The following is a 72,089-nucleotide window of genomic DNA, read 5'->3' as shown; positions in this document are numbered from 1 at the left end:
TAATACTTTTTTTTTTTTTTTTTTTAAATTCCATCTTCTTTGTTCTGCAAGGTTTTCCTTCCTGTCTTCCGCTGATTTCCAAAATATATATCTCAAAAAATAAGCCCGATGCCGGTAATTGAATGACGAGGCGACAACACCTGCACTTGCTGACGGCGTGTCTCGCTCAGGATGCTTACAACAAGGTTTCTCACTTCTGCTTGTTTGAGGTTGACGTGAATGCAGTACAAGGTGGTGAGCTGGGCAGAGGACACACACAAACACACACACACACACACACACACACACACACACACACACACACACACGCAAACAGGGAGTCACAAAGCCACATTTTGTCCAGACACATCCGTCAGGCTTGATGTATTTATTTGCATTTTCTCTTGAGCATCAGTTATTTCAAACGGACTTCTGTTTTATTCCCTTTTTTTCTCTCTCCATCTAATGCACTCTTTAAAAAAAACAAAAACTTTTTATTGTATTTTTTTCGTCACTCAGTCCACGCCATGATCTTATCATGTTCTGCCCACAAGCTTTAATTACCTCCACAAACAGAGCGCTGTATGGAATCTGAGTGGGTGGCTGGTGTGTTTATGTTGCTGATGTGAAAGCTGTCAACGAGTTAATGGATAAAATGCAGTTCAGTGAGCTGAACTGCGGACGTATATCAGGCGGGATGCTGTAGCTGGGAGTGACTTGACTTCCTTTAATGGGAGGCGCTGTGGTCTGCGCAAACCACGTTTCACATTTCAGGTGTAATTCAATCTCCCCTCCGTCAACCACCCTTCACTTTAGTCTGTCACCGCGGGAATCTGAGTGGATCGACCGGGCTTCTTTCTTCCAGTGCCAGATTAACAAGGCAATTTGAATTTCAATGTGTTTTTTTTTTTGTTTTTTTTTCTTACTGGTTAGATAAGTCAGCGAGTCAGTAGTAGATTTGATGAGTTTCAGTCAGAGGATGTGGATCATCTGAAGGAGCTGCCGGAGGAGCAGGCTCAAGGAAACTCGGGCCTTTTTAAGTGGCAGATATTAGTGTTTCCGCAGCGGTAAATTCATCTGCAATATTAAATCAGTCAGTCGACATTTGGACTCTCATCATGGAAGTGGGAGTGCGTCGGGTGAGTCGACAGCAAAGAGCGGAACAATAAAAAAAAAACAAAAAAAAAAACTGAACACCGACGAAATACAAAAACTAAAGCTGATCTTTGTCCAATAATGTCCATGAAATGTCACCTTATCTGTGTGAGTCAAAAGAAAAGCATGTCGCTGAGCCAGTGTGCTTTAATTACAGCTGCAGGATTTTGTTTGTGTTTGTGCTGACGTGACAGAACACAAGGAGGCGGAGGGGAAGGAGCACCAAGCAGCGCCAAGCAGCGCGGCCTGATTACAAGAAAGGCAAAGAGACAATAATAAGAGGTAACGGCAGCCGCCGACCTGCACATGAAAGCCTGACGAGGAAAAAGCCGGAGGGAAGTTGCCCATCTTAAAAAAACAGCCTCCTGTCTGGCTGCGACTCCTGGCTGGACGAGAAGGACGGACACTGGAGGAGTTTCCCCGGCTGTTAGAAGGTCAGTTTGGAGGCAAATGGCTTCTCAGCAATGTGATTGTAATGCCTTTTTAAAATATTATGTCTGAAGAGAGGGGAAACAGGCCAGGGTACGGTTCTGGAGAGGCTGTGACAACATGAAATAAACTTTTACTGTTGCTATAAAAACAAAGTCAACGGTGCCCGAAATATCTCTGTTCACACTGACGGAGTCAATGTATTTGTGGCAGCTGCAAAACATCTATCTATCTATCTATCTATCTATCTATCCATCCATCCATCCATCCATCCATCCATCCATCCATCCATCCATCCATCCATCCAAGGCAGGCTGACTCAGAGTCTCCACAGTCACTGGATTCTTCTTCTTCTTCTTGTGGTTGCCTTCAGGTTCCAGAGACTCGCTGCACGTCATGCATTTGTTTGTTTTATTTTATTTTTTTTTTAGTCTAACCGCCCTCTCTGTACTCACCGGCTAAATTTCAGTGACCCGTCTGAAAAAAATGTGCATTTTAATTAAGAGGCGGCGCCGCAATGTATTCATGAATTCAGGAGTTCAGATAAAGTGCCGCCGCCACTTGTTGCCGCCGCCGCCGCCGTAGTTTAGATTTAGACACACACACACACACACACACACACACACACACACACACACACACAATGACAAACGAGTCCGTCCTGGCGGGGATGTGGTGATGATGAGGTGAAGCAGACTCAGGTGAGACGGAGTGTTTCTGGCCACAGTGGCTACATGCATTTTTCAACAAGGCCACACGGGGTGGAGGCTCCCCACCTGTTCACCCGAAGTGAAGTGACAGTCCGGGCAGCAGACTGCGTCCAAACAGAAGATCTCAGACGAGGCCTCGCCTCTGTTCACTCACACATGGCTTTTTTTTATTTTTTTTTATTTTTTTGCTTTTGTTTTGTTTTTTTGTGTGCGTGTAATTCTGCCTCCCTGTTCCTGTCGGCGCTCCGTCTTCCTCTCCTCACCCTCCTCCTCTTCCTCCTCCTTCTCCTGCCCCCGCCCTCCCCCCTCCCCCTTTCTGTCTGACAACAGTCGGGCTCCTCTGGGAGGTAATTAGGAAAAACTCAGCAGAGACGCACACAGCAGCTGCTGAAAGCGAGGCTTTTCAATCCCTTCTACTCTCGCGCCCTGCATTACAATAGCAAAAGGCTGCGCGTCGGGCGGAGGAAGACGGGGTGGGGGGAGGGTGGGCTTGGCGGAAGCGGGTGAGGATGAGCGAGGGTAGGTAGCGCCGCATCTTCAGGGAGCCGCCGTGTCACCGGGGAGATGAAGCTTTGGTAAGGTCGGCTTTTATGTGCTAAGGTAGCCAACCAAACTTTTTGTACCTATTTGTGTCAGACGAGATGAGGGAGGAGGGAGGGGCAGAGGGAGGGGGTGAGGGGGGGGGTCTGTGTGAACTACCTGATTGGTCCCCGCCACTGAACGGCGGCGCAGAGAGTGGAAGGTGACACACATTCTGAGAAAGAGGCCGATGGCGGCGGCGGCAGCAGCAGCAGCGGCAGCAGCAGCAGTAGCAGCAGCAGCAGCGGCAGCAGCAGCGGCAGCAGCAGCAGCAGCAGTAGCAGCAGCAGCGGCAGCAGCAGCGGCAGCAGTAGCGGCCGTGTTTCACTGGTGTGAGTCAGAAACAAGCTGCTTCTCCGCTTCTCCGTCAGCCCACACGGTCGGCCTGGTCGCAGTGGAGAGAGAGAGGCCATCCTGTTTGCCCGCTTCACCTCCAAGGTGACGCCGACCAAAAGCAATTTAACAGGAGACGTTAGCGGCGTCTGAATTCACCCACTGGTTCCCTGCTCTCAACATGTGAAGTTCTACAGCTAACTAAACCGTATAGCGCACTCATCGGACAACACTTTTGGCATGATTTATATTCCGCTTGTATTATAAAAACACCCAAATACAAAAAACGGATTTATACGTTTGTGTGCATTCTGCTTACAAGTTCATATTATGACGATAAGCATGTTCTCACGTAAAAAAATATAATGCTTGGCTCCTCTTGCCTTTAAAACATTTAGCTAAGCGTCAGCGCAAAGCATGATGGGACATATCGACAGGTTGATGAACATCGGTTGTCATGGATGTGTTATAAGAACTGGATACCGATTTTTTTTTCCAGTGGCCACTCGAGGTACTGCAGCAAAAAAAAAAAAATCCCATGGGCCGAAAAAGCATTTTTCCCATTGACAGCAATACAAAAATCGCCCTTAAAACGGCTGACAGGACGACTGGTGCCGCAAACGTGATTCATAGCCACTTTTTTTTAATTGTACATTTTTCAGTTATTGTCTTTTAGTCAAATTTATTATTATTATTTTTTAAATGATAAAAGCCAGAAAATCACCAGAAAAGAGTTTATTCCCAGCGTGACGTCACAGCGTCGTGCGTGCTGCTGTGTCTCAGCTCGTCCTGCAAGTGGCTTTCTCCAGGATCGTTCTGATTGGCCAAATATGGTTGCGTGAGTTTCAGAGGCACGATGGGAAGGGACGATACTACGAGTGCTCTGTGGGCAAATTAATGCAGACGCGTTAAATGAGTGCGAAACTCATCTCTTTGGGACGTCATAGAAAGGATTTCGGTCAAACCTTTTTTCTTAAACTGCTCAGCAAAGACAGAGTCATTACCATGAAGGAAAACATACTTCCCGCAGATTTTATTTATTTATTTTTTCTTCTCCAAAATAGATGCATCAGGCTGATGCGCTGCGACCTGGCGCAGGAGATGGACGGTCACACTGCGAAGATGAATGAACGGCTCTCTCACGGGACCCGGGATGGATGGATGGCCGGGCTGTGGCATGGCATTATGGGAAGTGCTGAGGATGGATGACTCACCTTCTTTGTCTTTGTGGTTTTCGGGACAGACGGGAAAATATAACCTGGAGAGCCTCCAGAAACACTGACAGCTACAGTGGCGCCTGGCAGCGTACCGGTGGCGACTGCACGACTGAACTGGTTTCCTCACACAACACACACACACACACACACACACACACACACACACACACACACACACAAACGCGCAGCTGATGCCGAAGATGTTCTGCCACCTAAAATATAACGAGAGAGAATAATTATTCATCAAAAGTGGGTGAAAGTGATTCTTGCAGATCCACGTTGAAAGGCTTGTGTGTGAAGTTTTCTCTGCAGGTCTTGGTCACCGATCAGCAACCAAAAAACACAACTTTGTTGGTAGATTTGTTTGGAAAACTGGTTGGAAAACATTCAGTCGGACTGGGCAGCCACTTTTCGTCTGTGCCCAGTTGCTGCAGGTGCTGGGAGCCTGCAAGCTGCACCTGCTTCATCTGCCTGAGGAACAACACTCATAGTGTGTCCAGAGGTTTGGCACAACTTCTTTTGGCTGAAATACAAAACTTCCTGTTCAGGGAATGGCTTTTGATCCATGGATGGCAGAAGCCTTTTTTTTTTTAATATATATATATTTTTTTATTATGACCTTGTGTGTGACCTCCTCCGTAGAACATCATCTCTTCCCGCCGTCCATTATTGACACTGCCGCAGTGCAGTGAAACCACATTAAAGCCTCGAGCATCTCCAACATGACAAAAGAATCGATATTAAACGATCTTGGCTGTTCATTTATGTCCAGAGAATAGTTCCTGCAGCCAAGCCGGGCCAGTAAATTTAAAAGTGACAAAGATTTTTTTTTTTTCTTAAGAAAACTGGACTGAAGAGAAGCCTCAGGTCAGAAGTTGGTGTTTTTGCGAGGAGACGTGCGTTGGATGCTGATCTGCGCCGCCCCCGCCGCACATTCCCGCTTAATGGGTTGGATATGTTAAACTCGCGGTATGGGCCTTTAGTAGCGCGCATCAATTATGCATTTTCTATCTGTCCGAGCTGAGATCATAGAGACGTTTTGAATGATTCATGGTCAGATGTTCATACATTTGCAATGCGCGGCTGTCAGCGGCCGCGCGGGCCCATCCAGCGCCGGGGCGAGCGCGGCTTCTCCGGGTCGAGTCCGCGGCTAAGATGAAAACGCCGGCTTCAGCCACCGCGGGCTCGCCCCTGGGAGGATCCCCCAGGAGACCCCTGCACACCGCCGCCGCCTTTTAGTCGCCTTGAATAATCCACAACTTTGCCGATGCCACTTAGGCAGCTGGAGGGGGCGGGCGGCAGTGACGTGTGAGGCTGCGAATCCTGCAGGAAGTGTCGACTCAGCGGGTCGCAGCCGGCCCGCCGCCGCTTTGCCTCCCTCCGATTTGCAAAAGCCGGAATGTCCAATTTGGCGACGCAGCACCTGAACGCAACCTCACCGGATTAAATCCAACCTAGTGAGAAAACAATCATTTATAATGTTTTGTTTTCATTTACTCAACAGCGTTTTCTTTTTCCTTTTTCCTTTTTTTTTTTTTTTACTGGCTCATTTGTTCCACGGCTTCAAGGGTTCACAACAGCTAAATTACAACGTATCCTGTGTGAGTGCAGGCAAACGGGGCAACAATAGGCGACGATAGACGACAGCAGTGCGATCGGCGCTGGGAGCCACTCGTCTGGGTCGAGTTCCGGGGCGAAGAGCAGCCAATCATTAAGTTATTTAATAGTTCATTGGGTCTTTACAGTTGGCTGATGATTAAACAACGTTCGATCCGTGTGTGCGTGTGTGCGTGTGTGTGTGTGTGTGTGTGTGTGTGTGTGTGTGTGTGTGTGTGTGTGTGCGGAGACATCAAGTAGATTAGACTCAGCACCGTGTAATGCTATCATCAGCCGATTGCCAAATTAATGTATCGGCAATAATGTAGTAATGGAACTAATTAATGAGAAAAACTTTGCTGATTTTCTTTTTACATTTCAAAATAGTAAATAGTTTAAGTTTAAATGATATTTAGAAAATATATAACCGATACATATTCTTAAACCAAAAAAACCTTGTTTGAAATCTAATCAAAAGTGGTTTCAAGGCAGCAAACAAACATTTATTTTTAGTTCTTGTTCAAACAGAAAAAGGCAATTGTTTTATTATTATTATTATTTTTTTTATATATTTTGAAAGCCATGATTGATGGTGAGTTTGGGCCAAAATTGGTATTTATTCTCCCAGGGTGATGCTTCCACATGGCTGAAGGCGGAAGAGTGACTCTGCTCAAAAGCTAAATGGAGACCTTTAAAAGATAAAATTAGATGACTGTGATTAAGCAGGTTGACCTTTTACCTCTGTCATCTCAGACAGTTTACGTCTGGGCAAGCAATGTTGCCGATGGGCGCCGCATCAATCAGCTGTAATTCTTGGTTTGATGAAGTTTTTCTGTTTATAACGCCATTCTTTGGACTAAAAGCCAAAGGTAAAACTAAAAAGTGCATTAAACCTTTCAGCAAGCAATAAAACAAACAAACAAACAAACAAACAAACAAGCAAAAAAACAAGTAAGCTTTGAATCAGAAGAGTTACTGTCGTTGGAATCCATGAGACTTTTTCCAAACACAGTAATGAAATTGTGAAAATGTTGAAACATTACTTAGCTCTGTTCACCGAGCGCACGAGCCTCGTCTAACATCAAAAAGGGGAATCTGATTAGAAGCGATTTCCTGACAGATGGATGCAAAAACAAACAGCCGAGCCTGATGGCACACGGCGAAGCCGACCGAGGGGCTCCGTCTCAGCGTGCTGAGCACGAATTCTGTGCAAGCATTAAAAAAAAAAAAATGAAAAAAATTGAAAATGAAAGCGGTCCGCTCACACGGGGCCGAGCCTCGGCACAGCAGCGGCTGCATCGATTCGAAAAAAGCAGGCGATCCCGCGCACACGACTGAAAGGTCAAGTCGGCGGCACTCTGTCTGCAGAATATGAAAATCTCCAAACTGACGGTGATCACAGCAGCACAGCTGCAGGCGAGCTGGCATCTGGAAGGGACTGCATTCAGATCTGGCTAATTAATTTCACAGCGTAATGACGCTCTGTGGCGGGACAGTGGCACTCAGGGATCCGTGTGAAAGTGGCCCGGCGGAGGAAAAAAGTTGGATCTCGTCCCGCAGAGCAGAGCATGAAAACATCAGCAGGAGCTGGGTTGGCTTTTTGTTTTGTTTGGGTTTTTTTTTTTTTTTAATTGTCACGTTTCAGCTCACTTCTTCCCCTAAATAGAGGAAACTTTATTTGGTAGTTTTCCTCTCCTTTACTTCAACCCTCCATTAATTTCGCATGAATTTATTTAATAGTCCAGCGGAGGCATTTCTGAGGAATCAGTCGTGACAGCCTCAGCAGGAGCTTGGCCAAAACTTGCAAAAAATATTTAGTTTCACATAATCAATCTTACTATGTTATTTTATTTTACGATATTAAAATCAGTGCAATACACATTATAATTCTATATTGCTATTAGAAGGTATTTGATGTAAGTGTATAAAAAAATACATGAACTGATCTTTAGCAGCGGTGGCAACGTTCAGCTTTTCCCACCAGAAGGTAAAGCGACAATGAGCTGAACCAACAGGGCAGTTTCTGTGCCCAAACCAAAGTGGATTTTTTTTTTCCTAAAGCCTGTTGAAATATTAACATCAGAGGAGGCTTTCATCTCCTTAACCCTCCTCAAGTTAAAACCGAGGTTAAACGTGTGCTTTAAATAAACAGGGATTAGATTCTGTTGATTTAAAGAAGTTCACTGCTTGGGTGAAGCTCTCATGGGACATTATTGAAGTTATAGTGTGTGTGTGTGTTCTTTTTTTTCACTTTGTACTTTAAAAAGCAATATTTCATCATGATGTTTTTTTTTTGCATCTCAGATCCCATATCAAGCCCTCTGTTTACGGCCTCCTGTTGGAACAAAAACATTGGGTGGTGCCAACACCAGGTGGGCGGTCTTGTCAGTGTGTCAGTAAGGCATTGACGCCCTTTGTGATATCACAAAGGGATGATTTGTTGAAGCAGGATGGATTTTGCACCCACTTTGTAAAAAATAAAAATGTAAAACAAAACAAAAAAAAAAAAGCTATGTTGTTAAATGGCAAATAGGAATTTTGTATTAGTCGGACCTTCACAGTGACTATAAAATGGAAATACAAAAGTTTCATATTTAATAAGTTTCACATAAAATCTGAGAGAAACACAAAGTCTAAATCTGGACGGCAAGTGTGAAGCGAAATCAAAAACTGAGTTCCGCTCTCAGCGTCACTTCTGCCAAATTGATCCTCTTCCACGTGCCTGACAGGGATCCCAGCCAGAGAGACACAAGTCGTCTCCTATCAGCTGAACAAAAATGAACTCACACACATTTGGCAGCCACTGAATCGAGCTGGAGCTTGCTGCTGCTGCTTCTTCTTCTTCACCACCGCCACCACCACCACCTGCGTTGTTCCGTGGACTCCTGACCCACCAGTCTGACCATTCAGACGCAGAGAGGAGACAATCAAAAGGCTGGAGGAAGGGGAACATCTGGAGAGGGGGGGGGGAGGTAGATTGAGGTTCCGTCCAGCTGACAGTCAGTGTTCCCTCAAGGGAGGAGGCTGTGGAGGAGGGTGGGAGGGGCCTCTCTGAAAGAAGAGGATGTTGATGATGATGATGATGACGACGATGCCATCGCCTCAGGGCAGCCTGTCTCCTGCCGCCTCTGAACCCTTTCAATAAATAAACATTTAACATTCACAGGGAGGCGAAGAAAGAAAAAATAACAGCCAGGAGGAGACGGCCTGCTATTTTTTTTCTTTCTTGCTGTTTCCAACGAGACGCTGTGAGACGCCGAGAACGCGTCAGTTCAACACCGCCGGCGCTTCCGCTGACAACAGCCTCCTCTGACTGGAGCAGGTCTACTTTTCACATCTGGCTGCCTTTCATGTGCTGAAACTAACAGAATGGCTGGTTTTTAAAGAAATGGAAAAGAAAATTATCGTGTAAACTTGGAAAAAAAAAAAAAATTCTGACAACTTGGGAAATGCAGACGACCTCTCCTGACCTCACGTGTCAGATGGGATGTTTTATACATTACATGGTCGATCGTGCATTAAATGATCTGTGTTCCAGCAAATGTACAATGGGACTATCAGAGTTCTCATGTGCACCAGGGCTGTGCACCTATCAAAGAAAAGATTCACAGAGCTCTCTTATCCAGCGGAGTCTCGCTTTCTTCTTTGTTGGTGCTCTTTGGGTATTTTTTTGAGTGTGACTCACCCTGAATGTGACTAAACATGATTGTGGTGGTACAACAGGCACAGTAGGGGGCGTGTCAGGCACGATCAAGTAATTGAAGTCAAATCATGGGCTCTTTCTCACAAGAACAACACAAACGAACAAACAAACAAAACACCGTCGGTTGTTGTTCTTTGAAAATGGTTTGCTGCTATCACGGCTTCTATTCATCAAGTCAAACTTGGACCTGCGTAAAAAGGCACCGTGAGACAAACCAAAGGCAAAGCCGTGTTATGTTCATCTCAAGTTCTACCCTGTGGTTGGGGGCGGAGTCAAATGTTCCAGGCACAATATAGGAGGAAGATGACAAAAGGTTGACAACAAATGGATCCAAGTAGCCTACATGGCCCATGAAACCCACTGAACAGACTCGGGCAGAGGCAGTGAGTCACACATAGACAGTTGCCAAATAAATTATTATTATTATTATATTTTTTTAATTAATTTATTTTTTATTTTATTATTATTTTTTTTATTTTTTTTAATTCAAAAACCATTTATTCAGGCTCCAACCAGCAAAAAACTAAAAATAGGCATACAAACTGAAAGTGAAAGTGGAAATGGATCCATATGTGCCAGAAGTTTCAAACTCTCTCTTTAGTTCTTTCGACCATTTATCCTGAAGCCTGAAAACCTCAATTTCCTGTGCACACGCCAACAACACAGCAGGGGGCCCTCCTCCCCGCCTCCTCCCCGAGAAAAAACTCCCAACTTCTCTCTGACCTAAAAATCTGTTTGCGTGTGGATGAAGAAACAATATAATCAAACAGGCACCAACAAGCCCTCAGCGTGCCTGCTCAGTCTGATGCAGGATGGGAGACAGCTGTTCACAAAGGGGGAGGAGCCCAGGACCCCACAGGTGCAGCGCATTGGGGCGGAGACACGTGACTGGAGCAGTGGAGCAGTGGCTGGATACCAAAAGCACTGGAAACAGCATTCAGTGACATTTGACTCTGAGTTACTGCTACGAACAAAGGGGGGGGGGGGGGGGGGAAGAACATTTCAGATCCATGCAGCCGTGGCTGGGGGACTTTGCACAGTTGCAAAAAAACAAAAAACAAAAAAACCCCTCAGGTTTGATTCATATGAGACGCCGACTCCACGTGAGCCGAGCAGAGCGGGAATATAGTGACTCTCATTTAGAAAACATGTGTGAGACCTTCTATGTTCCTGTCAAACTGGCTGCTGTGGATAAGAGGAGAATTATTTGCAAGTGAGCCGTGGAGGCAGCTCGACACACACACGCACACACGCACGCACACACACACGCACGCACCCTGCCGATCTGTATTCAAAACTTTTCTGTGCATTTTCCAGATATCGCAGGAAAAGCAGCAGCAAGATAAAGCGGCGCAACTCAACAGTGCAAGTAGTGTGTGATAAAGCTCCTCTATCAGGCCGCCAGTCGGCGGCTATTGCATCCGTTCCGCAGCCTCCATAAACTCAGCGAAGGAGCTCTCGGAGAGAAGCCCATTTGCAAGGAATTGAAGCGCTCTTTGGAACGCGCGGTGGCTCAGCCCCATCTGGGGAGGATTTTAGAGAAGAAGAAAAAAAGAACAAAGAATTAAGAGAGCAACCTCATGCTAACGCTACTGTTTCATTTAGGGTTTGCGCAAAAAGTGTCTCCCTGTATCAAAGGCTGTCGGGTGGGCCGCCGCCGCCGCCGCCTCCGCTGACAAGACTTGCGCATGTTTAGTCAACATTTTCAAGTTGCAGTCAAAACAGGCATTTATATTCCTCAACTCCACACCCGGCGTGCATGCTGATCTATGTTTAGCCATGCAAATGTGGGGATTAAAAACTCCAGGCCAGGCTGGAGAGCAGAGAGGAGCGCTCGCTGCTAAATTAGTCATTTCCAGAGAAACGCTTCTCGCGCGTACGCGCGCGGAGACGAACGGCGGCGGGCTAAGACTGCAGCCTCTGACGGAATGTGAAGTAAAACCACTCCAACAAAGTCTCTGATGTGGAGAATTTGAATGCGTCGACTCGCCTCTGTGGGGTTTTTTTTTTTTTTTTTTGTGCGGCGGGCCACCCGGCTGGGGGGAACCAGAGCGATACATCTCACAAACCTCTCCCCGGACGTCGCTCTTCCACATTAACGTCAGTCAGCCCCAAGGCCACGGATGCTGAATTAAGAAAAGGGTGGAAGAAAGGGGGGTTCGATTCAGGTCTCGCCACTGATGTCTTTCCCTTAAAGGTGAGTCATCTGTTCCACACTCAGACATTCTCTAATTGGATTGTAAATCTGTGGTGACGATTAATCATGCGACTTCCTTCAGAGGTGCTAATGAGGAGCTATTTTAGCCCAATGACATCACCACAAATCACTCCTGGCAACTCTGGCCTCTGGGTCTGAACCTGTTTTCCGCAGCGTTTGTTCTCCTTCGCCCCTCAAAAGAGGAATTAAAGTGTCACTTTTGCTCTCTCCCGAGGCCGTCTCTGCTTACAAGTTTGTCGAAAGAGGCCAAACTCTCGGAACGGTGCGGGGCGGCTCTCACTCTCCCTCTCTCACTCTCCCCCTTTCTCTCACTCTCTCTCCCTCTCTCTCCTGTCTGGTCTCTCTCACCCTGCAGTGTGTCACGGCGCCGCTAAGTGAAAGACATTAAGTTATGCCGTCACCCAGAAACGCTTTGCCATTTGCGGACTTAGAAATGCATTATTGCAGGCGATAAGCATGAGTGTGTTTTTACTGCGCGGCACTTGACCGTAAGTGCTGTGTAATATTCCGGGGCTCCGTGTCCTTTTCCAACCTCATTATCAGGGCGATGAAACATCTTTTTGGTCCCAGTTGGAGGATTAAGTTCTAATCGCACATTTTGAGGTGGGGAAAAAAGGGGGATAAAAATGGTAAGTGGGATGCCACCTCCAGGTGTTCTCGCTTTGAAGTGGGTTTAAACGTTCTGCCACTTTCTTAGATTCATACAAGCCGGTTGAATAAAGGCTGGATCAAGTCAATGGCAGAGAAAGAGACGCTCAGGCTCACCGACCTTAAACTGGTTGCAAAGGAACCTCGTTTGAAGCGTTCAGGAAAGCCAGAAGGCTGCCAGTGTGTGGCCCCCGAAACGTCGTCACAACGGCGAGGCAGACCGTCGACAGATTATTTATCAGCAAGACGACAAAGCCGTCGCGCTAAAGAGCGCCTGCTACGCCCACTGACACTGCCGCTAATCAGTCATGAGCTGGCATCCTATTAAAAAAGATGCATGGGAAACAACAGAGATAATAGCATTTAGAAGAAGGCTAACGGGGAGAGCGATTCAGCAAGAGGCAGGAGCACGGTCTGGATCTGCAAATAATGCACCTGCAGAAAAAAGAAAAAAAAACACCTATCAACCGTCTTCATGAGGCTGAAACGGTTGGAAATGTGGTGCGCAGATGATAAGACAGAATCCCGATCAGTCACTTGGCTACTGAATAAAGAGAAAGCATCAGAAAGTACAAGGGCTTTTTTTTCGAACCAGGTTTAGCATCAGGACTCTGTTAATACAGAAAGGAGCACGAATACATTCATTACTTTACAAACTGAACTTTTTTCTAGTTGGTCTAAATTGGTATTTAAAAAAAGTGCATTTTGTCTGACAATTGCCCTTAAGTTGTGGGTGTGGCTACTGTTTAGTAGTCGAGCTGGGGGCATATGCACTAATCTAATCATTGCTCACTTCTTCTCTACGTCTACTTCTACTTCTACATCTACTTCCTGCATTCAAATATGTAATCTTGATTGTGCCATACCTTCCTTCTCTGCATCGTAAACAGTAAACCAATTAAAGGCAAATATGCTCGATAGATAACGTGGAATAGTCCGAGAAGTCCCTACGAACTGGCTGCGGTGCAGTAGCAGTAACAGTAGTGCCGACTTGTCCAAGGTGTAAGCCCGCCTTCACTCTAAGATACCTGGAACAGGCAACTCAGTGCAGGAAGTGGCGACAGAATGGATGGACACCAGGACTTGATCAAGCACGGTAGCGTATGTCCCAGTTAGATTAGACAGACAGACCTTCAGACAGTCATCAGTTCCTACGTCATGTCACCGGTCACTCCGCTTTGACCGTCCAGTCTGGGCTCCGGTTTGCAGTGAGGCCCGGTGACGGGTTCAAGTCTGCAGCCGGGATTAATCTCCCACACTGGAGTGTCTGCCTGGCAGCGGCTGGCATGTGGCATTCGACTCATTGATCGGTCCCGTCTGTGCAGGCGGGACTGCATAATTTTATTTAATGTATCAAGAGCGAGGAGAGCTGTCACAGCCAGTGCCGAGCGATACGGCCCGCCGTTACGCTAATGCGGCCTGCCAGACCTCCTGGAGGACAGAGTCGGGCTGTCAGGAGCACAGGCGAGGACTCATTCTGCCCGTGCCGATCCGTCAAGGAGGAGAGGAGAACTGTATCTCCAGGTGATCCCTGAAACAGCCACACAGCGTGAGAGGAAGAGAGAGAGAGAGAGAGAGAGAGAGAGGAGGAGGAGGAGGAGTAGGGAGCGATAGAGAAGACACGACAGCCCAGAGGTAACGAGAGGAAGAGGCGCAGGGGAATGTGGGCGATGCATCCGATCAGAGGAAGGGCTTTTAAGGACTCAAAGTGCAAAAAGTGTTTTGAAATGGAAAATGCACAAGAGTTAGTTTTGAGGGATCAATCCTAAATTAAAGAGGCAAATCAATCAAGGGCTGAACATAATTTAAGGTAAAACAGTCTCTTCCCCCCAAACACCGAACACTGAGTTCAGCCGAGAAAAATAAAAAGGCACCGTTCGAAAGCCGGTGTTGCAACAATGACAGGTTGTGTTCACAAAACTTTAATCAATGCTGTATTAATGGCTGACTGCTCCCGGGAGGAAGAAAAGGCAGCTGAGAAAAGAACATTTCACACCTTAATCAGGTCGAGAAATAGCGACGGCCCCACTTATGACTCTCCCCACACATCTGTCGCGGTTCATTTCTGAGCTTTTCATCCAGATGGACCAGACTTCTCTCCAGCACTTAACAAAGCAGCAGAGATCTAAAGAGGCCAATATCTGGATGGTGGTAACAATCATAATATTGGCAAACATTAAACATCTACAAATCATCCGATATGATTGTTATGGGGAGCCATGCACACACATGCACACATAATGAGACACTATAACCATTACCTTAATGACGGTTATGCAGTCAAACTGGGACAATTGAGACCTAAAGTGCGCCTTCGTGACTATTATCATTTACGATGAGGACGTGTTCATTTACATTCATTTGAAACTGCGGCTATAATGGCGCACGTGACAGCACGGTTTCACAAGTTCAACCCTTATGTTCCTGAGAACGTTGCACACGTTTGTTTGGATTTATAGTTCACCTATTAGCTTTAAAATCTTGTACTCAACAACCTCGTGCAGTTGCTGGAGCAAAGCCATGGTGAACTTCTTTTCACAACCAAATGAGCTTTGGAGATGGACTTGCTGGGGTTACCGGTGGAGCTTTCCCAGTATCACAACTTTCTGAGAAGAGAGTCTCGTCTACAAAGTCTAAATCAATTTATTTTTTTCTTTGAAAAAAAAAGAAGAAGAAGAAAGAGAAACAGTCGCTAACAAAAACACAGTTGTGGTTTGGGAACCTTTGTCCTAAATGTCCTCATAACAACTGAAACCCACTGAAAGAAAGATTCTTCTAATTATTGGGGATGAGTCCTGTAACATTAGAGAGAAATGTTAATGAAGTCAGTTGACATTTTACTTATTGTGCCCATGGTGCCAGGAATATATTATTAGAATCGATGAATAGATAAGTTCCCTGTGACTGACTTTCGGCTTTCTTGCCATTTGAAGAACACAGCGGCTTTAACACAGTGTGAGAGACCACTGGAAGTTGATGTCGACAGTAATACAGATGCATGAAATTCAGAGATTCTTTTTTTTTTTAGGTCCTTTTAGGTCCTAATAGACATGGCAAGCGTCGGATTGGACAAACACATTGCGGAGTCTTTCTTCATATTGAAATCTTTTATTTTTGTGCTGTTTGCCCTGATCACTGCCCCGCCCCTGGACACATTCCGACAAAACCCCTATAACACAAGCCCGTATGTTGTTTTACATTTTATTAATAGCAACATCAGAGTACTAAATGTACAGAGGACAAGTCCAATGAGAATCGCATTTACAGTGCTTGCAAATACAGAGCTTAGTAGTACAAGAGTAACCAAAATCAAAGTCACCTGGAGATCGAAAAAACGTTTACCAATAACTACAAAAGGAAGAGATGTGGTTCATAAGACACAAAATAAAAAGTTATACAACATTTAGCCGTCACAGAGACAGACTGGAGTCCCTTTCTGTGGAGGTGTGTTGTGTCGTGTTGGTGTTTGTGTGTGCGTATATGTGTGTCTGTGTACGTGTTTGAATACACTGTCTTATACAAAAGTTAACAGAGGTACTCATTGATATATTAAACACAAATATAAAAGTTTTTTTTTTTTCTATCTTTTTAAGAGTCACAAAGTACAAACTCCTCATTTTCATGGCGACAAACACAACTCGAGTCAGGTTACCCTCGTGGTTTATGGATGGTGATTGTTTGTCAGCGCCGATGAGCCAAAGCCCCTCCCCCCAAAAAAGAAAACAAAAAAAAGTGAAAGAAAAAGTAAAAACCTGTACAACTTCCTTATCCCTGTACATATAAACTGTATGTTTGTGACATTTCTGATGGTGCTGTTCAGTCTGATTGTGACAACAAACAACTACAAGTGAATCTTTTCCAATACTAAACTGTGGCAGAACTGGATCCCCAAGCTAGTTTATTTTTAGATAATCCAGGTCTCACAAAACCAGATGCCATTTTTTTTTTTTTTCCACCCTTCAACACTTCCATCTTTACTGATAGGCACTGACAGTGCATTGACAGTGCTTCATCTAATGTACGTGAAGAAAGCAACAAATAAAGAATGAACGCAAGAAGATGGTTGGAGCCCTCTGAGTCTTTGTTAAGCTACATTCACACTGCAGGCACACGTGGCCCTAATCCGATCTTTTTGACAGCGTATGTAGCACAAACCTCGCGGGATCTGACCCTTCTTGGGAACAGATTTGCGCCGTTTAAATAGACGGTTCCGAATCTGATACCGGCCTCAGTCTGAACGAGCATCGGGACTCCAGATTGACATTCCTAATAAATGCGAGCAGTCGGAGAGAGTTGACAGGGGGGGGAAAAAAAACAACAGAAGGAAAAACAGTCAAGGAGGACAACCGTGATTGAAGTGGCCGTCAATAATATGTAGACGCACTGACAACAGCTGCAAATTCAAACGCCTTCGCTCACATCAGAGGCCACCACTGTTTACTAGCCTCCCGGTTGCTTCCGAGGCGCTGCCACTGCTATTGCTCGTCCACTTATAGTTTAGGACAGCTGTCGGTTCCCAATGGAGTTGAGGATCAAAGCTGAGATCAAGGCGTGCGTTGTCAACGCAGCGGCCAGCGTGCTGTTTGGTAGGAATGACGAGGAGGAGTCGGGAGTTGCACTTTGCGAACAGACAACAGTCTCATACAGACGAGCTTTGTCTTCTCCTCCAAGTCTATTTCGTAAATTTCCAATCCTCACCACCAGCAGAGTGCCATCTAACGGGTTGCTCCGCCAACTAAGACGCCTGAGGGGCTGCAATTTAGGGGCTCGGTACATTGATCGGTGCGAGGAGTGATATCGGGACGCCGAGCCAATGTCTAGTGACACGTGCATCAGTAACTTCCCCTCTTTATCTGTGACATGCAAACAGGAACCCTGTCCCTGTCCTGCAAACGAGTGCGCGGAGAATCTTTGACAGGAACACCATAGTTGGTTGATAGCTTGTTGGTGCAGGACGAGGATTAAAAGGTTGGGGACATTTGTTGAGAAAGACAGAGAGTGTGAGAGAGACTGCAGAAAATACTCTGCAAGAAATATCTTTTTTTTTGCTGGGGAGAAGAAAAGGGTTGAAAAAAAAGAAAGTCTTTGGTGTCTGTTGAAGATTTTCATAGAAGAGCCAAAGTAGCCTTCCCTGATTCGCTGCTCTCGGGTTTAATGTTTCCTGAATCACACTTGACCTGTGGAAGTGGAAGTAGTTTTCCCCAGTCCTAGCCACACCACGCCATGCTCATCAGCTGTCCTGAAATATAAACTGAAAAGGCAAGAAAGCAGTAAGGCAATTCCTCACATATCAGTTTAAATTCAGTCAGAGATAAGAAGAAAATTAGAATGAATAATAAAATAAGGAAGGGCGAGGTATGCTCACATCTCCAAATACATCTGTGCCTGCTGAGGACAGATACACAGTATGCTATGAGTTTCTCATGTCATGACAAGAATGGAAAGCAAATTTGCTTTTTTTTTTTTTTTTTTTATACTGGCAGTGAGGTTTCAGGGGGGAGGAGGGGGTGCTCACACTGCACACAAGCTCTTAAGTGCTAAATTACGTGAAACTTTTTGAATTCCTTTAAAATGTGAAAAGATTGAATTTAAATTTGATGTGGTCAGTTAAAAATAAAATGTGAGAATTCACAACACAATCAAACACGTCATGTCAACTGATTTGAGGCTATACTACGCCTGTATAGCCGCAGGGAGCAGCATCACACTGAAATGTCAATAATAGTCAAACGCCTTTTAAAAGTATTAGATGCAGTAGGGTACAACTCCAAAAGTTGTTACTTATATGCTTAAAGGATAGTTTGGGTTTTTTTTTTTTTAGTCTCATTACTTTTTGGAGCACCATTGTCAGCAATAATAACATTGTATTCAAGTTCAATGTCGAGATGCTGGAGTTGAACACTGATAGCAAGGACATTAGCGGTTGGACCAGTAAACAAAAACCCTCAACAAACCCGAAATAAACACATCAGGAAAAGAACACAGCACCAATGTGTTGGGGTTTATAACAAAATATGTGCAAACTGTACTTGGGTGTAAAGAAAGAAAAAAGTTTGGGGTCAAAGCTACAAGCCTTAGCCGGCTATGCTAATGAGTGTTGCTCAAAACTAGATGGGGCTTTCTGTCTTCCTGTAATCAGGCTGAGTCTTCAGTTAGGAGCAAGTACACTTATCTTAGCTGCGGTACAAGCTAGCACAAACCACTGGCTAGTACCGTGCTCCGTTCATTTCTGTGTGGCAAATGATAGCTAGCTAACTATGGCGAACACAACCTCAGCTGAAACGGGCTGGAATCATAATTTCAATTAAAGTGAGGTGGTTCACAAAATGCCAACTTTGCTTTGACCAAGTAAACTATGCGGGGGAAAAAAAGGTCATTTTCTGGAACAGCTGTGAAGATGGTAAAGAAAAGAGTCGCCCGTTGACCCCAGCCAACTAGGAGCGCGACAGAACCATGAAAATGACAGCAACATTTTTCTGCAAACCATTCCTCATCTTCTCTCATACATTCCACCTGATCATCACGCCACAGCCTCCGAACTATTGCAGCGTCTACTGAAGTATTATAGTGGTTAGCTAAAGATATAATACAAGTACTGCCAGAAAGTGCAGGTAGGAAGCTTGGCACAAGGTTAGTTTTGTATCTTTCAAAAGAAATACTGTTAATCACACATGTAAACAAAGACACTATCCCCAACCTAGCTCAAACCTCCCGCCCGCCCCCAAACAGGAGAAAAATAGAACACACCTGTACACAAATAGAAGCAAATATATAGAAAATACATTTACACGTGTATAATATACAGTAAGATTTTGCAACCCTCTTTCTATTAAGATAACACTCTTTGTTCAAAAAAATATAGGTTATGTCGAAGAAGCAACTCTGCAGCCTGACACGCAGGTGAGGCTGAACTGGTTTGGGTTGTTCATGGTAGTGTGATTTTTTTTTTTCTTCGTATATATATATCTATATATTATTATTTTTTTCCCCCCTCCCTGTGGTGTGTATGGGCGAACGCAGGAGTTTCTCCACCACAGTGTTTATCCCAGGCCATCTTGGCGCTGAACATGACTCACATTTACAGATACTGATCTCGCCGGTACAACCTGTTCACTTGAATCACTTATGGAAGTCAGCACAAACCTCGGAACCACCTAAGTGAATTACTGGAGATCCACTGTCAACAAGCAGTAAAAAAAGAACCTCCTTTTTTATATCTGTACATATTTCAGCCTGCCCCCCCCTCCCCCCATCCCCACCACCAAATAAAGAAATGAAAATCAAATAATGTTTACAATTACAGAGTTGTATTTGTGCTTTGTACAAACCCCACAGCACAATCGAAGGTGGACACACAGGCCTCAAGCTCTCCGAGCAGTTTTGTAACACGAGTGGCCATCTGTCTTTCTGGAGTTTTGGGCTGGATAATAAAACGACTGGTGCTAGAAAGCTCTTATAAGAGTGTTGGCATCCTTCCCGACCAGTTCACTCCCCTAAACTTTGATAGTTTGAACCAAATTTGGCAGCAGCTGAATGGCTTCTCGCAATTCCATTAGTTTAACAGAAACAATCGGACGTGTATCGTCTTTTTTTTCTCTCCCGGTGTACCAGTTTCTACACTTTGCCAGCCACCGTGGCTGTGATGGCTGAGAGTCTGATATGCTAACGATATTGTCCTCAAGTATTGAGTGAATCTAACCTTTAACCCAACTTTGGTGAGGAGGGAGGGAGGGTGCGTTGGGGATTTTCTTCCCTGCCTTCAACTTTGCATTTCAAGCTCGTGATGCAGATCATTTGGATCCTGAGGAAAACCTCCGGGCACAGCAGCACCTTTTTCACAGCTTCTCAATGGAGAAAAAAAAACAGACAAAAAACAAAAACGAAAAAAAAAAAAAAAATCTACTCCGTGTTTAACAATTTGTTGGACTATGTCTCAAAGTTTTGGGATCTGAACAGTATGACTGGAACGTGAGAGGGTTTATTTCGAATTTGTAGGATCCATTTTCCAATCTCAGTTCCTGCTCATCACTCAATTTATCTCAACTTGAAGCTCAAACTGAATCCAGTCCACCCTTTTAGCATTAAAGCCAAATTACAACCAAAGGAAAGAAACAAATAAATTCAATCCCTGCAATTTTTGTCCCAGAAACATGACACCGACGTACCCTTTACATCCGAACCAGACCTGAGGCAGCAGCTCCTTCTTCCTCAGAATCGCATCAGGGTCAAAAACGTCAGACTGATAATACAAAGTGGGAGCAGGTGCTGGGTCGGTTTGCCTCAGGTGAAATTCCGAATGTTTTCTGTGTTAGGTGTGACTGTTTAACTAAGAGTGCTGAATCCTCCACTGTCAGGGCGGTGGCAGGCTCTTCTGTGTAAAAAAATAGACATAACTACTCTGCTTTTTAAAATGGGTCCCATAGAAATGTTTTTTTTTTTTAATCAACGGTGCCTGTCTTCTCTCTTTTAGCGTCTATATCCCCTCCCCCAACATAGAATAGCGCTCCATATAAATATCTTTTAGACTCATTTTCAACACATCTCTTGAAACTATTTCAAAACATAATCAAATGCATTTGTATTACGTTTTTCTTTTTTTTAATCTTTTAGATTTCTTAAAAAAAAAATGAAAGAAAATCCCAAAAATGTAGTTGGAGTTGATATAGGGTTTAATATAGCATTCTTTGTTTTAGTCCGTCGGTCGTTGTTGAGACTTCCTTCTATCCAGGTTGTGGCACATAGTGGCATTATTGGCACATTGTTCAGATACAGTTCATCTCCAACCCACAACAGCTCCGTGGGGGGTTTTCCGGTTTCTGTGTTTTATTTGATTATTTTGTTTTCAGACATCCTCGACGTCCACAGTCTTTCCCACCCATCCAGTAAATATACCTATATATAATCTATATCTAAATGAACTGTACGTTCCTGGAAACATGGGGTGGAGCGCAGCGACACGGCCGCTCTGCTGGGCATCTCTAGAAAAATAAAAATCTTCACCGTTGTCCAAGGGGTGATCACACTAATTTACAAAAGAAGCTGTTTTTTTGTGTGTGTCTATGTGTGTGTTTTTTTGTTGCTTCCGACTCGATCCTGCGGAGACGTAGAAGATAAAAGTCACAGTTAGCCCTCAGGGTGGAATGACATTGTAAATGAATGTACTGTCATCTGTACTAGTCAAAACCAGTCAATTACGATACATGTTTAGACCTCTAAATATGACACCCACTGCAAGTCAACGTGTCGATAGTGAAGGATTCTTTGATTCCTCTGTGCTTCCGGTTAGTATTTAAAGCTTGTTGGTGTTGTCTTTTGGGGGGTTTTCGTTGAAGGTCTAAGGGCAGAGGTTGCTGTTACCCCAATGAAACTGTACTAGCCAGTGTGAAAGACACAGTTAAATTGGGAATACATCAAATGTTGCATCGTATGATACCTTAATATCATTTTCATTTCATTGTACCTTTCAATCGGATCTTTGGACGACAGAGTTAAGAATTTCGGATAAAACAAAAACAAAGGACCTTTGAATTTGGCTGTGTTGTTCAACAACAGAGATCTGTGCATGGAAACCGCTAGGGGACAGCCGACCTACTAAAACACCTTTGCGATGGTGCCGATCTCTGGCCTACCAAGAGGCAGCACTCTTTTTTTTCCAGGCTGGATAAAAGGGTAATGCTGCATTGAAGAGGTGCAGCGTTAGGACCTGTTCTAACAGGCCCAACGCATGAAATGTATCAAAATTTCAGCAGGATAACAAGGCGTCCTAGGACTTTGGGGACGGCAGCGATGGGATGGTGCGAGCGGCGCTGACTGGCAGACTAATGTGTGTCCAGACGACGGCGAGGCGCCGTCCTCTCGCTCCGCTACCTGCAGGCCATCTATTCCTTTTTAAAATCTGGGTCAATAGCAGACGTTACACCTCCCCGCGGGCTTCCAGCAACACTGCGGGGCCAGAGCGCGTGTTTAACTTTCACGCTTTGAATTTCAAATGCGGGGCCATTCTGGCATACATTAGCCGCGCCTGATAACGAAAGTACAAAAAAAAGAAAAAAGAAAAGTGTCACAAGTCAAGTGAACGTGCTCCTTTTACCGCTCGCGCTCAAAACAATGTGCTTGAGGTTTAATATTCATGGACACGCACCCTATATATAAGAGCGGAATCATTAGCGGTAAATGTAAAGTGTAGCTTATTAATACTGATATACAGCATACATAATTAGCCTCTTATCTCGGCTTCTAATACCTCTGATGCCGGGTGTCTCGGCCGCCTTTTCATCTGCCTTTGTACAACGCGGAGGCGAGCGTAGTAGTGCAACGAAAACAAACATATGCCAAGTTCCCAACTATTCCCAAAGTGGGGCAGCCTCACCGCAGGGACAGAGGGGGTGTCAGCAGCTCGGACAAGGATTTGGGAAAAAACAAACAAAAAACAAAAAAAGCGGACAACGTGGCCCAGTACCCACCAGAGCGTGAATTCAGGAAGTCTTTTCCACCCACAGGAAGTGATCAAGGCCTTCAGGTGGTCAACAGGAGATCTCGAACCATTTCTCCGACACGAAGGCCACGGGGATCAGTTGTCTTTCGGTGGGGGAGGGCCTGCAGGGGGCGGCAGAGTGCGGTCAGTCGGGGGCGCGGCGCGGCCTGACTTTGCTGCATGTCAGCCCATCTAGTCAGAGCTGTTCGCCGTCAATAGGAAAGTCAATGTTAAATCCATTCTGAAGTGGAGCTGCTGCTCAGCGGGTTCATAGTTTAAACAGATCTCACATTGAATAAACGTCACTATTCGAATATTTCCTAATGATTCCATGTTTCTATGTCCTGCCAGCGAACTCCACACAGATGAGGACACTCCACCTGTCATTTCTAAGTACACACAGACTGCCCGGTGTGATGTCACAAAGGGCGGTGATAACCCCCTTCCCTGGGTCTCCCACAACCAGGTGTTTTTGACCCCTTACAAACATGTTGTAGGTCAAACAATGAATATCCAAACTAGAATGGAGAGTTGTTTTTGCAAGAGGATAACAGGGGGCAAACACAACAAACATCAGATTATTTTAACAAACAATCTGAAAATGGATATTTCAGTAAATAAACACGCACTATAACTATATAGTTTAGGTAGTGTCCTATAAAAGCTTCAGCCAATGAGTGAACTTTTTTTTTTTTTTTAAAGCAACAGAATGTAATCCCTGTTTATTTAAAGTGCACATCTGACCCCGGTTTCAACTTGAGGAGGTTTAAGGAGATGAACGCCTCCTCTGATGTTAATGTTCTAAAAGAGGCCTTGAGAAAAAGTCAATTTTGGTTTGGGGACAAAAACAAGTTGGTTTAGGTGATTGTCGCTTCCTGATGAGAAACACTGCAGACTGTGACGTTACCGGACTGTGACGCACTTGGAATGTAAAAGACCTGAGACACTGCAAGTCAGCCCTGTGTGATGTCACAAAGGACACCGGTGCCTCTCCAAGGTTAGTGACCGGCGACGCCAGCCAGGTGCTGGTTCCTCCAGGGACCACGTGTCAACGGTCCAGCCAAGCCTCAGTTTTAGCAAGGACGCTCTAAACGGAAGACTAAATATTCAGTATTCTGGAATATTAATGAATAGCTGTATTTAGTCTTTTTGGTTTGGCTGGAATAACAACTGAATTGAAACAGCCGTGTTCCCGCTTCCCCCCTCAACACAGCGTCTGTGTCTTTGCTTTAAAGACTTGCAGTCATTAAATCCTCCTCGCTCTGTGGACGGTTCGGCACCAGATGATCAGTCGCCAGGGTTCTTTTTTTTTTCTTTTCTTTTTTTTTTTGAATGCTGAGGAAGTGTGACCAACTCAAGTTGGCCACCCTGCACTTCTGATGACTGCGTCTCTTATTCACTCCAAACAACGGCGGCCGCTGTCCACACTCCTCCGCAGAGAGAGAGAAATGACAGTTTTACTGTTGGAGGCTCCCACCAGTGGACGGATAACGAAGTCAAACGCACCTGACATGTCGCTTTACATCACACAGAGCGACACACAAACACACGCGCACACACACACACACACACACACAGGGGAGGATGTGTTTCAGCCTAAACGCTGCAGTGAGTCACTGCCTGTATGAACGAAAACCGTCCAGATCGCTTTCATCTGTGGGCGGTGCGCGAGTTTATCGCAGCCGCATTCAGTCGCCGGTTCGGCGGAGACGACTTGAGACCCCATGCTGGGACAACAGCGCCGGCTTTGGGTTTTCAGCCAGCCAGGTGCCGGGCAGATGGACGGAGACGGGGAGGGGTGGTGGTTGTGGGGTGAGGGAGGGAGGGATGGAGGGAGGGAAGGAGGGAAGCAGCGGACGGCATCGTTCGAGGCAGAGTCTGTGAGCTGATTGGCTCTGACGGAGGATTTGGTCACAGGAGCAGCTCGGCTCTCTCTTTATACGGCTTCGTCGTTTGACCTGCTTCCTGTTTTGACCGTCCTGCCTCCCGACAAGAACACTCCTCACAATAGAACGTATTGAATTGAATCTATTAGTATCAATGATGAATTATCAGTACTGCTATCCCTGTTGTTGTTGTGATCAATCATCAACACGGTTATTGTCTGAATGAACTCGTGTCTTCACTCATCTCTGCATTGATAACCCAAATCACTCAATGTGACTCCGCTTCACATTACCTCACCATGTTGTTTTAATCTTATCATATTTACGTCTTCCATCACCAGGCCAGTTGACAATGTCTTTGCTCTGTTTGTTTGTTTCTTTTTTTTCTTACTTTTGCATCTTCAGATTTTTTTTGTCTGTTCTGTTTAGCTAAAAAAAACAAACAAAAACAAATGGAAGGGGTTCTGATCTGGATGGATTTAGCGGCGCCAGTACCTGTTGCCGTTGTACGCCGTCTTGTAGACGGGCGTCTGCTGGATCATTTCGTCCGTGTAGATGGGCACAGCAGTCCGGACGCACTCGTGCGAGCACTGCAGGCTGTCGTTGTAGGCAGTGAATATGTCCACCTTGCTGGGCACCCGCGCCGGCGTGAAGTCGGTCAGGTTCTGGCAGCTCTCCTCCTGCTGGTGGATCTTGCGCTGATGGCTATTGTGGCGGCCATTCCCCGACTGCGCACAGCTACAGAAACACGCACCAAAGGCAAGAAACAAACATAAAATCGTACCGTGCACCTCGGGGGCGAGCCGCCAGCAGGGGGGGCTGGTTTGAGGGGGCGGGGAGGGAGGGAGAGGGGGGGTTGTGAGAGGGAGGAGGAGGGGGGGGATCTGTGAGCGAAAAGGAAACTTTCCTACCAGTTCTTAAGGACCAGTGTTGTGATCAAGGCTGCGATGACCATGATGAGAGACACAGTGATTGTGATGATCTGGTGAACTGCCAAACCTGCAGAGGAGGAAAGTGGTGAGAGACGTGAGCGGTGGTATCAAGCGGGAAGAAAACATTTTTTTTTTTGTCGCCTTTGTCAGACGGCTGCACACTTCGGTTTCCTGCACCCCAACACTCCCAACACACTCCGGCAGACAATGAGGACACAGCTCGCCTTCAAAAAAAATAAATAATAATAATACAGAAAGTGGCAGAACAAACTGGCCCTCCTGCAAGAACCGAAGAACGAGGAACTCTTTTTTTTTCTTCGTCCACTGCTTCTCACATTATCAGAAGCAATGAAAGAGGATTTCGGGAACTGCTGTCAGCTGGCCGAGCGCCGATTATTCTCGCAGGGCGAGCCGGGATTGTCCAGGAGGAACGCTGCTCTTCCACTAGAGCAGCGTCACATTCGAGTGAGCATCTTCATGTGAGTTTCCTACGTCACAGTTTGCACATAAACTCTGCTCGGAAAGGGCAGAAACCACCCCAAGCGGGTGTGAAAACTTTATTGAGAATTCGGGAAGTTTCAAACGTTTGGCATTCTTGTAAATGAACTCGTGTGAAATTCCTCAAAATGAAACAAAAAAATCTTTAACAGAAAAAAAAAAAAAAATCTCCCTCCTCCGAGGCTCCTCTTTCCCGCCGTTTAACGCAAAACATTCCACATCAGGACATTACAATCGGGCGATGGCCTCCCGCTTCGCCTGCCTCCCTCTTTCCTCCTCAGCAGCCCGCAGGTATACAAAACGTTTCGCCTTCTGTTCTGCGTGACACAGAAAGCATTGTTCTGGTTGAAACTCTTTTTTTTTTTTTTACAAGCCCCTGCACTCGCTGATCTGTCACTTTTTTCCCCCCCTCCCCCACACCCCACCCCACCCCACCCCGCCCCACCCCGCCCTCCACCCTCCCCAGACAGAGGACGGTAATCCACAAACACAAATACACGGCGGGGATTAGCGGCAGCCGTCCTATTCATCTGCGCTCGGGAGGTTTTGCGGCTGAGTGATAGAGCGCGAGAGCGAGCGGGACACAATGACACGCGGCCGCAGGTGACGGCGCTGCTGCAGGAGGCGGCGGAAGGAAATGCCGCCGTGATGAAAATGTCCCACGTAGGTATTTTTCTCTTTTTTTTTTACGTCCCGGCTCTCCATCAACCGGCTGCCTGCTCGCTGATTCAAGCCAATTTGTCTCTCTCTGTTTCGTTTCGTTTTTTTTGGGGGGGGGGGAAGCACACAGCCGTCTCCTCCTCCTCCTCCTCCTCCTCCTCCTCCTCCACCTCCTCTTCCTCGGGCGTCCACCTCTCGACGAAGATGCTGGCACCCCCCGCGGCCAGGTCACCCCCACACTGATGCTATCTGCGGCCGGCTGAGGGAAGACTCAGCTCAGACTCCCGCCAACAATCAGAGTCCTTTCGCCCCGGCGCCGGCCGCGCGATAACCTCTCCGCCGAGTCATTAGCATTTCCTTCATTTCCATCGCCACCCCTGTCAGTCTCCAGCTGACACGCCAGTTGAAAGCCTCCAGTGATAAATTAACATCTTCCCCAAGTTCAGACATAATAGAACTTAGCCCTGACCTTGATCAATAGCCGCCGGCTCTCGTCACGTCGATGTCGGCGCTGAAGGAGACGCTCCCTCGTCAGGACACTCGCAATCAAAGGGCTGCACTCGGCCTTTCAAGCCAAACTGATTAAACTGCACTTTTTGGGGTGGGGTTGGTTGGAGCAGCAAACTGCTGCAATGTCTCATTTGAGTTTGGCAATAACGTCTTGGCAGGAACTCACAAAGCGCAGGTCAATTCAAAGAAGAAGTTGGTGAATGCACCTTCAGCATTCGGAGGGTTTTTTTTTTTTGGGCTGAGAGCAAAGAAATAAAAAAAAAATAAAAAAGCATTTGGATGATGATTCTATTAATACGACACATTTACGACGAGGGAATGTATGCATGTATCCTGGAAGCAAAAGAATTTGTTTCCTCTGATTGCCTGTTTAGTTTCACGTTCATTTTATTCCACTTCAGTCTTAAAGTCCTTTGCTCTGGGAAGAGATGGCACATCAAATGTCACACTAGGGCAGAGAACACTGTTTCAATTTGTACTTTCCACCATAACCTAGTTTGCTGTTCCCACTCCATAAGAAAAAACGAAAAAAAAACCTCACCAGACACATGACACCACTTCCTCTCCCGCCGGCGCTCTGTCTATACGCCGTCAGCTGCCGGCCAACTGCCTTCACAGTTCATCCCAATGTGACGGCACAAAGGAAAAAAGACCTCTTCCATTTTTAGTCGCCTCAATCAAAACACGGCCGCGGGCGCTATTTAGCATCTTCCAGCGGCGCTCACACCCCGGCAGCGCATTAAGATTCGCTGCAGACTTTAATTAGACGCCAAAAATAATTTCCTCATCCCTCTGTCCAGTAACCCAGATGAGGAGACTCCGAGGTCCCGCAACACAAACAACCGAAGCTTTCGCCTTTTATGAACCCGTCCTGCCAGCAAGTGCGTTCACGGGCCGAATGGATAATAGAGCTGATAATGACGCGGGGTGACAAATGTGAGTGCGGAGGCCAGTTCTATTTTCATCCAAACTGCCAGTTGGAAGGGAGGGGAATTTTGGCCCGCCTATCTAAAACTCATTGTGTCTTGGCAGCCGGCCGCTGAAAAATCACCTTTGGCAGTCGCCCTGCTTTAGAGATACCCGGTTAGGGTTTGTTTGGTCAAATCACCGGCGAGCAGAGGGAGCCGAGGGACGGGCGAGATAAAGACAAAGGAGGAAGGGCGAAAAAACAGAGGAGGGGACGGCGGGCTCGTGACCCCTCTGGCAGCGGGATCTGAGCCGCCATCACATGCTCCCAGGAAGAAAGAAATGAGATTTGTGGCTTTAGTGTTCATGGCAGCTTGATAGAAATGTCAGAGAGATATCTCCCCCCCCCCCTCTCTCGCTCTCTCTCTCCCCCTCTCTCTCTCCCTCTGCACACTACGTGTTTAGATTTATTTATTTATTTTTATGGAAAGACAACTCAGTCGCACAAATACAGCGAGGCAAACGTGTGCTAGCTTGACATTTTCCCGGTCGGATCAATTAGGAAGTCGTGAAAAAATGTTTGGAGTGGCTTAGAATCTGCATTGTCTTAATTGCCGTGACAATCGTTAAAGGTCACGACTACAAAAGGCGTCGAACGCAGGTTTAGAGCAAAGCCTCGGCAACACAACGGCCCAAATCACTCTGTGAAATGAGAGTTGTTGAGATTTGTGTGTGGGAAGTGTGTGTGTGTGTGTGTGTGTGTGTGTGTGTGTGTGTGTGTGTGTGTGTGTATCTCGGGAGAGAGAGAGAGGGGGGGGGGGGATTTTAGGCTAATTGCTTCAGTTGTTGAGACCCCCGGAGCTTCCTGGGGAGGAGTTCAGCTACTCACCACCTCCTACATGGATGCAGTGGGCGGCTGTTTTTGGTAAAAAGCTCTTTGCTAGCAAGTAGCGAGAAACACACACACACACACACACACACACACACACACACACACACACACACACACACACACACACACACACACACACACACACTCACACACACGCACGCACGCACACCTACAAAGACACGTAATACCAGAGACAAATTACGAATTTTGATGAAAGCCGATTATTTTCAAGCAGATCCATTATAAAATGTGTGGTGAAACAATGAAAACACCACAAATTAATTAAATGCAGAGGTCTCCTGCCCAGGAAACTATATTTAGCCCTCTGTTTACAGCTTCCTGTTAAAACAGAGGTTTTGTTGGACTTTCCACTTGACAGTTTTGTCAGAGGGCGGAGCCTAATGACGTTAGCCGGGGTTGTTGCCACTGTTCTGGTTGCAGTATCATTGAGGAATCTTTTCCTCTTTTGTGACATCACAAGAGGGCTCACTTCCAGAACCGTGGGTTTTCCGACAGAGTAGAACTAGAAGTGAATGATGTCTGAGGGAGTTTGCAGAGAGGGTACAGACACAGAATACAGTGTGAAAAGGCTGGTAAAGTGAGTCGTGCATGAAATGCGAGGTCACGGCGGGCAGGGACACGGAAGGAAACCAAGCAATCTCATAACGAGAATGAAAGTGAAAACGTTTTATAATACATAATATGTCATTTTAATAGTGTAAATGTAATTATCTCCCTTTGTTCCGGCTTTCACTTCACTCGCCTGTTGTCGACTTGTTGACGCGGCTTTGACACGTCCGTGTCGAACAATGCTTCATTTCATTTGCCCTTCAGGAAGCGCTGCGATAACGGAGCCGTGGCCCCGTGTCGGCAAGCCTCCCCAACAACAAGCGCTCCAGACGTAGCGTACACAACTATTGGCATGAGCGTTTTAGCTATTTATTTGTTCACATGCATTTTTATGAATGCGTCGTCCACTCACGATGTGACAACAGCTTAACTGCAGCCAGTTTGTCTGGTGAATAACAATGCTGCGCCAAGGCAACGCCGGACAAAACCATGTGGAATAGCGAGCGACTATTTAACAGCTTCTTGTATATTCAATTTCGTTTTTTTTTTTGTGCATGTACAAACTCCGCATGTGTGTGTATGTGCGCGCTGCGGCAGCAGACCCGATCCATCACGCGCAGCAAAGAGCCATTCAGGGCTAATGGCGCCTACTACACCCACACAGTGATGGCTTAAAAGCCCCTGAAAAATGTGGGGAAGGCCCCTCATTTGCAAAGTGGAGCGGCCGTTCACAGAGGTTGACGTGGCTTCACTCCCACACGGTGCGTTTTGCAATGGGAGGGGTGTGTGGTGAGGAGAGGGGGGGGGTCGATGCGGGCCAATTTGCCCGCTCGCTGACCCCCGTGGGGGTGCGGCGGCCACGATCAGGCTGGGGTGAAGGCTTCCGTCCGGGGTCGGCCGCCGCTGATCAGCTCGGAATTGCCAATTAACGCCGGTGTCCAGGTGTCAATCCAGGCTGATTTCCACTGAGTCTCCTCAAACCGAAGGGCTGGTAAGTTGCTGGGGGGGGCGGAGAGCAGGAGGGTTCCAAAGGGGGCAGGAATGATAGGTGGCGGGAGCGGGTTAGCTTCAATTACAACCAGGCCGTCCAGCGCGCCAATCTCTCGCAGACAACGTTGTTCAATGGCAGTGAGAGTGGGATTGGCGGCTTTGATGCAACATGTGGAAACATGCGGGCAAGAGCTGCGTTCAAAATTCGACTCGCCGCGACAGAACACAACGTTGCTCAGCGAGAGCACCCAATCTCCATCCAAGTCTGACCGCCAATCGGAGAGATTCAAAAGAAAGAATTCCAGAAAGGTTCCCTCGCGCGGCTGCCGTAATGGGAGCGCTGAGGCGGAACGCATCGCCGTAACAACAGAGAAGTGGAGAAGTGCAATTTTCAGGTGGGTGTAAAGTGGCGTCGCTCCTCTCGCCGCCCGCAAATCTGCGTCCCATCACTCCGCTGACAGGAGGTCTTTTTTTTTTTTTTCTTTAGCAAACAAACTCTCAGTTTGTTCGTTCACGCCGGGTACCCATACCATACATCAACCAGGGTTTTTTTTTTTTTTTTTTTTTTCATCGGAACTGAGCCCCCCCCCCCCCCCAACATCCTGATTGACGGGCCAGACGTGTCGAGCCACAGAGGAGAGGCGGGGAAACATAAAAGAAAAGAAGAAAAAAGGTCGAGCAGCCTGGTAACAGACAGCGAAGCAGCATCTGCTAACCGACCCCCCCCACCCCCCGCCCACCACCACCACCACCACCACCACACACACACACACACACCCCATCCCTCTCCATCTCCTCTCGGTAGGCTTCTTCTGCTGTAAATCTGCGAGGGTTTGACTCGGCACGCCTGTCGCCGGGCATCAACGTTTAAGTCCAGATTTAACGCTCAAGGAAAAGGAGATTCACTCCTTCTGTTTTTTTTTTTTTTGTTTGTTTTTTTTTTTACCCACTTTATTGAGTCAATTCAGAGGAGTAATGGCAAATTTATCGGATTGCCATGGTAACCTTCCTCTCCGTCTGCCTGCGCTCGAGTCTCTGGGCGCTGAGGAGGCGGCGTGCTCCGCCTCTACGGGTCCACCGCAGGTCAAACACGGCGTTACAATACATCGCACGGGCTCGTTCCTTTTAAAAATAGATCCCTGAGACACTTAACATACATTTTGCATGCGGCCGCTCTGCTCCACAGGCGGAAGTTTCTTTATTTTACTTCTTTATTTTTTTTCCCCCCACTCCATTCATTTAACCCCTCCGCAAAACTTGACGGGGCGGCGGCGGTGAGTCGTGGCTCTTATCACTGGGCGGCTCTTCGCTAACTGCTCTCCGCCCACCCACTCGTTCGGAGGGCAAGAGCTCCTCGTGCTCTCTTCCGCTGACTCGGCACAAACCCGGCGCTTTAACCCGGCGACTCCTCGACCGCCTGACGAGAGCGGAGCAATGGGCGGCAGCCTTAATCATCCGGTGGCCGTAATGGGGCCGACAGCTCCATCTGCGCGGAGTCTCAAGGAGGAGGGTCGCACTCACCCGCAGCACAATCACCAGGAACAATTAGCCAGCATCTGGAGGAGCCGCACTCCTCCTCCTGTTCTCCTCCCACGTCCTCCACTGCGGCCAGAGTGTGAGCAGGAGCCACGCACACACACACACACACACACACACACACACACACACACACTGTGTGTGCTGTGAGGATGCAGCGTTTTGGGTAAACTCGCGGTGTCACGGAAATATTGAACCTGACACGGCTGCTGAAACGCTTCCCAAACCATCTGCGTTTGTCCCTGCTGTCCGTCAGGCACGGAGCCCAAAGAAAATGTCTGAAAAAGGGAAAATGGAAAAATGATGAAAGTTCAGTTTTAGCAAATTTGAAATGCACCATGGATCAGGGAGCGCACCCCTGACTGATGAAAGTCTGCCACGCAGGGTACCGACGCCACCGCCTGTGAAAGGTCCAACAAAAGCATCAGTTTTAGCGGTAAGCGCTTTTCTGGAGAGATTTCCTCTTATTCAATGGAAGACGCTGCTCTACAGTTGAGCCCAGATGAACAATAGAAGATCTGGAAATGTGTGCACTTAATGGACTCCCCCCTGCTGGCAGGTGACTTAACACTAATATCAACAGGGTCTTGGTAAGATGGATTTAGATGGAAGATGGAAATCATACTATGTGAATAAGCATGTAGCTGCACCTGCATGATAGTCTGACATTCTGCAAGAGTCTGCAATGAATCAAGTTGCTAAAATAATGAACACATTTGCAATACACTTATATGTGAAAGTGATACAAGGGGGGGGATTTCCAAAGGTCCTCGATATGTCCTGAGCAACGCTGGCCGAAAGGTGCAAACTTTTTTAGAGTGGTCACAGCTACAAGCGGAGTTGTATCTTTTGGTTGTTGTCCGGCGCCAGAAGCAGCGAGTGGGAGCAGCAACACACAGCGCGCAGTTGGCCAGCGTGCGCAACGCTGGCGAGCTGCCGCCCGCTCGCTTCGTGCCATTAAACCGAAACGTGTCGGCCAAATGTGACACGAGCCGCGCTGCTCGCACCTGCGTCGAGGGATCGCCGAGTACCGACGTCCAAAGTCAGAAATCGTCGCAGGACAGACGCCGCACTTAGTGTTTGCAGAAAAAATTTTAAAAAAAAATAAAAAGTGAAAATCCCGTCTCGGTTGAAATCCCGTCTCGGTTTGCTCGGTGGATTATTTTGAGCTTGTTTTTATGCACTTTTTTTTTTTTTTTTGGAAAACACGAAACAGTGCAAAGGTCTGGCAGACAAACTGAAATCCTAATCTGTCAGACACTCACTCTGTATTCCGCAAGCCTTCGCCGCTCCTACATTCATGAATGAAATCGGCGAGCGGCCCTGGAGTACTTCCACTGGGCAGGTATCTTAATTTAATGATCAGTGAGTCTGCCGCTCGTCCTAAAGTGTTCTGACAGCGCCAACGAGCGTGAGGGAGGGGAAAAAAAAAAAATGCATTTCAGACGACTCTGAGCAGTGCGAGCCACTGAAGCTGAAAGTTTCCTCCTAAGTAGCTCCAGGTGTAACGTCACTTGAGAAATTAATAATTACATCTGACCAGTAGCGGGAAAAGAGGAAATATTGGGAGGTTTGGGGGGGGGGGGGGGGCTTCAGACGGAGCCAAAGGCATCTCGTAAGAGTTTCCTCCTCATCTCTGCCACTCTGCCTCCGCCTGCAAACAAGCTTTTTCTGCAGCCATGTGTGACTGTACTGCACGCACACGCACGCACGGCGCGCACGTGCGCGCACGCTCACAGAGCCGTCGCGCACGCACACGCACACAAAGAGCGGTGGATTATTTCGGCAGCGATGCACACACGCCTCGCCGGGCTGAGACAGTACACACTCTAACGGCTTTAATTCTTGCTGGTTGCCCACGTTTCTTTTTTCCATGAGTCACAGTGGCTTTAGCCCATGCGGCCGCTTCACTGCAGGGTGAGTGCGCACGGAGTAATCCCAGAGACTGTGAGCACGCTGACCAGGAATGATGTGCGAGTTCGCAGAACGGCTGTGGCACAGGGGCGGGGGGGGGGGGCGACAGGGAACGGCCTACAAGCCTGCACGTTTTCAAGATACACAATTAGAGAAGGGAGGAGTTTGGTGGGGAGGTTCGGATACAAACAAGATCTGCATGGATTGTGGCCAGGCGTGACTGTACCAGAGCTCAGTGGGTCCTTCCATCAAATTACTCACACTTCCTGAGCAGCTCATCAAGATTTAACCTGCTGAAATTGGTTGCAACTGTGCTGGAAGGTGGAACCTAGTGCTAGTGCTAGTGCTAGTGCTAGTGCCATGCGGTAACAGCCTTTAGCTGTAGCCGCACAGCACGGTGCTGGAAGGTGGAACCTAGTGCTAGTGCTAGTGCTAGTGCAGTGCGGTAACAGCCTTTAGCTGTAGCCGCACAGCACGGTGCTGGAAGGTGGAACCTAGTGCTAGTGCTAGTGCTAGTGCTAGTGCCATGCGGTAACAGCCTTTAGCTGTAGCCGCACAGCACGGTGCTGGAAGGTGGAACCTAGTGCTAGTGCTAGTGCTAGTGCTAGTGCCATGCGGTAACAGCCTTTAGCTGTAGCCGCACAGCACGGTGCTGGAAGGTGGAACCTAGTGCTAGTGCTAGTGCTAGTGCTAGTGCCGTGCGATAACAGCCATTCGCTGTAGCCACACTCATTCCTCAAATTTCTACTTAGGCAGTGAAATTAATTCTGTTTTTTCCTCTCGATTCAATGTGAAAAGGGCACCATCTATAATAAAGCTAGCGCTGCTAGTTTTTTGAGCAACAGCTAGGTGCGCAGCCACTTCCTGTATCCTATTTTATCTGCAAGGAGCCCGCTGGAGGTATTTACAAAATGGAGGGGAAACTCTTGAGTTGAGTGGACAAACTTTTTGTCCATCACGTTCTCGTCTGCCCAAGAGTTTGTTTTGGTGTCGTGTGCAACGCTAACTTCCGACCAAGCGCCCCACGGCTAGCTGCTGTATTGCTGCAGCATTTTAACAAAATTCTTGCCAAATCATCACTCATCTACATCCTGATAAAAAGCAAATTACTCTCAGCGTTCTCAAAGCACTTGATGAGATTGTTGTCATTGTTGTTAACACTTCTTTGTTTATCGCTAAAAAAGAAACTCAGCATCTTTTTCTCATCACGAAAGGACATAATCCCTAAAAGGAAACAGTTATTTATAAGATAGAGACAGACGTTCAGAGACACCTGTCATTTTCACACCAAAAGGTTCCAGATACAATTAGCTGTGATGTGATGTGATGAGAGGGTGGATGGGTCTGTTTCTCTCTGACGATACAAAAAAAAAACTTACAATGCCACAATAACTTAAAATATGAAACAAACTGGAGTGTTTAGAGACAGATGGTTGTCTTCCTTTGCCGGGCTCAAATCACCGAGGTCGGTGGTGTCGCGTGTTTTGCAACTCTGTCACAACCCCGCGTGTATTCCAACACTCAAACAGGTCGAACGTGTGCGTTTCGCCGCCGATCTCACGACGCTCACCTGGGACTGTTGACACGGTTTTGCTCGGCACCGCCAGCCTGAGGGTCGACAAGACACGGAAACACGCTGCACGTCCGGGGCTGAAGGCCAAGCAAACATGTTTAATGCATGCGCAGCGATTCAGCAGGCGAGGTCGTTTTCGGCATGCCGCGGCTCAATTATCGCAACGCTAACATGCGCATGCATTTAGGATTGGACCCAAATGTAAGCTGACGTTCCGATGCGGGAATCTGTACCAGTCGAACCCCCCCCCCCCAAAAAAAAGTTGCTTCAGTGAGAAACAGAAAGTAGCCAGCTCTGCTTCCTGTGACATCCTTAATCCTTTGAAATAAAGCAGATTCTTTTTTTTAGAAAACACAGTGGATTTCTTTGTTTTGAATGAATTCCACGTGCCATTATAACGTATCTAGATAGATAGATGGACATTTTTCTGTGAAAACACCTTGGTGAAGGCGGCTGCGACAAACCTGAGAGACAAATTTCCGCGAGCGAGATCTGTCAGAATATCTATCAGACCCGAAAGCGAAACACTTTTTTCCCCTTGCCGACAAGCTTTAAACGACGTGTAAGTTGTGAATAATCTGTGCCTTCTGTTATTTCCTGATTGTTTGTGTTGAATCACATAAGGGATATAAAACCTGAAGCAAAGCGATGAATAGAAAGCCGCACATGCATCCACGCACACACACACACACACACACACACACACACAAGCACGCATGCATACATTTATTAAGATAACCACTCTCCCGTCCTTCCTCCCACGGTTTGAATTAATCTCGGCCGAGCTCGCGTTCCAGGAATCCATCAAGAATTTTAAAGAGACGACCGCACATCAGAAAGAGCAGGAGCCGAAGACAAAGCGCACCTTCGTTAACACTTTAATTCCATCAGCGAGCGGCGGCGGCGCTAATTACATCTTACCTCGGGGCTAATATGAAGCGGGCACGGGTTAATGTATTGTGAAGGCACAAGAAAAGTTTTCCACGGCAGCGAGGCACCTGGGCTTTGCTTTGAAATGCAATTCTATTCATCTGCTCTGATGAGTCACAGTAGGCTTATTGATACGGGAACAGTGCACAAGGCCTCAGGAAAAAAATAAAAATAAATAGCGCACACACGCACACGTGCACACACCTTTGTTTTTCTCATCAACTCTCGTTTAAAGGGGGGGGGGTGGTGGTGAGCTGATTTCCTGCAGGGAACATATGAAGCGGGGAACATATGAAGCCGTCGCTGCGACATCACAGGCGGTCGGTCGACCGCAAATGAAGACGGCGCACTGACACCGACCGGCAGGACCACCGGGGGCAGCGCGTAACTTTTGTCGTTGTTGTTACGTTTTCAATCTACCATTTCCTTCAACATTTTACAGGCTGTTAGTCAAACAGCAAATGTCAGCCAATTCTTTGTTTGTCTGTTTGTTATGTCCTTATTTTCACACGACAGCTGTATCATTGCAGGTTCTCCTCCAGGATGGCCAATAGAGCAAAAGCCAGGAGAAAAAGCTTTTAGTTACTCACAAAGCTGCCACTCATTCCAAATCCAATAATAGTTGTTTTAGTCGCAATGAAACCGGAAAGACGAACGTACTTCTCTCCCTTGAAATGCCCGGCAGGAAGACAAAATAAGGGATGCGCAGGAAGTCACCGCAGGCCTAACTAAGGATTAATCAAGTAACAGCAGAGCAAAACTGGATTGCATTTTTTTTTTTAGTTAAAGGACAAAACGACACCTTTTTCCTGTGGACGACTTGTTTACTCACTTCAGCCCTGACGGTCATTAGGTAAACAGCAGAGCGAGGCACCACTGGCCCCGGCGTGCACTTTCCCTGATGTATAAGTAAAATCAATCAATAAATATATGAGCTCCATCATGAATGGCACGTTACTATTTCCTGGCCGTGTTCGTTCTTTGCCATGTGAACCCAGAGGCCACGGCGGCATCAGCTGCGGCAGCAAGGTTTGCTGCCCGCAACCTTCACCTTCTTCCTGCTGACAAGCGTGCTTTAATTATCGCCTATAATACGAATACAAAGGGGCCGGTGTCAAGTGTGAGGTTTTGCAGCAGTTTGCAGCGCTGCAGCACACCATGCTGCCATGTCTGATGCGGCCATTAAACCGTGAATGGCAGTCAAACCCCGTCGCTCTGCAAACATTTTTCTCTCGTTAAATTCCATCTTGGAAAAAGGCTGTTTGCTCAACTCACATCTCTCCCGAACCAGCTGCGATGTCCCCGTGAGAAAAAAAATTGCCGGCCCTGAAAGGGCGAGTCATACAACGTGTTGACTTAAAAAAAAAAAAAAGTGATCTTGGCTGCGTGACTCACTCGGCTATTCATGACATTTGGCCAAACGTAACTGTTTGGAATTACGGCCATGAAAACACTTACATAACAGAAGAGTGCAGAAATCTTGTGGGCTGCATGACTGGACAAAAAAAAAAAAAAAAAAAAAAAAAAAAACACGCGCATCAGCGGGGTCACAAGAAGCGATTCCCCTCAAAAGAAAAAAAGAAAAAAAAATTCTATATTAAAGTGCGACGGGGGCCTTTTGATCACTCCTGCTGCCTAATTTGATGACATTTACATTAATTGAGCAAATGGGAAAGCTTCAATTAGCGCAGTGGCTGTTAAACATGACTTATGCTTTACGGCCACCTGTACGGCCCGTTTAGTGTTCCTCACAGATTTAATGAATTGGTAAATCCAATACGCCTCCCCAGGGTTCAGGTCTGAGCGGCGCAAAGGGAAAGTCCCGTCCAGCTCGTGAGCTCCAGCGTCTTCACGGTCATCTGGTGTGAACGAGGTGCAAATTCTTTCAACTATGACACTCCACGAGTTTCCCGGATCAGCGCCGATGATTCGCGTGTGGGAAGAGCTTGTTTTTTTTTTTATATCATTGGAGAGAAAAAAAAAACAAAACAGGAGGCTCTGATAAAACTGTAGGGTTTTTTTTTTTTTTTTTTTAACCTTTTCAAAGAAATTTTGAAAAATCAAAATTCAGCTGCCTACCTGCTCATTGCCCACGATGGTGGGCAATCCTGCCCAAAATTGATTGAATTTCACCCATTTAGCACGAAACACTATGTCGATGGAGGCTTTGTTGACATTTTTCTAATCCTCACACCAACATAGCAGTTCCCAAGTGTCTCCATGCTGCTGGTGTGGTGTCATCCAAGTGTCTGCAGGACCGGATCGTCCACTTTAACTTGAAACAATGACATTAACGCCACTTTTTCCCCCTATAATATCCACGCCATGTTTCAGTAGCGCTGAGGCTAAATTGTAACACTCACCAGAGGTTACCTTGACACAGAAATGGTGGATATTTCGACAACCGGAACATTAACATTGTAACAATGGTGCTGGCAAACGGGAGATATTTCTAATGACAGACACCACATGACTTCTTTGTCTGTTATTTTACAAAAGAATCGAGTATGGCTACCATCAAGAAGGCTTTCATTGTATTGACTACAATGGAAAAAAAATAACATTTCAATGACGCTGTGATAATAAATAAGCAGTTAAAAGCATTAACAAGTCGATGTAACATTCAATGCTACAAGGTGGTGGCTATGCAAGTCTTGACAAAACACGTATGTGTGAGTGTTTTCTTGCCATGTAACAGATACCTGAGGTGAGCATGTGCATCAAACAACAATACCACAGTCTCCACTGGCATGATGTGTGCTAAATGGATGAGGATTTATTGAGCACCAATTAAAAAGTCCCTTTAAAATTTCCAAAGGCTTACCTTGTGTCTCCCCGTATGGCTTTGGTTTGACAGTCTCCCCGGAGCTGACAGTGGTGGTGCTTAGCCTTCTGGGCTCTGGCGTGGTGGCCACTGTAAACGTCCTCTCAGAGATTGTAGTGCTAGTGGTGGTGGCCACCGTGGTGCTGGAGACCTTGGTGGTCTGCGTCGTGTTGGCCTCCACTTTGCCGTCTTCATCGTTGATGTCCGTCCCGGTGGGCCCCCAGTCGATAAATCCAGGCATGGTGGTAGTCCGGCCCTCCTGAGACTTGTCAAAACTGTCCCATTTGAGCTCCCTGCGGACTCTGAGCATGGAGCGAGCGCCGGCGACCCCTCCTCGGCCTCTGCTGGTTAGAGCTGCCGGAGCTTCCACCACTGCGGCCGAAGGTTCCCCCGTCTCCATCTGAGAGTTTCTCAAGTGGCACTCCTTGCACGCTGCTTGTTCTCTGCGCGTCGGCTTTCGACGCGTCTGAGCCCGGATCTTTGACCCTATCCTCACTCTGCTGTCCTGACCGGGAGGGACAAGGTTGGGGAGCCGGTGGGCCAGCGTGCTCAGCGTTCTCCAGTGGAGCTTCCCCGGCGAGTCCCACAGCGGCTGCCAGCTGGGTCGCGAGCGAGGCACCGATTTAGGAGTCACTTTAATCCCCAGTCCCTGGCTGAGGGGGCTGCACATGGAAAAGTCCAGGGTGAGGTGGGTCATGGCCAGCAGGATCCACACCCGATGTCCCACACAGCCAGCTGGTCTCGCCGCAGATGGACTGCAGAGAGAGACGAGACAACACAGGAACGATGCAGGTTATTGTGTGTTGAAATGGAGCAAATCGGGTTGGCTCAAAGTTTAGATCAGGGGCAAAACTCTAGGGAGTCTAGAGACACAATCATAACATCTCACAGCACAATAAGACTTGGGTAACAAGTCCGCACAACCAGATTTCTTGTTGTTGTACTCATTCGCCCAGGGTCACTACTGCAGCTGTCATTGAGGATGAGGCGGGGTTCCGCCCTGGACGCATTGACAGTTTCTCTCAGGGCCAACACAGAGAGACCAATAACCACTCACACAATTTCCAATTTGCTAGTTTGCCTTACAATCTAGTCTCTGAACTGTGGGTGGAAGACGGAGAACTAGGAGAGAACCCACACAGGCAAGTCCATCCTCAATAAAATCAAGTTGCCTCAGTGGTATATAGTGGCAACATTAGCAACAACTGGACTTCAATGCAAAGAAGTTGTGCAATTTCACAAACTTTGACACTGGAAGGAGTGGCCCCAAAGGATGGTGGTTATATATGTAGCGTCAGGATAGTTCTGCTCATGGCCACCACTGACTGTACTGACACTGGGTAGAATTCAGAACTCCAGAACATCTAAATTAACTAGTGCCACTGGAGGGAACACAGTTTGTTACTGCAATACAAAAAATATTAAAAAATACTGTTACTTTTATCTAGGGTAGAGATTCATGTCAGTGGCATATTTCACTCTTGACAAAACTCCACTCTACTCTACAGCCTCCCAGACTCACACTCAATTAAGCTCCAATAATAATTAGTTTTCCAGAGCTACTGCTGAATTATAGAGGAAAGGTCAGGCGCGAAGTAAACCTGCTAAAACATGCAAAATATTATACATTGGCACTTCTCTCTCTGCAAGCTGTCAGAGGCGAGAAGCGAAGATTCATCCTTGATGTTATAGATTCATATCACCCTATGGATGAGTGCAGCCGCACACGCAAGGTCAGACATGGTTTAGCTGATCATCATATTCTACATTATCTTCCCCAGACACAAAGTCATCTGTTTCCCAAAGGGCAATTTGATTATGCAGCGCAATCACTGGGGAGTTGGCACGCCACGCCCGCGGAGGCCGCGGCGTGACAAGCCCAGCTGAGAAAAAAAAAAAAAAAAATCCACCTGTGCAGCTTCGCCGAATGGCAAAAAAGAGAAAAAAAATTGCACCTCAAAGGGTATTTTTTGTTTCTGTGGGGAAGTGACTCCTGCTCGTCTGCTCATCACCATGACGGCAAGGTGATAGATAGACCGCCGACCCTGCGGGAGAGTAATTTTACAGGCAACCTTCAGTGGCTCCTGGGACAAAGCTACACATTGATTCCTGAGGGAAAGCATCATTATGGGCTATCTTTCATCTCTGCCGTCCTTGGCCAATTTAAGCCCACACAGAGGACTCCTTTTTTGGGGGGGGTGAGGTGGGGGTTGGCGGGGGTGTAACACAGGCGATGATGGATGGAAAAACCGCAATCGGCTCGTCGACACGAAGATGTGGCTCCAGCCCATAATCACGTTTCTGTCTTTTTTTTTCTTTTTTTTTTTACAAGGACACGTCCAACCGCTGCTGGGCCGACATTGGATGGGGTGCAGCTCAGTGGGATGCAGATTTGTTAATGATCGCTCTGCTTAGCCAGTCATAGGCCGGTCAGCCTCACAGTTGTGCTTATTAGACTTCATGATCAGCAATCTGGACACTCTACTCAGCTCAGACTCCAAGTATTTTTCTCCAGCTCATATATTTTAGTTTTTTTTTTTTTTTTTTTTTTTTAATTGAAAATCTTATCTGGTCCTGCACATCCGGTTCTGCTGACACATTACTATTGGTTTCCTTTTTTTTTACAATAGGAGTCTGCCTTATCCTAACCTTGCCTGTCAATGTGTGTTCGTTCTAAAAAGGCTGCACATCGACCTCGTCGAACTCCAGTTGTTAGTTAAATAAATGAGGGTGCTAGTACGACTGTACAAAGGATCCTATATTATTATTGAATGAAAGATGTTTGATTGTCTAAAGATGCTGTGAAATATAACAAACGTGGCCAGCACCCCCAAATAAAGACAGAAAAATGTTAGATTTGGACATCTAACACCCCTCTAGAGGGTCCACGCCCAACTGCTTATTGATTTTGATTGAGGTAACCTTCCTACTGGTTTCCTTGTTATAGGATTTTTTTCATTATTCTGGATTTCAGGAGTGAACATTTGACATGTCTACAAAGAATCCCATTCCACCTTGAATGCAGGTTAAGGTGGAAGTGAAACGGAGTAAATGGATGGAAATTACAAGTTGCTGCCCTTTCACTCAAACTTTTTGAAAGCATAGCTCAACCTTCAAAGTCAGCGGCACACCAAGTGCATTCTTTATGAACTCCTATAGGCTGCGATTCGGAACCCTGTTTTCTTATTTACTTCACCTTTAATCAGAGCGGCAAGGGATCAATAAGCCATTAATGATAAACGATTTAGAATGGCGTTTTAATTGAGTCATAAATGTTGACTGATGTGGGCAGGAGAGCGCGGTGACAAGGTCAGTGAGTGACTGGCAGTGCAAAATTATGGATAATAATTTGTCCTCAGAGTCTTTTCGGCCATGACCTCCAGTTAACACAGTGAGCCAGACTAATTTTATCTCCGTTGGCTGAATTTGGGCAAAATTCATTTATTAACTAATTTGTCACAGTCAGAATTAAAAAAATAAATAAATAAATAAAGTTCATAAAATGTTTATTATACACCCCAACTTTCAACACTCTTGAGTGTTTTAAGCCGTAATCACACAGATAATTCTAGAACTGCACCCTGAAGGTAGAAGATAATAAATGTTTCCAACAAATTTTGCATCCTTCGGGATGTGACAATCGCTGGGACTTTAACTTTAACCTTAACATATGGACTCACAGTACAATCAATCCTTGATAACGCTAGAGGGATGAGAACATGAGAACGCACACCTGACATTTGTAGAAATGGCTCAACAGAAACATGACCTAGCAGATAATAGTCTGATTGAGAGAGAAAAAAGAATACGCCTAGAATCCTTGCTAAGACGAAGGAGCAGGCGCTGCAGATCGAAGGGCCTGTAAAAATAGGTCCTGTAAAAAAACATCCTCCCTGCATGTCTGATAGTTACAACTGAAGATACTTAGACTGCGAGCAATAAAATACATTTTGACACTGGTTTAAAATCCCCTAGTGTGTAATCAATCTAACCAGAAGAAGAACCGAAAGTGAGCCGGTCTCACTAACGCAACACAACCATGGGGTCAACAATTTGAGATGAACTGAGACAATTACAGATGATGAACGAGGAGATTGAAGTACATAAGTCAGACAAACGCTCCTGGCAGACTGCTTAATGTGACATGTTTCTTTGGAATCGTGTCTTTTTTACTTTTAATGTGTCTTGTCACATCAGTTCTCCTTCCTGTCACTTTTATTGATCAGTCGTGATGATGATGTCTCCCACTCAGTGCCTCTGTCTGTCTGTCTGTCTGTGTGTATGTGTGTGGGCGGCGGCTCGGCTTCCTCCAGCCTTTAGCCTCATCCCGCTTCGCTTTCTTCAGCTCGTACTCAGCCAATTAGCTGCTTTCATCCTGCCTTCTTTAATCACTCCATTGCCCCCCAGCTGTGGTGCCTCTCTGCACCTGAACCTCATGCCCACATCGGCTCAGCCCACGTCGAGCTCCCCCACCCCCCCCACCCCCAAGCATGTACACGTTCTGGTGCTGTTCAAAAACACGGCGGTGAGATGAATCGCTGTGCTTGTTTGGATCCCGTGTCCGCAGTCGACTCCGCCTTTAACTGCTGAATTTTGGCCGTAACCTGTCTGCTTCTCCTTAGGAATAGTTATCGTGTGTGTTTCTGCAAAACCGCCTCCCTCGGGGAGGAACATCCTTTGGATCTGGCAACCCATCCCTCCCGGCATGCACTGACAGCGCTCTTAATGCTTCTGAGGTACGCAACAGCGCATCAGACATTTTGTGTTTCCGCAACGCTTCCGACTGAGCCTCCTATACATGTTCATGTCCCCGAGCCAGGTAAACATCGGCAAACGTCTTCACCTGTGAGCAAAACACGTGCTACATCCACACTTTTGCGAGAACGGGCGAACTCAGGCGGCACGTTCTTGCAAAGTGTGCAGTTTGCAGACATGCAGAAAACACTGAAATATCCTGCCATAAAATGTAGGCTGCATCAGCCCCCTCCTCTCACAGCTCTGTCCTTCTCAGGTTAAGGTTGATTTCATCCCTAATCAACATCCATTTTCTCCTCCTGCACTCTGGGTCCATCCCAGTCGTCCTAGTGTTGAAGGTGAGGTTGCACCCTGGACAAGTCGCTGGGCCACGGAGAGACAAACAATCAGTTGCACTCAATCACCAGTGCAGGATAAACAGGATGAGGGACGTATGAGTTTATTCCTTGCTTTCGTATTTGGCACAGTAGCACATGCAGCCATTTCTGCAGCCAACAAACATTTTTCACTTTTCGAGTTGAGTCTGAGAAAATGTCTCCTCACAGATACGTGTGAGTTTTTGACAGCATTTGATGATGTAATCCCACCACTCCTGCGTTGCTATTTCGGAACCTTTTATTTCTTTGTAAATATTCTTACGTCCCACAAAATGAAAATATAATTTGGAAGTGAACTGCACAGATGGCAGCTAAAGTGCAGTATTCACAGCCTCGACGTACCAGATTGCTTTCGGGGGGGGGGGGGGGGAACTGTGTGTCTGGTGTCCTATTTTTTTTCTCTTTTTTTCTTTTTTTTTGAGCACATGCTCCATCGTACAGTCATTACTAATTTCACAATACAGTTAAGCCTCGACAATATGGCAGCAAATCCCCCAAGTGGAGGCTGTGACCTCTCCGGATTTCCAGCATGTACTTCTGTCATCACAAGCCGTCGTCTGTTTACACGCAGCCGCCGTGCGGGTTCACGTGCAGATTATTTACAGTTTGAAAGAGGGGTGAGACATTTGAAATTGAAAAGATAATAAAAGAAGCACATTTTCATGTAGGTGCTTTTGGGGAAGCTGTAAATTCATTCTAACTTAGAGAAGATTTATGCAAAAACGATGAACTATGAAGTGGTTTGCTTCTGTTTTTCCAGCCAAAAATAAAAAAGAAACATTTTACACCTTTGCATTTTTTTCCCACAATTCTGTGCCATGGCCCCAATCACTTTATGAGACAGTCTTACAAAAAAAAAAAACACATGAAAATTGGACAGAGCTCCCAGAAGCCTGCAGTTTTTCCCAGCAGCTGGATTTAACAAAGGTCAAACCGCTTCCTCACCACAAACAAACCACTCAACAGTTTGTATGAAAGCGTACTCGTACTGAGAACACCCCACTCTTGCAAGGTCCACTTTAAAAACGCAGGAACGGTTTAAAGCAAACTCCAGTGCCATTAAACGGAATTAAATATGGCCTGTGTCAAAAGCCCTTGAGTTAGCCGGTCGGCCTGCAGAACTCAGGTTCGGTTAATGATCTGCAGGTAGGTAGCAAGCAGACAATGTCTTTTGACAATGAGATGTCTATCCCGCACAACACGACACAAAACTGTCTTTATACACAGTTGAGTCAATTTATTGACACTGTCAATTAGATTAGGTGTTACCTAAGACACAGGCACCACAATAGAAAAGTGATCATCGGGCACTAATAGTAGCATGCAGATAAATATAAGCTGGTATGACATTGATACCAAAGTTGGTATGAGCATCAGATGCTAGCAGGATTGGATCAGTACTTTATTTGAGTTGACGTGAGTTTCCCCTTGACATTTAGCGATTGGCCCATTTCGCCCCATTGCATCCAAGAATGAACCTCTCTTTACAAATCCACTCTGCATCCCCATCTTGCCCCTTGATGCTATCACATGACTCAGTCTCATCATAAGTCATATGACCAAATCGCTGATCATTACGCGATAAAAGGGTCAAGAAACAAAACGATATTGACATCAGCAACTGCCGCCCTTTCATTTTCAAGGTATCATGTCGGTAGTAAATCCTGCACTACTGCAGCTGACCCCGAGAATGAGTGGGTGTGTCTGCGAGCCATTTGGTTGCGTCTGAACCTCCGCTGTCCCTAATCGAATTCGAGCAAATTCTAACAGCGGACCCAGTGATGTAATAGCGCGTGTAAGGCGTGACACATCACGGCAACACATTTTGGATTATGCTTCTCGGCCCCTAAAAATGAAGGAAGAGGGTTTACCGAGCTTGACTCTCCTCGCTGCCAGTTTAAGCCGTACTATATTCAGTAAATCTACTTCCGACTTATTCCGCGGCGTCCCACAAATGTCACTGTCACGGGGGGTTAGTATTAGGCGTTGACAGAAACTCTATATGAAACACACCATCTTCATGTGTGCGAGCCGCATCCAGCGGCTGATAATTAGGGTTTCCCTCTTAGCAAAGCGTCACTGACACACGTCTCGAGCGGCGATTTGACACTGCCAAATCTGGATGTAGTTAGTCAACTGTAACATTTTCCAACTGCATCATTTACGAGGAGCCAGAGGCTGGAAAAAAAAAATATATATATATATATATAAAAAAGACCCGTCCACAAAAAATGCAGACTTGCCAAAAAGTAAATGTGAAGAATAAGGCTCATAAAGCAGATCCGAGGCGAGCAGAATTACAGCAACCTGGGTCTGTTAATGCTGCGGCTAGAGTGGACATTTTTTAGGAGTTGCTGTCACTTTTCTCGTTTAAAGCCCACGCTACACCTACAGTGTAAACCAGAAAAAAAAAAAAAAAAGGGTAAAATCAAATTGGACTGAGTAATCCAGAGCACAAAGCACTTAATGCCATCTAGCAGGTCCTGAAACTGGAAACTCAGCAGAAGCCATAATCACGTCGAACGAAAGAAGAGCCGCGTTTGAAGGCAGAGTACGAGAGAATGGCATCACGCTAGCATCATGCAGAATTAAGAGCCGGATATAAGGTTAGAGAAGCAAGGCTTCGGAAAGACTGTTACAACCCTGTTTAAAGGGATACTTGCCACACAACTCGTGTCCGTGATTCAGAGGGCAATTTTTAGTTAAAAAAGTTGAGCATACTTTTTTGCCAAGTTGCATTTAAATATCAACAATCGACTGACTGGCTCCAAAAACCATCAAGTGTTGGACAGTGTGAAGCGTTGGCCATCTGCCTTGTCTTGTCTCAATAAACACATTTTTTTTTTAGTTCACCATAGTTAATTTTTTGGTGATCAAATCGTTTTACCAATCAGCTTTCTTTACACATACAGTATGTCTGTGAAGGTCCTCAGGCATTCAGGCCATCTTAATGTAGAGGGGTTTCATTTGGAGCAACTGGACTTTCGATCTTCGTTCTTTCGATCTTGAAGATGTTTGGCTTGTTTCGTTCTTTCTTTACACAGAAGTGAGAGCAACAATCAGCTGCTCCAAACCACAAAAGAACCGGACCAGAAAGAAGCTACAAAACAAGTCTCAGAAAAGCATGGACGCTGACATTGCTGCAGTTTTATCAGAACTGTTTGCATTTTTTCTTGCTTCCTAACCAGCTTTGGCAAGAGTTCCTTCAAATACAGTGGTGGAAAGCAGCTGCAGCCACAAGGAGGTGACACAATGCCAACAATGCTGATCAGTCGACTTTAATGTGACTAATCAAACTTTTGCCCCAGCTTAGGTTTCTCCGTGGCGTGCAAACTCTTCCCTAGGTGAGCTCTGTCACCCTGAAGCTGTCACGGCTGACTTCCCGCTCCGGCCTCGCCATAGCCTTGAGCTGGACTAGCCAGTCATCAGGCCGCAAAACCCACGAGCCAGAGCCCGAGACTAGCGCTGTTCCTCACTGGGTGGAACAGGCAGCACCTTCGGGGTCTTCTATCTAGTCCTATTATACATTTATGCAAATGACCTGTAGACTCATTTCTCAGAAGAAGACGGTCGACCGCAGCACACATGACTGCGGGAGTCTATCAGATGGAGTAATTACTTTCCCTTTCCCTCCGCTTCAACAGGCGAGTGGGTTCACAGTGAGATATTGAAAAGAAGCTAAATGCACCTCGGCGCGGCCGCAGGTGCGTCTCAATGGTGCCATTTGCTTCATGTGCCTGTCGCTTTGTTCGCATTGTTAAATCAGTTCTTCTTCTTTTTTTAACGTTCACGTCCGCATACACACATTTGCATGTAGAGCCGTATTTTCAAGAGAAGTCTGCTGGAAAATCACCAAGGTAACTGTGATACAGATACAGAATTCTACTTTGGAAAGTCCTGTGTTCTGTAAAGCAACAGTAGTCCATTGAATATTGAATAGAAGACGCAATAAGTATGTATATAGTATATATTCACATTTCAATGTCTATTTTAAACGCTGTGGGAGTTGTGGGAGACTGTCAAACGTCATCATCAGGTGTTAGACGATGAACTCGTCAATAGTTCAACATTTTAATCACCTCTGTGCATCCATCCATTTTCAATACCCGCTTATCCGCTTACCCGCTCGGTCTGCTGGAGCCTATCCCAGGTGTCATAGGGCAAAGGCAGGGTGACACCCTGGACCAGTCGCCAGTTCATCACAGGGCCACAAAGAGAGAAACAACCATTAGCGCTCACATACACACCTACGGACAATTTAGAGTTTCCAATTCACGTCACATGCATGTTTTTGGAGTGTGGGACACAGACACAGGGAGAACATGCAAACTCGGTACAGAAAGGTCCCAGGCCCGGAATTCGAACCCACAACCTTCTTGCTGTGAGCCGGCAGCGCTATAACCACTGCACCACCATGTCGCCAATCTCCGTTGCGACTTGCTCTTTTTTTCTTTTTTTTTTTTGTTAATTCACAAACCACCACGCAGTCCACTGGTTGTGTGCTGCTTAACTGGAACTGCAAAGTCATTCTCCGCTCCAAATTCAATCTTTCGAGGTTAATGGAACAAAGAACCCCCAAAGTTAATGCCTCTATTCAGCGTAGCGTTTGTTGATTTGCAGCAGGGGAGGATCAGCTCGTCACTGTTACCTCGCTGGACTCAATAACCCGGCAGGGTTTGTATGGAACTCGCGTTAATGCTTGCTGAGGTCTGAGGTCAAACACACACACACACACACACACACACACACACACACACACACACACTTCGAACATGTCAAGGTTTTTTTTTTCATTAAAAAAAAAAAAAAAAAGACGAAGGCGAAAAAGTGCAGCCGTGCACCGCGTGCCTGATGAATCTGCTCTTCCTTCAGAGGAGATCAAAGTAGTCGAACGCTTTGTAGGCTATAATACACAGCAATTCTGCAAAGCATGCGTGCCAGTGGGGCAAAAGATAAGAATGGAAACAAAGGGCAGGATGCAGTCGCTGTGAATGAGGCCAACTTTAAAGGCTCTTCTGAAGCCTCTTTAAAGCGCTTCACAGAGCCACGTCGCTTCAGCAGCTGCGCGAGGTCTGGCTTAAGCGAGAGCAAGAGGGAGGGGGAAGAATGCATTAACGCAGCGCAGGTACGCGCGGCGCTCCAGCCAAATGTCTTGGCGGTGGCGTTTGAAATCGTCACGAGAGAACAAAAACGGGCTAACGAGGGATCATCTGACTCTTTGAACTCGCCGCGTGCGTCACGTCAGACCCAGTTAAACGTAAGGGAGAGGAGAAAAAAACAAAACAGAAAAACTATTATCTCAGCGGCTAATCAGACATCGCACCTAATTATTGTCTCCTGCTCTGTATCGCTGCCCCACTTCGCCGTGCCATAGTCACCCTGTGATCACTCGTGCCAAGTAGGTCTTAATTAGAACTTCCTGGGAGTTTAGCGAGGCCTCAGCAGATGGGCTGCCCGCCTGAGGGAGGTGAAAAGGGCACGCCGGGTTTCTACGGTCCTCGTGCCTCCGTGCCACTTTCTCAGCGTGGCCCTACGAGCCGAGGCAAACGCTGACAGGCACCTGGGCGGAGGTGACTCAAAGCTCTCGACGCAGTGGGGTAATACCGCGGTTCTTTTTTTGTTTAAAATTCAGGCTGACATTTTGATAGAGCATTTATTCATCAAACTGAGGTATCCATGTCTCACCCACACACTTCTAAAAGCGGCACTTAGAAAATGGAAAAAAAAAAAAAAAAAAGAGAGAGAGAAGAACTTCCACCCGGTGGGAGAAAAAAAAACGAGCTGCAGTTCATGATGTTTCAAGCTGCAGTGGGTGGTTTTCTCTGGAGAGACCAAACAGATACTCAGAGGTTAGGAGGACACACTGCAGAAATGTGTTTTTAACAAACTTTTTTTTTTCCCCCTCCTAACTCGACTTTCCCTTTCTGACATTTCATGCACTTGGTTTTGTGTTGGCTTCAGGAGGAAGCAAAAGAAGAGGGGAAAAAAAAATTGAGACTCGGCCCAATAGTGCTCGATTTCCCATGTCTTCTCAAGTTTTATTTATTTGACACGGGTCAATAACCTTGACTGAGGAGGTCTATGGCGTTGTTACACCATTTAGTTTTGCACAAATGTCATATATTTGTGTTTATATACATATTAGCTCTTCCTTAAGCCAAATTAATTGCAAAAAAATGTCACAGCAAATCAGGCCTTAATAACAACAATGTTTGGTGATCTAGAAATAAATGGCTGGTATGAATGTCATTCAGGTATCTAATAAATAAGACAATTACAATGATTCATGAGCTAGTGTCGAGAAACAATACTGTCATCATACCCTTCCTGCAGATTTAACAGCAGAAATGAGGTCACGCGTGCTAATGGTCCCTGATTTTTTTTTTTCCTATCGACGCTTCAAAATGAAGGGGGGGGGGAAAAACAGAGACAAAGTACAAAAATATTCCTCCATCTGCGGAGCAAAGCTTTGTGTGTGTATCTGTTGTATCATGGCTGTCAAGTACAGAAGCCCTTGAGCCTCACCAAACACTTGAACCGAGCAAAAAAAACACATTCTACCGCTGGTAGAGGATTACCGAGCAGACATCCCAGCGCCAAGACACTGACAGTGTTTACACGTGCGGTCAGGATTCTAGCGCCAGTGGTCCTCAAACAGCCAAGAAGCGCAGAGCGCAGAGCGATTCTTGCAACGGTCAAATGGTGAGTTTGCTGCAACGGAGAAGAACCCAGTTACAAAAACACACTCGCACACACAAAAACATGTGACATACTCCCTGAGCGCATGTTAGCACTTAAGAATACAACGAGTTAGCCTTGATGCTAACTAATGTTCGTCCGAACGCAGCAGGAACTCACCACACTCACAAGAGACCAATTAATCTGTGTTCCCTTCCGTGTTTCAAGTCCTCCAGACACTCGGTGGACACGACACCAGCGCTTCTCAGACACGTTGTGGCTTTCAAATGTTTTGCATTACAGTGCTTGGCCACAAAATACTGTGACCAACTATTACAATAAATCATTCCAGGAGCAGAATCATCCACCTCTGTGAAACTCAAGAATGGTTACGTGGATTAGAAAGTCTTATGTTAGAAATGTCTTATTTCAATTAGTAAATGAATTGAAACAAGCCTTGGTCAAATGTTAAGTCACATCTGCAAACTGCCTGTTAAAGTCACATTGTTATTTGTACCAGCGGGGCAGAATAACATTGTTGTCTTCCAGAGAGTCTGCACTCACAATCACAAATCTTCCCGGTTCAGAGAGGGAAAAAAAGACACACTGTCATCCTGTGTCAGAGTGGATCATTGCATTAGAAGTTATTTATAGCCACAAAATCACTGACACTGGCATGACTTTCCTCAAAAACCTCCAGGGGTCTGAGTTGGTCGTATCTTCCTTTAAAAACCATGCGGCGTACAGTGTGGCTCTGCTGCTAGATTGAACAACTTTAAAGGATTACGGATTAAGAATACACTAAAGACAGCGGGTGGCTGCCGAGAGCCTCGTGAAACGCTTTTTTTTTTTAACCCCCCCACCCCCACCCCAACCCACCTACCCATCCTTCCCTTGATTCATTCCACCTTCCCTGCTTCTGCCAGCCCCGAGCACAGCCGTTCACACTGGGGAGAAGACTCTTAAAATAGAGATGGGGAGGGGTTTTGTTGCATGCATTTGCATTGCCCTCAGAGAGCGACGGAGATGGAGAAAGAAAAGAAAAGAGGAGGGAAGGAGCCGCGTGGCAGGCTGGCTCCTCCTCTGGGGTGGGGGTGAAAACTCCGATAACATCCAGGCCACGGAACAAGGACACTTCTCCTTTCAGATGACTCACTGCCAGGCCGCCGCACATACAGGAGGGCAGATTGGACCCCACTGGCGAGGCGAGCTGCAGTCCACTGCTTCATCAAATTACAACAAAGGCCGAGGCGAGTGTGAGCAGAGAAGAAGAGTGAGGGGAAGGGCTGAAAGAGCAAGTCGTATCTATCACCCCAGGGCTAGAACAGCAAGAAAATGATGTTTCATTCATAAAGAAAAGACAATTGGTGGTCCGGTTCAACAATGCGGCCCGCTTTTGAAAAGTCGCCCTCTCCCAATCACAGTCTCAGACTATTTACACGATTACATAACTTCAAATGTCTGCGACTGAATTATGTGGAAAATAACAGGTTGGCTGATGGTAAAACAATCTGTGTGTTTGTCCTGCAGTCTGCACGTTTCTCCAAACCCCCACAGTGCTGAGAGAGCGAATCACATGCAGTGTATGTTTAGATGACAAGTCAGTGTGAAACATAGTTGAGTTTTTTTTTTTTTTGTGTCCATATGTTGTCGATCCATTGCAAAGCACAACGCAAGTTTGCTTTTAAAAGGTCCCATTATATTATCCATCCATCCATTTTCACTACACACTTCTTCCTGCGCTCAGGGTCACAGCTGGGGCCGATCCCAGCTGTCATAGGGCGAAGGCAAGGTACACCCTGGACAAGTCCCCATTATATTATATACTACAAAATAATATTTTTTGCAATCATACAGTATCATGATAACATAATGTTATGCAAACCTATCGCTAATCTATGTGTTTAATCACAGTAATGGGTCGGCGAAATCCATCCTCTGCTTCTTTTGCTTCCTCCACCATTGGAAAATTGTGTACCAAGGCACGCAGTTCTAGAATACTGACATTATGTCACAAAGACCGGTGAAACCTCTCCCAGGTTAGTGACAACAACCACAGCCAGGTGTTGGTTCTGCTCTCAGAGATCACCTGTTTTTTTGGCTCCTCCAAACGCCTCAGTTAGCAGGAAGCTAAGTGATAAACACAGGGCTAAATTAGCTGTTTGTTTTTTTTTCTGGAGATATGCAGTGCTGTTTTCCTTCTTTTTTTCAAAAAAAATGAATAATACAAGACTGCTCCACTTGAGTCAGGGATGAAAAAAGGTTTAGAAAACGGGCAAAATGCTGACCTTTAAAATGAAGCCACAGGAATCGTGTGATCTAATTAGCACGGGAGTCTCGTCTCAAAATAGAAGGAAAATGACGTCCGCCTCAATCTGAGAAGAGCAAAAGACTTTTAAAAAATGAAAAAAATAATATGGTAACGTGAAGAATTGTTTGTCAGAATCCCAGGGCGCTACTTTCCCTCCGATGACACTGTAATAAATAAATCCTGCACAGTCAAGTCGTTTCATCCTGGTGCAGGCTCACCAACCTGCAGCCATGACGGCCGATCAGTGGCGTTACGATGCATCAGCAGCTCAGACAGATATATATATATATATATATATATATATATATATATATTTTTTTTTTTTTTTTTTTTTTTTTGCAGCGTGACATGATATTATTGCTGAGCAAAGGACATGTAAGCTCTCAGGTCCGGGTGTCTGCGGCTGCTGCGGCGGCGACGGCGGCGAGTTCCGGGAGAGCGGCTCGTCCTCGCCCCTCGGCTTCACAGATCACTGGCCGGTCAAGTGAGACTGATGAGTGTACAGCACGCCGATGACATCACCGCCGCCGCCGCCGCTGATAGCCCCAACCTAAGCTTTTCAATAATGGACGGGGGGTTCAAGTCGCGTCAGCATCACAGCGAAATCACGAGCCCATGAAGCCCGGAGGGAGCCAACGACACGACTTAATCTTCCCAAGGACTGAAGTGACCTCCAAAAAGAAACGGGCGACCGACCGCCAGTGTGAGTAGTGAGACGCCGCCGCCGCCGCCACCGCTGCCTCTCGCTGGCTGGTAATTGCTTTGCGTCCTTATAGGAAACATGCGTTCAGATCTTATGGAAACTGCCGCCTCTGGGGCGCAGTGGGATTAGAATGTTGTTTTCTTTTTTCTTTTTTCTTTTTTCTTTTTCCTTTTCCCCTCAACTGCAGAGTATTAAGGAAAGGAGGGCATGCTTACAGTCCTTCTGTGCCCTTCGCCTTTCTATTAAATCCTGCACGCAAGTTAGCCGAGGCCGACCCGCTATTCCAAACAACAGGACGCAACTGCGGCGCCCCCTCTGTAAATAAAGAAGAAGAAAAAAAAAAAAACAGAGCGGGGAAGATGTGTGATTTAATATTTATCATAAGGCTGCTACTGTTGCGTCTTAAACTCTGACACTCTTTGAGTCTTTTGTGGGCGCAATTCTGCCTTCTCTATGTCAAAGTGGGGGGGGGGAGACAATCCACTGTGGACTTGCTTGGATCAACCGCTTCCTGAGGTTTTTCCTTCGGGGGGATGCAAGGCTGCAAGTTCCAGCGAACCACGCCGCAGATGAGAAGATTGGAAAAAAAAACAAAAACAATAAATGTGATATTTGCAAAAGTAGGAATTCAATCTTTCCAGAATGGAGGAAAGAAAGAAAAAAAAGCCAACATATTGCAATTTCAGCAGTAAATCTCCGCTGGCCTGACGTGGATCAGGATAATATTTGCTGGCGAGATTTTGCTGACAGACTTTAGGGCTAATAAGACAGAGTTTCACTCAGCGGACCGACTCGGCTCCGTCTTCCAGATGAAGATAAGTGAGGAGCTCAGACATCCGGGGGGAGATCCCCTCCAAATAACAAACACACTGAGATTCGCAAGAAAACAAAGCTTTCCGCAAACTGCCGTCAAGGCAAAACAATCCTTGTCGCACGCAGGTTTCAAAACACTCTGTAGGTCCCCGGCGCATCTGAACGTGGCCACAAATACTCTTGAAGGACGCAAATATTTGTCCATAACATAAAACAATCGCACCCTTTTGTCCCTGCTGATCACACCTTGGATCGCACGGAGCCAAGTCATTTCCAGAGGGTTACCCTCGATTGTTATTCACGGCGGACCGGGCTATTTACTGATGCATGGGTATCGCACAAAGTCATCCCGATCTCACCTCATTACCCCTCCACTCTCTAATCCATCGATCACTGAAACCTGACAGGAGGATCAGAGCCGCCGTAATCCAAGTGCCTCCTGAGAGACGACGACCCAAATTGACTGGAATCATCTCCACTCGGGCAGGCAAATAGAACGGAGGGAAATGCAAAGGAAGGGCCGCGGCCGTTCGAAAAGAAGCGCGCAACTGTCACTTAGGAGAGAATATGAGGTTGTTACAAAAGGCTGAACTTCCAGGAGAAATGTGTTATTCATGTGAAAAAATGTAGCGGGGGGAGGGGGGGGGGGCCGAAGGGTGCGGCTTTCCACTCCAATAAACTCAATAAAACTCTTAATGATAAAGCAAATTGAAAATGTCAGAAAAGAATTGTCCACTTCCTTGATGAATGGCACTGCACATCGGATATTTATGACTTATGAGTCCACGCGGCTCCTTCCATTGTTCCATTCCAAACTCATTTCAACAACAGGCGCCCGTCCCACATCACTGCGAGCGGGCAGCCTCTGTTCTGACACTTCAGGGGAGGGGAAAAAAATGCATATAAAAAATTTAAAAAAATAAAACAAAACCTTGAAGGCAGCGTTAAAAGTTGGTTCTTTTTGGCTCGGAGAGGTAGCTTTCTTCAAAAGCCGCCATGATTTTTATGGAAACTGTCTACAGCCGTTACAGCGTGTTAATGAGTAAAATAGGGAGAGGAATGAAGGTCAGCACCGCGCCGCCGTCAAATCACACTCTGACAGCACAAGAGCTCCCCTCTGGAGACATCAGCGCATTTCTTATCCACCGTAATGCTCACACAGACGATATCATATTGTGACTGCAGCTCAAAGTGGACCATTAGCAAAATGCCCCATTGTTATTTTAATCCACTTCGGCTCATTTTTTTCCCTTTGCTTGGCAGTTTTTTCACTCTGCCTTCTAACATTGTGCTGAGCACTTTTCGTGCTCCAGCATTAGTCTTGTTTTTTGTTTTTTTTTTCCCCCTAGGATGGCAAATTCTGACAGCTAGAACAGCGCCTTCTCAAAAACCAGAGGCAGCTCGTGTGTCGCGTGTATATTTTTCAGAGGCAGCTGTGATGATGATGTTAAATGGTTATTCCATCACCAAGATGACTGTAAATCTTCATTTCACACGAATCGCATGACAGCAAAAGCAACTGGAGTTTCTTTCACATAGAATACCAGGTTCCCCCCCCCACCAACGGCCCACTCCTTCAACAACCACTGCGCATGCGCTTGCACGGCTAGCACGCTGCGTGGGAGCCAGGCCTGGTTCTATTGTGACAACACTTCAGCCTCACATCCAATAAGTAATCTAGACGATCACTTGTATTAACCGTCTCGCATCACGTCCCGCAGGAGCTGACACAAGGCCAAGGCATAACTGGCAATTTTGCAGGAGAAGCACCAAACTGGACGAAACAGTTTGGATTCAAAAAGAAAAAAAAAACATATAATGTTCCATCTTTATGATGTGTATTAATTTCAAATTTCACTCGGTTTGCTTCAGATAAAATATTAGCTTCCTGATAAGTATGTATTAACTACTTCATGCTTTGAAGCACTACTTGAGAGTAACCGTAAAAAGATAAACTTAATCTATTTGTATCACAATCTTCAATCAGCTGTGACCTATTGAAGGACAAATTGGAAAAAAGAAAAATGATTCGTACTCTTTTCATGTCAAAATACGACATCACTTCCTCTGGAACCGACAGCCTCACAGCAGTGTCGGTGAATAATATTAGGACAGCTGTCAATCAATCTGTCAATAGTCACCAGTAGCCACCAAGGCAGCAACAGTCTGTTGATTTCTTCTTTTTCCCTTCACGACACAGCCACACTCTCTGTCCGTTAAATTACAGCTCTCTGGTGACAGTATTTGCAAATCCAATAGTTTATTGGCATTTGTCTTAAAGTAAAGCAAACTCATCAGAGTTCTTTGAACTCACAAGTGTCTGCTGTCGACTACTGGCACACCTGGAAGGGCTAAACTGTCTGTCTGATTGGCCAGAGATGTGGTGGTGCTCCACCACATGATAGCACATAAAACTGAGGCCCAGTGCTGCACACACTTGGAAAGAGGGAGCAGTGGAAGAGTAGAGACACAAACAAGAAGGAGATCCTCTAGCTAGCTGGCAGCAAGTGCCATGGAGGGACGGAGAAGAAGATGTAAAACTAGAGATAAAGTAGAAGATCAAACTTGGCTTTCAAGAGCAATCTGTGACATCTGAGGACATTCTTTTTCAGCAATTCACTGAATCTCTTTTTTGTCACAATCTCAGGACGAGAGTCCAGACTTTTGATATTATCGGTCATCTTTGACTCAATCGCACCAACAAAAAGAGAGAAACGGACTGTCTTCAAACGGGTCAGGATCGAGTTATATTACAAATAAACACCGAGCTCGAGGGGGTCGCAGAACAAATCTGTCAAGATTTTAGTGCAGCCTAAAGGAATGTATCTGTGATTGCTGAAAAAGTCACAAGGCTTTTGGTGGAAATTTGCTTGGCTACGGTTCGATGTTCACATAGGAAACTCGTGACTGATTTCAAAGGACTTTTGACCCAAACACTTACCCTGAGATTAGCATGTTCGCTGCATTACAGCTGAGAATATTCATCAGCCACTGACCGTCTGCCTCTCTTCCTGCCTTTTTGTGACATACCGATTATATAAGCGCGTCTCTGTCGACGCTGGAGACGGCTGTGTGCTCAAGCCCTCAGACATGGCAGCAAATGGAGCTCAGCATGCATTCACACGCGCGCGCGCACACACACACACACACACACACACACACCTACCTATCGCCAAGACACACGGCAGACAAATTGCTTATTCCCACCATGTTGTGTATCTAATTTGCTGATTATGTTGGCTAAATCCTCCTACACTACGCTTCCATTAAGCAGCATGCGACTGATATCACAGTGTGATAGACATAAATACTGGCCAGGTGTTCACAACCCCTGCTCTCGTTTCTCATCAATCAGTAAAGTAAGGCAGAAAAAGAAACGCACATGCTGCGCTCAATTCTATCCAACGTTCTCAGATCTCTGTTTTTCCATTCCAGTGGAACCTTAGAAACTCTGAAAGAAAAGAAAAATAGGCCTTTTTACTTAACAGTGTACATGTTGAAGGTGATATTTTCAACCCATTTTAAAATTCTTATTTTCCAACTTGAAACCCAATGGAGCAGCCTCATTCAAGTAGGTACCCCCACACTCCCTTACATCTCATTAAAAAGGAAAATCAGCCCTCTGTTTACAGCCTCCTGAAACAAAGTTCTCACTCCCTTTTAAATCTGATGAATCATTTTTCCTTCCACGCATTTGTCATTTCTGGGGGTGGAATCAGCACCTGGTTGTTGTGTTGTCACAAAGCTGAGAGAGGCATTGGTGAGGTGCCAGTGCCCTTTGTGACATCATACAGGGCTGACTGTCAGAACTATGTGTTTAGTACACACTTTGTGAAAAGTGGTGCAAGAAGAAGTAAAATATGTACATTTCTGGGTAGTTCACAGACAGAAGAGAGACATAAATAATCATGTATAATGCATTATCTGTCCATATTGAACAAGTAAAAACTATACAAGAGGATTAGCAACTTCCTCATGACTCTCAAACACAAATGCTTTTGCATCTGCGCTGGTCTTTACCTTTGAGAATGCGTTGCACAACAGAGACTGCTGTGCAGCACAGACCCTCTGCAATGTAAAAATACTTGCATATCCAAAACATTTATTCCTATTATTAATGAGTGTATTTCTTCAAAACGTAAAAAAAATAATAATAATGATAAAAACATTCCTTAAAAGAAAAAAAATGTGCACACTCTGGGCTGCACTACATGCGCTCCCTTCGGCATATCCAGTATATTAAGGAGATAAATACCGCAGTTGGCTCTCCAAAGACTTCTGGAGATTTATGGGTTGTGTCTGTGAACCGAGCATCTGGGGAGAGCATCTTTTTTTTCACACTCTTCTGCATGTCTGGGTAATGTGCAACACGCACTTTACAAACACTCACTCACTCTCTCTCTCTCACACACACACACACACACACACACACACACACACACACACACACACACACACACACACACACACACGCACACACGCACACGCACACACGCACGCACGCACGCACACGCACACAAAACTGAGCGGCAGCGGCTGTAGTTGGAGAGGCCGGGATATAATTCACGACTGAAATCAAACAATTAAAAGTGACAAAGTAGGTAATAGTGGGCCGGGCGTAGTGCGTAGGGGGCTCTGGATGTAACAGTACCGGGTGTTGCGTCATCCCATTAATTACTCCCACTGCACGCAGCCGGAGTATGCAGTCTGCACGACCCGGGAAAAGAGCCAATGAGAGTAAAGGGGACGGCGCTCCAGTCAGCTCAGCCCGCTGCCTGTCAAAGTTCTGCACGTCGGCCGCCGCTGAGTAGCCGGGAATCGCATTAGGCCGCGCTGGCAGAAGGACTTTCATTTATGAAGTATGATGGTGGAAAGTGGACTGGTGGGAGACACTCCCCCGCCTCACCCACCGTGCCTGGAGACAGCCAGTTAGTGGAGAAGGGCCGTGAGGGATAAATCTGATCCTTTGTAGAGGCAGTATTGATCCGGCAAAAGCTCACTACATGAATCACGTATGAGCCCGGCGCTCTGTTCGTTCCCCTCGCTCCCCGGGATGGATGTGCTCCGGTGCGGCGGCGGACCCACGCGGGGAAGATCACCGAGCGGACGGGCTGCTTGTTAGAGCCAATCGTGGTCCGTGGCAGGAAGTCGGAACATGAATTTCATGAGGTCGGGCTGTGAGGCTCTCCAGGTGAAGGGAGCGAGGACACTGTTAGGAAGAGCAGATAATGGCCAAAAAAACCCCCAAAAAATCAAAAAACTGAAGTTTCAAAGATAGTTGGGGAATATTTTCATCTTTATTAATTTAGACTAGCAGAAAAACTGGCGTTAATGTGTGTAAAGTGCGCTATAGTTCTATCAGAAAACCTTAATGAGTGATAAAAACTGGATCCTGAGCCAGAAAACTCCAAACATGGAGATGATCGTCACTAATGATGACTTGGCAACCCAAATGGAATGTTTCCCATGTCTGCTGGATTTATTTCACATATTCATCTGGGAGAGAATCAAATGAACACATCTGGAAAGAGGGTGTCCAATTTTATCACATTCAAAAAACTGACCAATGAGATTTTTTTTTTAACAACCAGCTGAGCCACTGGGCAATCAATGTCAATCAATGTAAGAAAACTCCTGCCAAAGCCACAGCAGAAGTGAGAATTTCTGGAGGCAAAAACTTTTTCACATTAGTCTAGAAATCTGAAAACATGGCATCGAGGTCTGGCAAGACTGCAGCTAATGGAGCTCGCGTGCGTCTAACGTCTGCAGCTCTTCTTCTGTGATCTCCAAGGTCAGCCTGCAGGAGGCTGCTTGCTTTCGTTTTGTCGAGGTGAAAGCCAGAAGTGATGAAATCAAAACGGGAGGACTGATTGGAGCGTGCAAGATGTACGTATGTGCAATATTTTTTTTTAGACCTGAAATCTTGAAATCGAGCCAACTGCACATAAAGAGGGACACAAATATTTCAGCACCGATGACGGACCAACACGCCAATCTGTCACTCAGCCTTACATCCACGGCTTGTACACTCACTGGACTCACTTCCACTTATGGTGAAAAAGAAAAAAAGCATCACCGCGCGTGACAGACAGACAGTCGGAGGCATGTCACACACACTTTGCCAGCCTCTCGTCTCCCCATCTTTCCTTCATCCAAACTGGCCGTCGATTCCTGTGTCTGTTTTGTCTCTCGCACCATTTTCACAGGGACAACCTGTTATGGTCCTCCTGGACACAACAGCCTGCTGCTGCTGCTGCTGCTGCTGCTGCTGCGCCCAGGGTGTTTATGACATGCGCACTCACACACGCACATACATACACGTATCAAGGGACGCGCACACACACGCGCGCACGCGCGCGTGCTAACACAAATCTCCAGAGGACAGGATCTCGCGGAAGCAACACAGCCTATTTCGCTGCAAATTAGGTTAATCACGCTCCAGAGAGGCCCAGTTAATAACCCTCAGTGAGGCTGTTAAGATGGCACCTAAATCACAGGAAGATCTGAATATCAGATGGCCCCTCGCACTGTGACGCCACAGTTGGCCCCTTTGGCTCTTTGGCAGAGCGAAGCGCAGTGACGCCGACGGCTCGCGAACTCTGTGCGGAGCGGCGTTAGACGAAGGATCCGCATCAGAAATCATCCATTAGTCAGACACAGAACCCTCAGCACGTCATCGCTCAGCATTAAACACACACACACACACACACACACACACACACACACACACACACACACACACACATACGTATGGATATTTCTGTGTATAAGAGCTATACATATCTATGAGCTCCAGCATTTTGCTCATTCACACACTTGACATATAGCGGCTCATCCGAGCCAGGACGAGCTGTGGGCACGTGTCAGAACCGTCACCTGCGGCAGCCCCAAGAAGTGGTGAACCGACACATGAAGCCCTCCTGTGAAGGCAGCACCGCCGCCGCCGCCTCTACCGGCGCAGCGTCTGGCAGCCGCTGCTGCGGCCGTTGCGGGAGCCTGATATCACCCCCCTCGGTGCCGCGGCGCTATGAACCTGCGGCGCCGGGGGGTGGGGGGGGGGGCGGGAGGGGAGGGGTGGCGAAGAAGACTGAGCCAGGAGACACATGAGCTGGGAGAGACGAAGATGAATCCCCTGCTGGTTTAACCCTCAGCAGCACCGTTACATGGCACACGCCGCCGCTGCAGCCAAGCCCGATCAACCGGCACATGCATGAAAACCTGAGAAAAATCCCATTAGTGTACATGATGTGCCGCATGCTAGGGTGCTTGCATTGAAGCTGTCTGGTTACATCGTCACACACCATTTTCACCTCTTTTGCATCCTAAATACATCGTTTTTGCACAAAACCTGCAGGGAAAAAAACTGATTTGGGGCGTTCAGGTGTTCGAGCACTCTTTCCTGTTCCTGACCATATTTCTTTTCACGTCCACTTTGATTTCCACGGCACTAAATCAGTGCAGCGAGATCTCATCACTCCCCATTTTGTGGTGACACGTAAATTCCCAAAGTTCAACACTTTTCAGTGCAGCGTCACCAGCGACAAGCCGGGATAAGATTTGCACATCTTCTCTCATAAAAGCTACAGCAAGCAGACTGTGCTCAAGGTCTGGCCCGTGGGGAAGACAAATGGAGACAAATAAAGCTCATTTAAAAAAATAAAAAAAAATCTCACTTGCTTAGCTGCAGGGAGGAAAAAACAGGCTATCTGGAGACCTTTTTTTGCAGTAATTATCGCTGACTGACTGCACAGAAGCCGACAGTTTTGTGCTAATTTATCAACATAACGCTGCCAAATCCCTCGTCCCTGTGCCGTTACACCACAGTCTATAAGGTGATGAATTATGATCGGGAGTGAGTGTGGCGGCTGTATTCAGAATATGCTATTTGGAAAACCACTGCTGCTAGAATTTTTTTTTTCTTTTTTCTTTTTTTACGCCCACAGCCGAGCATCCGTGGGTGGTCTGTTCTTTGTCTGTATTCCAACAGGTACAGAAGCTCTCCCTGCAGATGCTCGCTCACCCACATCTTCCTTTCGGCGTCACCCCGGCATGCAAATCTAATTCTCTCCCAAGTTGACTGTGGAAAACGTTACATGGGCTGAGTATTTGCATAAGCTGTTAAAGCAGCATGCTATGCCAGGCTGGGGTGGACGCAAACGCGGGAGGGTGGCCAGGGGGGTAGATTTTGGGTGGCCACCGCTCAACTCTGACGACGGCGGAGGCAGAGTCACTGGGAAATTCCTTCAGGTGGAAGCTCTTTTGTGTGCGTCCCACCTAACTGCATGTTATTACCCAGCGAGGTCAAAGCCCTAAAGACGTGCAGGGCGGGTGCGCCGCCCAGTGATTAATGAGTGTCTCCAAATGAGGGGCAGGTAGTGGAGTCAGGGCCACCAGTGGGGGACAGTGGGGGACGGTGGGGACGACATCCACAGCAGGTGGCTGGAGAGTCTCACCGCGTAGCGGTTTGGATCTCATCTCACAGGGGCGTCGCTGCTGCCTCGGAAGCCCTCTTTTTTTCCCCCAAGACTGTTTCCAAAAGTCTCAGAACCATCCCCATGGAGTCTAAAATCATTGATCCCGACCTTTTATAATACCATGAGCCCAGAGGGTGCGTGCATGGGTTGTGCTGTTCCAGTTTAACTGTGACACAGCGAAAGAAAACAAGGCTTTGGGAGGCTCCATCCTCTCCTCCACTCTCCGCCAGCACCTCCGAGCAACGGTTCTACGCTGCAGGACTGTCAGAGAACACCAGAAGAACTACAGGGGGCGGTGGGGGGGGATACGATTCAACCCAACTCGTAATGAAGAAACAAACCAAACAACGCAAATATTGAGCGTGCTGTCTTTTTTTTCTTTTTCCCAATCTGCCCAAGTGATCCCCAGCGCTGGCGTGTTGTTGCTGCTGCGTTGTTGTGTTGACACACAAGGCGGTGGGGACCTGCTGACAGACCTAACCTTGAAGGCGTGCGTGCGTGCGTGCGTGTGTGCGTGCGTGCGTGCGTGCGTGCGTGCGTGTGTGTCGCCCAGCGCCGTGCTGTTGGCGACCCCCAGCGTACAGCATGTGAACCTTTCCCCATCCTTTAAGACAAATAAATAAAACACCTCCCCAAATGTTATCCCCCTCTAGCCGAGCCGCTGCCTGCCTGCGCAGCCGTCAGTGTCACCGCAAAAAAAACAAAAAAAAACAACAACCGCAAAATGCTCGCCGTTTTGGGGGCTCAGAGAACGTAAGCCAGCGTGCGCGTGTTGGTGAAGAATTTTAGCGCACTCGCAACAACTTGCGGTGGCGTCTAATGGAGGAGGAGGTGGAGGAGGTGGGGGGTGCAAACTGCGCACTTAAATGTCAAACAACACGAAACAACACGCGCACGCGGTCCGTCTGTCCACCCACGCGCGCGCGCCCCCCATCCCCACCCGTGACATGACACCACGGCGAACCGCGTCTCACCTGCGCGCGACGCTCCGTTTAATCCACATTTTCCGTCCCTTCCTCCTCTTCTTCTTCTTCGTCGTCTTCTCTTCCTTTTCTCTCTTGCTCCTCCGCCTCAGTCCTCCAGGTATCCTGCCATTCGGATGGCCGGGTGTCCGCCGAAGTCGTCGCAGCAGCAGCTGGTGGGGGGGAAACAACACTCAAGTGACGGACCTTCTCACTCCAGCTGTCAGCAGCAGCAGCGGCGGCGGCGCGACCATTCTTCAAGCCGCGTATCCTTCAGCGTTGCGCACATTGAAAGAAAGAAAAAAAAAAAGGGAAAAAAAGGATTCCTCCGATAGCCAATCCCAGTTGGAAGGAGAGGGGCGAGAGGAGAGGGAAAAAAATAATTTGGGGGGGGGGGGGAGAGAAAAAAAAACACACGCACACACAACACACAAACACACACACAACAAAAAGCAGCAAACGCGAGCGCGCGGGCGGTCAGGTCCTGAGCTCTCAGAAGTTGCTCGACGAAATGTGTCCGCGCGGTGACAGTTTCCTCCCTCGGCGGGTAAAAAGAAAAGGTGAGAGGAGGCGCGCGGACAGTGAGAGAGAGAGGGGGCGGGGGGGGCGGGCGGGGAGAGAGAGAGAGAGAGAGAGAGAGAAAGGTGCCCTCAAAGTTTGCCCGCGCGCGGCTGATGCCGCTGCTGCTCCTCCATTGCCGAGACGTGAGCACGCGGGGCGACGCCGAACGTGGAGAAAGCGAAAATTGAGGGAACTCGCTACGCCTCGTGCGTCCTCGTTCACCGCAGAAATGACAGCGCAGCCTCTCTTACATTGTTAGATGGAGGGGGGGGGGGGTAGAAGGAGGAAGGGGAGGGGAGGGGGGAGGGTCGTTGGGCGGAGGGGTGGGTGGGTGGGGGTTGGACGAGCGAAAAAAAAAAAATCGGAGGGCGTTAAAACAGGAGGATGTTGGGCTCTTTGAAGCGCGGAAGACAAGTCACAGCTGGCGGGGGGTCCTCATTATCCACTCACATCTCTGGAGGTGTTGGAGGGAGGAGGAGGAGGAGGAGCAGGAGGAGGAGACTCGCTGAAATAACATTTAAAAATGAGAATAAGGTGCAACTGATAAAAGAAAGAGCGGAGGAAGCGACAGTCGCGGAGTTGTGCGAGAGAGGAGTTGGAGAGGCAGAAGGGATGGAGGGGAGGAGAGGACAGGAGAGGAGAGGAGGGGGTGCCGCTCCGTCTCCTGCCTGCTGCTCCTCTACTGCTCCTGCTGACGGCCGACCTGCCTCTCTGCCTGCCTGCCTGACTTCCTGCCTGCTGAGCCCCCACGTTGCCGTGACGTCATTTTAAAGCCAAATATGTCATGTGCTCAAGTTGTCGCTCGAGTCTCTCCGCCGCGCGCTCGTCACTGTCGGATTGGGGACGACACGAGGAGGGAGGGAGGAGGCGGAGGAGTCCGGCAGACAGTCCGGAGATGCACGCTGTGCAGCACGGAGGCTGTGCGCGTGGCAGCTGAGAGAGGGCAATTTAGGGGGAAATGCAACTTGCAAAATATATATACATATTTAAAAAAAAAAAAAAAAAAGTCCAGAAATTGTGAAAATCTCTTTTTGTTTGGATGCGAAAAGCAAAAAGATCAAAGATAGAACACAACTGCACATCCTCTTTGGTTCTATCAAAGATAGAACACAACTGAGATATATATAGTGCATATCAAAAAATATAGAAAACAGAATTCAAATAAACTTTCTTTACTTTAAAAAATCAACTTTTTCTGTTTGCTTGAAGAGCAAATGTGCTAAATGCTGGAATGTAGTAGCGAGAATCATCTCCTGTGATGGATGAGTTGGAGTGGAATCCGACTTTCTCTTGGCCTATGGGTCCTTATGGGCGGCCAATGCTAGCCGACCTACAAGAATTTAATTACAACTTGGCCATTTGACAATGATCGTTGAAATCATTGCTCCTACTCTTCTGTTGGCTTTGTGTACCTCTGACTCTTCTGGTGGCCACGTAGCACTGTCCCATGCCACACCTAAACTTAACATGTCCTCATTTATCAAAAAAAAATATATATATGTAAATATCTATTAATTAGTGTAGCACCTCCCCGTAGGTTGTTTAGAGGAGCCAGCATGTTTGTTTGGTTTTGCCATACGTCAAAAGGTTGCAACCCTGGATGGCTTGTTGAATAAACATTCAGCAGTCTTCTTTTATGCCCTCCGGTGGAGAAAATGGGACTTGCAAGCGAAAAGTAAATGTCGAAGTAGAGTTTTGATTTAAAATAGTTCCCTATGTGCTCTACTTGAAGTCTTGTTGGAGGGAGCTCGAGGGCATACTTACCTCGGGAGGTATCAAGAAAAAGCTCATTTCGGTTCAAGCCTAACTTGCAGTGTCACGACAACCAGAAAGTGGCATCACAGCGCCCTCTGTCTGTGTTCGTCTATTACTCCTTGCTGGCTGGTTCAGTTGTGCAGTTGTGTTCATGTAATGCATGTGAATCTCCTTTTCATCTATCGTTGATGAAAGGTCACCTATTATACTAATTTTCGGGCCATTGTATTTGATTTCTGGCCCCTCCAGAGCAGCAACACACGGTTACCCGCACTAAAAGCTTTGTAGATCTGTGTATCTCGCTGCTCGTTTCCTCGTATTTCAGCGCGGGCTGAGTTACGGCCGCAAGGCGGACCGAAGGTCCTTGGACGGTTTTTGTGCCTTCCGTGTCCCCGGAAATATATTTTTAATATTTTTTATATTTCCCTGACACCGAAAAACATTTTCTCGGAGCAGCGCACTGCGACATCACTTCCGGGGCAGAGCGGGGACCAGTCCGAGAGTGCGCCTGAGCTTGGCCATGAAAAGAGATCCGGAACGCATTCACGTCAATGCGTTCCCAGTGTTAAAAAAAAAAAAACTCTGTGAACCGAGCGTTTAGAACCATGCCCAACAACTTGCAGGGCTCACGTCCAAACGCACGAACCTCATTATTTGACGATTTCAGATCGTTTGACGATAGGGTTCAACATTATAACAGTATTTAGAGCTCAGAAAAGTGGAAAAGCATCATCGGTGCCCTTTAAAAACAAAAAGCACCTAACATCCACAAGTCAATGCTATCAACACCATAGCCTGCCAAAATGGCAGCCTAAAGTGTAATTGACTGGTAAACAAAACGATAAATATGAAATACAGAGGAGGACATTCTCTCTGGATGCTCAGTGATCACTGCGCCAGAGGCCATCGAGAGCTTGGTGTTAGCAGTAATGATCTCCCCTTTTGCCACTTTAAAATGCAACCTTCCAATTGGTTGCTTCCTAAATCCCATGCAGGCTGCCTGTGCCCACCACTGCACTGCAGCAATGCCAAATGTTTCCCCATTGGCAGTGAGCATAACGGTGGTTTTACATAAAGGCAAGCATAATTAAAAACATAAATTTTTAGCGTTACCATCATTAGATTTTATTGCCAACATTGATTGTTCTGTCTGTCAGCAGTGTTTTACCACAAGATAGGTAACTGCGACATTCGAGAAACTAAGTCACATTTGCCTCCGAGGTGGCCGTAACTCGCCGAGCTGAGGGTTTTCCCTCCAACGTCCCGGCCCAATACGAAACAATTCCCACATCACACCATTGCTGCTTTTCGCCGACAAACCCCAGGGGCGTTTTGCTCACCTGCACTTCAAGGCAGCTCGCGCGGCGGCGCTGGGGTAAACGTGTTGTGTGGCCGCGCCGCAGCAACAACAAACGGTGGGGAAAGATTCATTTTGACAAGGACTCGAGCCTCGCGTGTGGGAAAACAGGAGAGTACGCCGTCCCATCCTGCAAACCCGGGGCTGGAGGTGTCAAGGCGGTGAACGCATCACGCCTGCTTTAACCTTTACGACCGCTCTGGCCTTTCGCCGGGGAAAAGAAATGATGTTTATGCCTCCCCTTCTGTTTTTGGGTGCTGAGCGGACCGTTCCGCAAACCTGCACAGCGCAGCTTTGATTTGGCTTTTGGTGTGGCTCCCGCGACTCTGCCGGTTCCAGCTCACTGCAGGCTCGCTTTGATTCGCTCCTCGCTGTCCTTCACCCGGGTAACGAGTTTGCCCCCGCTTGTGTGGCCCCGCGCGTCCGGGCCGTCGTGAGAGACTTTCATGCACAAGAGCAAGTCTCCATCAAACACTGCCATTAGTGAATTAGCGTTTACACACTGATCCAACCGGATTCCTTTGCGTTGAGGGGCTCTTCAGCCGCTCTGCAGCAGACGGCAGCTGTCTTCCTCTTTCCATCACCTCTTTCAAGTCTCATCGCATTCACACCCTTTCCACGACAACTGCTATTTTTTTTTTATATATATATATGTATATGTATTTTCGGTGCGCTGTAGCTGTTTGCCGTCATCCCCCAACCCCGCCTCGGACGGCGTTACACATCTCGCTTCCGCTTCCTTTCGGCTCGCTACCGTTGCGAGTGAGAATGGGCTCATTTTGCCTCAGAGACAGAGAATCACAGGTTGTCATGCGTGCCTCAGACTGCGGGTGGCTTCAGATCACGCTGGCCCAGGCGCAGCGCAGTCAACATCTGTTGTGTAAGCCATTAACACCCCGCCACCAGGGCGCGAGAATTAGAAGGAAGAAGGATTTGAGTGCCGTCGTCCGCAGTATCTGCTAAGCTGGATTGAGTCATTCCGCAACAGCAGTTTGTGGCGACTGTGGAAGTGCGCAGAGTGAGTCCAAAGCTTCATACGTGGCAGAAGCGGTGTTACGGCTGTGGTCTGGCCGGGGCCGCTGACAGGGGATGAAGGAATTTTTCTTGTTTTTTTCGCTTGGCAGTGATTTAGGGCTGGTTTTGTTTTTTGTTTTTTTTGTTTTTTTTAAAAAAAGTTTTTTTCTCTCACTTTTTACCACAACTAGCACTTATTGCTGTTCATTGACGATCACGCTGAATCAGTAAGTCATTCATCTGAAATTCAAACTAAAAAAGAAAAGAAGAAGGAAAACAAATCTTTGCATTAATATCAACATTGAGGTCTAGATTAACTATGTATATTATTTTTACTAGTAGTATTTGTTGTAGTCTTAACAATAACTAATACTATTAGTAGTTGTAATAGTTGTTGTAGTAGTACAAAAGGATGTATCGCTTTCAGATTTTACATATAATAATAAATGATCTACACTACACTGTCTGACTTTATTCCACGCTGCTATTTCAGTCAAGGTTGTTCTCCCATTATTAAATGCACTTTTTATTGAGAAAGAACATGTACTTCAAATGGGATCCCTGACATGAAAAAATTCAATAAAGCATCAATATGTGGCCTACATCTTTTTGACAAGCGTTAATTTATTCAGCACTTACTTTGAGAAAGACAGACTGAGTTGCCTAAACGCAAAACTATGACTGATAGCATGCTTTAAAAAATATGTGATCCTGCAGAGAGGTCTTATGGATGCCGACATTGTTAAGTTAAATATGCACTCTGAAGGACCATAATGGCATCATTCAGTGAGATGACTAGAAAGCCTCGAGCGGTTAACTTAAAGCCGACACTCGACATTCACATTATTTCTTTATGCAAAATTTTAGGGAGGAAAGACTTAGTGGTGAAAGCTGGTGTCAACAAATATTATCATGTTCAACATGTTCATGACATTTATGAGTTGGCTGATATTCTGGTAAGGATCTTTCAGCCAAGAGTGCAACTGCACTGTTGTTGTCAGTTAAGTTTGTGTCTTCACTTTATTCAGAAGAATAAATGATGATAATAAAGGTTTCCAGCAGCACCGCATGGCTTTCCAGTTTATTTTAACATTTGTTCAATATAATGACTTCCATTATCGGGTTTCACCCTTTTATTCTTTGTACTAGCGGGGTTGTCGTCTATTTACAAGAACAAATAAGGGGAGAGAAAAGGATTTCATCGGCATATAAATCAATCATTGCACCATAACGAGAAGAACAGTTACCGCCATGGGTGTCTTGGCGCTTCTGGGAGCAACTTTTAGCTTTATAATAACACTTTCACTGATCTTGCGCAAGTCAGAAAAAGTATGACCTGAGGGCTGAGAGACTGACATATCCTCCCCAGGAAAAGTTTTACTATGAAAAGTTTTGCTTATCCAGCAGCTCCAAGTGAAGATGGTGTTTATCTGAAACTCAGAGTAGAGGGTTGGGCTCCATTACGAATGAAGGCAAGACATGTGTTACACACTGGCAACATATATAACAAATAACACACAAGTAAATGACAGAAAACCTTTGACATGACAACTACATTAAATTGAAACACAAAAACATCAATATATCTCGTACATGTGGGTTTATTACTACACTCATTTATTTCTGTTTATTCTAGATGCTCCTTCAGTCTTATGCAGGAGTTTTATTGACTGTACATTCTCAGCGGTTGTTTAAGAGCCATTCGACGGGTTCTAAGTAAACAGCTCATCCTTCGCAATGTTGTCCCTTACTGTGGCGAGCATACAGCAGCGTGTCAGGAATGTCTGACATAATCATCGTATCTCATCTCTGAGGGGGAAAAAACATAAAGAGGAGACTGAGAAAGCCGATGTGTTGCTATGGCAACCTCATTTCAGTGGCAGCTGGAAGGAAGATTCTAAAAGTCTTTCATCATACCAGAGTTTGATATGTTTACATTTAAAACAACGGAAGGAAAGCACCAAGACTTGTGTTGAGGGCAAAGTGAACATTAGTCATCATGATAATATTGGAATGGTTGGACAAACATTTGAGATTTTCACAGTCTGTTGAGTTTTTTTTGTTGGTCCACACATTCTACTTTTCATGTGTTTTTTATTTGTGATGCATTTCAGCAGTGAGCTTGAGGCTTCCCTTTACATTAGATGAGAGCTTGTATTGCCTGTGCACCGCCCACTCACTGCTCTGTAAGCACAGCAACATAGAGCCTGCTGACATCCTAGTCTGCTTCATGCTGAATATTTTCTTATACTTCTAATACTCTTGAAGCAATCTCTTTCTGCTGAATACACAGCACATATATATATATATATTTTTTTTTCTCATGTTCCCGTCAGAAGAACAACTGAAGAGGCACATCCCTACCAGCAAGCATGACACTAAACCATATTAACAACCCGTGCATGTGTGTGTGCGTGTGTGTGTGTGTGTGTGTGTGTGTTCTTGTAAAGACGCATTATAAGGGCCATAATGTTATGTATATATACACTACCAGTCAAATGTTTGGATACACCTTCTCATGCAATTTTTTTTTTTTACTTTACACCTTTCTACACTATAGATACTGAAGACATCAAATATATGAGCAAGATATATGTAATTATATAGCAAAGAAAAGCATGCGAAATAACTCAAATATGTTTTTTATGAAAGGTGGCTATTTTGGAC

At 46.5% G+C, this 72,089-nt stretch overlaps 1 protein-coding gene across 1 annotated transcript; it reads right to left on the bottom strand.

The window, feature by feature from the left end:
- Nucleotides 1-18,853: 18,853 nt before the first annotated feature.
- On the bottom strand, nucleotides 18,854-65,100 carry ajap1 (adherens junctions associated protein 1). Its single transcript, XM_076026111.1, has 6 exons — nucleotides 64,748-65,100; nucleotides 39,663-40,417; nucleotides 25,839-25,926; nucleotides 25,423-25,665; nucleotides 23,031-23,163; nucleotides 18,854-21,660 (listed from the first exon to the last, which is right to left on the bottom strand). The coding sequence occupies exons 1-5, from the start codon at nucleotides 64,774-64,776 to the stop codon at nucleotides 23,091-23,093; spliced, it is 1,188 nt and encodes a 395-aa protein (XP_075882226.1). The 5' UTR covers nucleotides 64,777-65,100; the 3' UTR covers nucleotides 18,854-21,660; nucleotides 23,031-23,090.
- Nucleotides 65,101-72,089: the final 6,989 nt, after the last annotated feature.

Source organism: Nelusetta ayraudi, unplaced genomic scaffold (genome assembly GCF_046127955.1).
Source record: "Nelusetta ayraudi isolate G7.1 ecotype Tasmania unplaced genomic scaffold, CSIRO-AGI_Nayr_v1 ptg000019l, whole genome shotgun sequence".
Classification (NCBI taxonomy): Eukaryota; Metazoa; Chordata; class Actinopteri; order Tetraodontiformes; family Monacanthidae; genus Nelusetta; species Nelusetta ayraudi.
This window is presented reverse-complemented; position numbering and strand designations above follow the sequence as displayed.

Bases quoted from the DNA above. Each gene is read 5' to 3' on its own strand.
- ajap1 (XM_076026111.1), bottom strand. From the start codon at position 64,776: ATGTGGATTAAACGGAGCGTCGCGCGCAG. The intron at 25,666-25,838 runs GTAGGAAAGTTT...GTGTTTCTGTAG, and splicing joins ACACTGGTCCTTAAGAACTG to CTGTGCGCAGTCGGGGAATG. The intron at 23,164-25,422 runs GTACTGGCGCCG...CGCCCCCTGCAG, and splicing joins ACGGCGTACAACGGCAACAG to GCCCTCCCCCACCGAAAGAC.